At 39.4% G+C, this 60,948-nt stretch overlaps 10 protein-coding genes and 1 long non-coding RNA gene across 26 annotated transcripts in view; 6 read left to right on the top strand and 5 right to left on the bottom strand.

The window, feature by feature from the left end:
- Positions 1 to 465: 465 nt before the first annotated feature.
- On the bottom strand, positions 466 to 5,409 carry LOC103403021 (probable nucleoredoxin 1). The gene is made up of 4 exons (XM_070816164.1): positions 5,009 to 5,409; positions 2,283 to 2,762; positions 1,678 to 2,157; positions 466 to 1,511 (listed from the first exon to the last, which is right to left on the bottom strand). Exons 1-4 carry the CDS (start codon positions 5,120 to 5,122, stop codon positions 834 to 836), a joined length of 1,752 nt encoding a protein of 583 aa, XP_070672265.1. The 5' UTR covers positions 5,123 to 5,409; the 3' UTR covers positions 466 to 833.
- A 1,174-nt stretch (positions 5,410 to 6,583) lies between these two features.
- Positions 6,584 to 8,094, bottom strand: LOC103403312 (glucan endo-1,3-beta-glucosidase-like). Its single transcript, XM_029096175.2, has 2 exons — positions 7,938 to 8,094; positions 6,584 to 7,676 (listed from the first exon to the last, which is right to left on the bottom strand). The coding sequence occupies exons 1-2, from the start codon at positions 7,999 to 8,001 to the stop codon at positions 6,700 to 6,702; spliced, it is 1,041 nt and encodes a 346-aa protein (XP_028952008.1). The 5' UTR covers positions 8,002 to 8,094; the 3' UTR covers positions 6,584 to 6,699.
- A 2,669-nt stretch (positions 8,095 to 10,763) lies between these two features.
- LOC103403020 (uncharacterized) lies at positions 10,764 to 11,637 on the top strand. The gene has a single exon (XM_008341822.4). It carries the CDS (start codon positions 10,974 to 10,976, stop codon positions 11,520 to 11,522), a length of 549 nt encoding a protein of 182 aa, XP_008340044.1. The 5' UTR covers positions 10,764 to 10,973; the 3' UTR covers positions 11,523 to 11,637.
- Positions 11,638 to 13,456: 1,819 nt separating this feature from the next.
- LOC103403018 (transcription factor bHLH90) lies at positions 13,457 to 16,352 on the top strand. The gene is made up of 8 exons (XM_008341821.4): positions 13,457 to 13,829; positions 13,924 to 14,103; positions 14,179 to 14,266; positions 14,597 to 14,665; positions 14,755 to 15,231; positions 15,318 to 15,551; positions 15,654 to 15,830; positions 15,965 to 16,352. The coding sequence occupies exons 1-8, from the start codon at positions 13,732 to 13,734 to the stop codon at positions 16,055 to 16,057; spliced, it is 1,416 nt and encodes a 471-aa protein (XP_008340043.1). The 5' UTR covers positions 13,457 to 13,731; the 3' UTR covers positions 16,058 to 16,352.
- LOC103403017 (proline-rich receptor-like protein kinase PERK12) lies at positions 16,279 to 20,639 on the bottom strand. 3 transcript variants are annotated; one of them, XM_029096533.2, is made up of 9 exons: positions 20,333 to 20,639; positions 19,084 to 20,132; positions 18,366 to 18,797; positions 18,167 to 18,253; positions 17,844 to 17,914; positions 17,674 to 17,750; positions 17,422 to 17,569; positions 17,156 to 17,317; positions 16,279 to 17,048 (listed from the first exon to the last, which is right to left on the bottom strand). In XM_029096533.2, exons 1-9 carry the CDS (start codon positions 20,347 to 20,349, stop codon positions 16,746 to 16,748), a joined length of 2,346 nt encoding a protein of 781 aa, XP_028952366.2. In that variant the 5' UTR covers positions 20,350 to 20,639; the 3' UTR covers positions 16,279 to 16,745. The 3 variants fall into 3 exon arrangements, with proteins under 3 accessions (XP_028952366.2, XP_070671093.1, XP_070671094.1); XM_070814992.1 differs by having other exon boundaries at positions 20,306 to 20,638; XM_070814993.1 differs by having other exon boundaries at positions 20,312 to 20,638.
- Positions 20,640 to 22,861: 2,222 nt separating this feature from the next.
- Positions 22,862 to 24,718, top strand: LOC103403016 (probable inactive poly [ADP-ribose] polymerase SRO2). Its single transcript, XM_008341817.4, has 4 exons — positions 22,862 to 23,657; positions 23,785 to 24,029; positions 24,147 to 24,298; positions 24,413 to 24,718. Exons 1-4 carry the CDS (start codon positions 23,170 to 23,172, stop codon positions 24,530 to 24,532), a joined length of 1,005 nt encoding a protein of 334 aa, XP_008340039.1. The 5' UTR covers positions 22,862 to 23,169; the 3' UTR covers positions 24,533 to 24,718.
- A 373-nt stretch (positions 24,719 to 25,091) lies between these two features.
- Positions 25,092 to 30,556, bottom strand: LOC103403015 (serine/threonine-protein kinase BLUS1-like). Of its 9 annotated transcripts, XM_070814988.1 has the most exons (21): positions 30,528 to 30,556; positions 30,350 to 30,447; positions 29,891 to 30,117; positions 29,526 to 29,780; positions 29,100 to 29,224; positions 28,935 to 28,979; positions 28,703 to 28,784; positions 28,341 to 28,409; positions 28,095 to 28,265; positions 27,926 to 27,991; positions 27,737 to 27,805; positions 27,509 to 27,603; positions 27,213 to 27,419; positions 26,765 to 26,814; positions 26,588 to 26,655; positions 26,217 to 26,315; positions 26,096 to 26,138; positions 25,940 to 25,989; positions 25,705 to 25,766; positions 25,576 to 25,627; positions 25,092 to 25,353 (listed from the first exon to the last, which is right to left on the bottom strand). In XM_070814988.1, the coding sequence occupies exons 3-21, from the start codon at positions 30,056 to 30,058 to the stop codon at positions 25,315 to 25,317; spliced, it is 1,815 nt and encodes a 604-aa protein (XP_070671089.1). In that variant the 5' UTR covers positions 30,059 to 30,117; positions 30,350 to 30,447; positions 30,528 to 30,556; the 3' UTR covers positions 25,092 to 25,314. The 9 variants fall into 9 exon arrangements, with proteins under 9 accessions (XP_070671089.1, XP_008340034.1, XP_070671090.1 ...); XM_008341812.4 differs by lacking the exon at positions 30,528 to 30,556 and having other exon boundaries at positions 30,350 to 30,522; XM_070814989.1 differs by lacking the exon at positions 30,528 to 30,556 and having other exon boundaries at positions 27,213 to 27,392; positions 30,350 to 30,522.
- Positions 30,557 to 35,682: 5,126 nt separating this feature from the next.
- On the top strand, positions 35,683 to 37,039 carry LOC139192875 (uncharacterized). Its single transcript, XR_011577386.1, has 5 exons — positions 35,683 to 35,916; positions 36,000 to 36,097; positions 36,181 to 36,278; positions 36,362 to 36,459; positions 36,635 to 37,039. It is a non-coding gene; the product is annotated as an uncharacterized lncRNA (long non-coding RNA).
- Positions 37,040 to 49,501: 12,462 nt separating this feature from the next.
- LOC103404828 (suppressor protein SRP40-like) lies at positions 49,502 to 50,416 on the top strand. The gene has a single exon (XM_029096532.1). The coding sequence runs from the start codon at positions 49,502 to 49,504 to the stop codon at positions 50,414 to 50,416; it is 915 nt and encodes a 304-aa protein (XP_028952365.1).
- A 1,885-nt stretch (positions 50,417 to 52,301) lies between these two features.
- LOC103403013 (AMSH-like ubiquitin thioesterase 2) lies at positions 52,302 to 56,409 on the bottom strand. 6 transcript variants are annotated; one of them, XM_070815583.1, is made up of 10 exons: positions 56,181 to 56,320; positions 55,293 to 55,394; positions 54,872 to 55,166; positions 54,656 to 54,745; positions 54,350 to 54,412; positions 54,153 to 54,227; positions 53,993 to 54,055; positions 53,597 to 53,673; positions 53,413 to 53,499; positions 53,135 to 53,328 (listed from the first exon to the last, which is right to left on the bottom strand). In XM_070815583.1, exons 2-9 carry the CDS (start codon positions 55,313 to 55,315, stop codon positions 53,418 to 53,420), a joined length of 768 nt encoding a protein of 255 aa, XP_070671684.1. In that variant the 5' UTR covers positions 55,316 to 55,394; positions 56,181 to 56,320; the 3' UTR covers positions 53,135 to 53,328; positions 53,413 to 53,417. The 6 variants fall into 6 exon arrangements, with proteins under 6 accessions (XP_028951988.1, XP_028951989.1, XP_028951990.1 ...); XM_008341810.4 differs by having other exon boundaries at positions 53,621 to 53,673; XM_029096155.2 differs by lacking the exons at positions 53,135 to 53,328; positions 53,413 to 53,499 and adding an exon at positions 52,302 to 52,702 and having other exon boundaries at positions 53,621 to 53,673; positions 56,181 to 56,409.
- Positions 56,410 to 60,006: 3,597 nt separating this feature from the next.
- The window catches only part of LOC103403012 (carbonic anhydrase 2-like), a 4,286-nt gene continuing 3,344 nt past the window's right edge, over positions 60,007 to 60,948 (top strand). Inside the window, exons 1-2 of the mRNA XM_008341806.4 lie at positions 60,007 to 60,693; positions 60,918 to 60,948. The exon at positions 60,918 to 60,948 is cut by the window's right edge and continues 31 nt beyond it. Coding sequence (XP_008340028.1) covers positions 60,927 to 60,948 — 22 coding nt within the window. The 5' untranslated portion in view covers positions 60,007 to 60,693; positions 60,918 to 60,926. The remainder of the gene's footprint in view (positions 60,694 to 60,917) is intronic.

Here is a 60,948-nt window from a genome sequence, read left to right as displayed (position 1 = left end):
AGTAAAGAGAGGGGAGATGAGTTTGGGTCAAACCTCCTTATCCCTAGTGTTTTCTGTTTATGGTTTTGATGGAGATGAGAGGAGCTCATTTGTGGAATTTATGACCGAAAGACAAAAGGTGAGAGAGAAATGATAGGAGCAGCGTTATTCATGATTAAAAATTAACAGGATATGTAAAAAGTAACAATAAATATTTAAGTAGCACTTTGCATATTTTTGTGATAACTAATTCATAAAAAAGAGAAGAGGATCATCTCCTGAGCTCAGGATGAAAATCCTCCTAATCACGAAATCTAGACCGTTCAAATTTAATTTAATAGTTACAATTATTATAACTTTTAAAAAATTCATCTGTTTGGAACCGTTGAATTAAATTTGAACGGTCTGGATTTCGTGATTAGGAGGATCCCCATCCTGAGATCAAGAGAGGATCCTCTTCCAAAAAAAGTACAAAAAGCAAAATAATTATCATAAAGTTCTTAATTTGTCACACTCATCTTATAATAATAATTATAATATTACACAATCTAAAACGACAGCAACATAACAAGTCACTACTTGCTAGATGCAGTTTCAAGCCTTATTATCACACACACATTACACATACATGATACACACTTCTTAAGCTTCTGTACAAACACCACCATCACAAACCCATCCTTCTTTGGATTCCTCTTCTTCCTGCTTGGCACCACACACTTACAAAATTCCAAAAACTCTTTAAACATTTTTTTTCTCTAAATTCTAACTTTAGTATCGGAGATTCTTCGACCAAAGCCCTCCATTCATCGTGGGCGCGTGAGGCACTTGACCTTGACCTTGATTCTAAGGTGTTAATTGTTTTGTCGGTGTAATTTTAACCAAGAAGGAGGAGGAATAAATTTACGTCTACACTCTTCTTCCTCTGCCTGCTTGGCACCATTTTCGATCTTTTTGTCTCCCTCCAGCGCGCACTTCGGGTGGAGATTGAAATCACACTCCTTACAGTAGAATGACCACACCACTCCCGGTTTTCCGCACCCATCACACACAAAAGCTGTACGCTTCGAGAGCACAAGCTCGTGCTTCTCATGAAGTGCACTCTTCAACTTCTCAGGCCACCCCCTTGCCATCTCAAATTCCGCTTTAATCTCCTTCATTCGCTCTTCGGTGAAAGGATAAGCATTTGCCCCATGATCCTTGATGAGATTTCTTGCTTCTTTTGTGACGGTTTGGCCGGTAGGACCGATTGCTATGAGCTTGGGGATGAACAGGACCTTGAATTTGCTTATCAAGAACGCTTTCCTTGAGTCACCAAAGGGAAGAGCAAGCCATGGCATTGTGGCGAAAACCTTATCAAATGCGTTTTGGCCTTTGTCACTGGAGATGAAAATGACTTCAAATGCATCGTCCTTGGCCTTAATCTCGTGGTAGGCTTCAACAAGTTTTGGCAGAAAGGCACGGCATGCACGGGAGCGGTGAGCTGAGAAGTACAGGAGAATGTTCTTCCCCACTAGATCTGTCACAGGGATCTGAATGCAGAAATAACAGTTGTTATTCACTTATTGCCACAGAAAACACACAAATGCACACGCACATACAAGTTACATGCCCAAAAGAAGCCATCTTTGGGCATTTGTCCTCACATTACACAAAAGAATCACACTATAAACCATAAAACGGGAACCTATATCTTACCTGAGTTCCATCTTTTCCAATGACAAAATTTCGATCCCCGGAAATCAAAATTGACTCCAGGGTTTGAGCTTTCTCCTTTGCCTTTTCTATCTCAACGAGCTCTGCAAACTTCTCTGGTGTGAAGGGGTAAGCCAGACTCCCATGCTCGTCAATGGCATCAGCAACGTTCTCACTAAGTGTTTTACCATCTGCCCCAATAATAACCACTGTGGGCAAAGTTGAGTGCTCAAAGTACCGAGCCAACTTCTTTACACTTTTGTCCCCAATGGGTAAAGAAAACCAAGGCATTTTCTCAAAATATTGCTTGAATGATTCTTCATCATCATCAAGTGGCACCAAAACAATCTCGAAGTTCTCTCCATTTGCTTTGAGCTTCTCATGAGCCTCCACAAGTTTCGGAGTAAATTCTACGCACGCACCGCGCGAAAACAATGAGAAATAGAGACCCACTATCTTCCCTTCTAGTTCAGAAACAGGCACCTTGATTTATGCACACATCAATGACAAAATTCAGATTGTGCAGCCGTGTTACAGGTCATGCAGAATTCATAAAATACGATACCAGTAATTCAGTATCATAAACAAGTAGCAGCACTGGAACTTACCTTCTCCCCATCATTTGAAATTACAAAGTCGCGCGATCGGGTGACCAGGATAGTTTTCAAGGACTGATCCCTTCTGGCAGCTTCTTCTTCATCTTTCAGCTCTTTCAACTTTTCCAGCGTAAAAGGGTACGCATCAGCTCCGTACTTCCGAATAATCCAAACTCCACTGTCACTCAAAACTTTACCATCTTCGCCAAGGGTCACAAGATGGGGTATCTCTCTAACTTTGAACAACTCATCCACACGACTGCGTGCTTTTGAATCAGAGAACGGGATTGCAAGCCATGGCATCTCCGCGAAGTACCCTTTGAATGACTCATCGTCTTCATCAGCGGAGATAAATACAATCTCAAAATCACCTTTTGGAGAGAGTTCATTGTAGGCCTCAACTAAAGCTTGGGTGAATCGTTCGCATGTACTGCACCATGATGCAGAAAAATACAGCCCAAGCTTTTTCCCCTTCAAGCTCTCAACCTTAATCTGCAAATCCAAAACTTGACATATGATGATATGATTCCTCTCTTATATCATCCCATTACCAATATAACGATCGAAACTAACCCCTCTACACCTCTAAATTTTGTTTTCCAGATAGTTTAGTGGGCCTTTGAAATTAGTCTCTCTAAACCAATCATTATTCACGTTAATACATGGTGCCGAAAAATTTACAATTCAAAGACAGTAGTTACATCATAATCCAAACCGTTTATTTTCAGAATTATCATTTAAATATCATCCCTGTTCGAAATTAATCAAATTAAAGACCGTTTAGTAAAACAATATGTATCAAATAGTTGGACGGGTTGAGGAACTTAGAGCAAGTCCAGCGGGGACAAAATGTCCCAACCCTCAATCCAAAAAACGTGTCGGGCCTCTATCAATCAAGTCCACCCCATGAAATGAACTGGTACCCAGCCCGAGTTGGGCAATGGACCAGCCCAAAATAGACTGAGCAAGAAGCCGGGCTATTGGCCTGGCACGTGCGATTCACGCCGGTGTGGCGCGAGTGCCCGACACGGTTTCAAAGCCCGAGCCCGCGTGACAGGCGCACTGACTCCCCCCCCCGAGTTGGCGACGTGGCTTTCTTTCGGCCGTTGGATTTCCAACGGCTAGTTTTCTAGACCGTTGGATTTCCAACGGTAAAAAAAAATTAAATTTTATTTTTAACATAGACAGTCGGATCAAAGATCAACGGTCCACGTTTTTTTTACAAAAAAGTAAATTAAAAAAAAAAAAGGCCCCAACGGTCAGAAATATGACCGTTGGCCACGTGGCAAGTTCCTGGCTCTTGAATTTGAATATTTTTCAAATCCAACGGTCCAGATTAATTAACTATATTAAAATTCATTAAAAATTATTAAAAAATACATAAAAATTTTAAAAAATTACAGAAATATTTGAAAAATGTTATTTTTTTTCCTATAAATACATAACCCTCATCTTCCACCTTTACACCACATTTCAATATTTTCTACACTTTCTATACTATCTACATTTCAATATTTTCTACACTTTAAGAGAAAAAAATGTCTTCGTGGAAGCTCATTGAAGATGTTACGGCGTGTCGGGATTGGTCGAAAATATTATCGGAAATCTATCTACAAAATAGTACGTTTGGATAGTGACACGTGGCATGACGTGATTGGTTGAAAATCTTATCGAAATCTTTGCTAAATTATTGTAAAACGGAAGTGACACGTGGCGTGTCGGGATTTGTTGAAAATCTTAGTGGAAATCTATTCACAAAATAGTACGTTCAGATAATGACACGTGACGTGACGAGATTGGTTAAAAATCCTATCCGAAATTAAAACTATTTGATTTTTTTATTCTTTTAGAAAAAATTTAAAAATATTTTAAATGGACTGGGTGCCAGCGCATTTTGTAGAGATGGAGATCGTTTGTGCCAGCGCATTTTTTCACTAGGTGCCAGCGCATTTTTTTAGGGATGGAGATGTCTTGGCCTATCAGTGTTCATTGGAGTCTGTTACTGTCCATTTGAGTGGATAAATACGCTGGGTGCTGGCGCAAAATCCTTAGGGATGGACTTGCTTGGCCTGTTTGCTATATTTCCCGAAAACAACTAAAGAGAATTTATCTTAGATCAGTTTTTCTTAAAATCCAAGAATTTGTTTTGATATTTAACTCATATACTGTTTTAAATCTCAAAACTATAGAACCCAGTTGAACTTGTGATGTGAGAGAAAAGAGAGAAGAGAGAGAAAAGAGGGAGAGAGAGCCAGCGTGCTTTAGAAGTGCGTTGCTTAAAAAAAATACACTTATAAATATAAAAGTTGTGAGGATTTTAAGTGTTTGGTAAACTGAAAAAAAAAAAAACTTATTTTAAAAACTACTATCAGGATAAAGCTGAAATCAAAGAAAAAAATTGAAACTGCTATTTGCGGCTTTGGAAAACTAACTTTTTTTCAAAACAGACGAAGTTGCAATCCTCCTTTTAAAGAAAAGATTTATTATCAGACTGCTTTTTTTTCTAAAAATATTTTTACAAAAAAGTTTACCAAACACTCTACTGATTTACTTCACAGCCGTTTATTCTGACTGCACAGCCCCTTATTCTTACATCAATTTTTTTTCAAAGCACAACAATACCAATCCACCCGTCAGTCATATCAACTTTTGTATTTGGAGTGTTCAAGGTCCACTGTTGTGTAAAATCGAAAGACGAAAGAAGCGAAGAGGATCAGAAAAAAGATGTGAAGTTTTACCTGATCACCATTGTTACGGACAAGAAAGTTCCTCTCGGAAGCCGAAAGAAGCGAGACAACGTCGTGGGGTTCGGAGCCGACCAGCTTGGCAGCTTTAACTTCGCCGTCGGACATTTTTGATCTTTCGTATGTTCCTAGACGAGGTCGGGATTTCGAACTTCGAATTCACCGGAGGCTGTGTGAATTGTGAGAGTGAGTAGTGTGGGGGCGCGGGGGGAGGGGGGGGGGGAGAGCGCGGGGGGAGGGGGGGGGGAGAGAGATCATGGAAGGGCCTATTTATGTGCATAAATTTATAAATTTTTGTGTTTAGTGGGAGTGAGAGGGAGTCCAGAATTCTCTAGGGACATTTTTAATGTTAAGGAAATATTTTTATTAGTTTTCTAAAGAAAAAAAGCTTTACTGGCGAACAATTAACAGCCATTCATGTTAAAAGCAGCTTTTTTTAGTTCGACACCTGTCCCATTCTTGTTTTTTAGCTATCATTTAGTGTGATGTTGAACCAATGAGCATCCACATTGTCTTTTAAGTTGGAACTGCTGCTAATTGTTTAGCATTCAAACATTCTTCTTAAAGAAAACAAGAAGATAATTATAAGAAACTCACTTAAACTATTGAGTGAGAAATTCGAACGTGAATACAGCGTAAATTAGATAAAGCATATTGCTTTAATAAATTTGGTTAAACCCAAATTTATTTTTTAAATTAATCAGATTTTTGATGTGGACATTTGATATGGACAACCATATTATTTGAATTAATTAAATTTTTAAATTTAGTTTATTATTTAATAAACTAATAATTAAATAAACTAGTTAATTAAATTATGATTGTAGTATACGAGGAGTTTTTCTCCTTAATTTCCTTAGATTTTGTAAAAATTTTAAATGATATGACTGTCCACCTAAAATGTTATCTAAAATGATATAAAACATATATGAATAACATCACTCTAAATTTAGGCCACAAAGTTAAGTTATTATTTTGTGTTGTAAAAGTGGATGTCCCACTTGACGGAATAGGCATCCACAACCAATTAGATGATGAATTTGTGCTGCCAGCTCTCTGTGACCTGTGCTATTTAAACAATCATTAACCTTATCAGAGAGGTATACGTTTTTTTTTATATAAAAGCCTATTAGCTTCCAAACATATCATATAAACGATACATCTATTATTTTCATTGTCTTTGTACTTTCAGTTTAATAATGAGAGAGATTACTGCTAATGCCTCATGTAGGCATACTTGCCGAATCTTATAAATATTATGTCTTATTTACTTTATATTCTGCTGCACACATAGATTCTATTTCACAACACCTTGTTTATTTAAGGTACAATTGCAATCGTCGTACTTAAGTGTGAACATTGGAAAAAAAAAAGTGTGTACCTGGACCACAACATCATCAACATTGACTTGATGGAATCATTGACCTTTCCGGGTCGTCAAGCGTAAAATTAAAACCCGTGCTCTTTATGGGCTTTGGCCCGTTTTGATTGTTGACAAAAGCCCAATTTGGCGTACGTAGTATTTGGTTTGTTGGTAGTTGTCTGCGTTTGATTGGATAAGGTATCAGATTCGACTTTCGTAAATGAAATATGTATTCTGTGATGAGTTTGATATCTAGTTGTGAGTAGCCCGTTACAGCGATGTAATTTTATTGTGGTACTGTAAGTGCATTACATTGCATAATTTAGTTGAAATTAAGGTCATAAGCCTTGAGCCCATCAGGCCCAAAAATCCCGAAATGTCTCTCAAACTCTTCCCCATGCTTCTCATTCTCATCAAACAAATCAAACAAGAAAACCTCCACTCCAACCCCCGGCCTCCTCGGCGTCCCAACCCCTTCCACCGCCCGTCTCACCACCTCCGCATTGTATGCCCTCGAATTCTCCACACTAGCGGCCTCCCCTCCGCCGGTCGGCCACCCCGTCTCCGAAACCACCACGGGAACTCCAACAACTCCCTCCCTCTCCATCGCGCTCACAAAAGCATCCACACTCGCGTCGAAAAGATTACTATACACCAACTCACCATCGTTAACGACCTCACTGGTGGCTCGAAACAACGCGTATTCAAGAGAGACGTAGTTCTTGTTGCGTAGGTAGCTAAAGTAGGGGTAGGAGTTGACCATGAAGGGAGAGTTCGTGTCGCGGAGGAAGCGGAGGAGGGGGAGGAGCGAGGGTTGGACGGAGGGGTCGAATGAGGCTGAGGAGGGAGGGTATGAGGCGGACAAGACGGAGGCGGCTTGTGGGGAAGAGAGCTTGATGGAATTGTCAAGCCCTAGGGTTTGGAGGGCTTGATGAAGATTGAGAATGGCGGGAAGGACGTGGGGAGTGTAGTAAGGGTCTTTAAGGAAAATCTCGTTGCCAACGGCGATGTATCGGATTTGGTTTGCGGGGATGTGAGCGAGGATGTTTGATTGGAGCCAGTCAAGGGTGGTGGCGACGGAGGAGGAGGCGAGGGCAGGGAGGAGTTCATTGGGGACGCCGATGGTGAGGTGGATTGTTGGGGTGGCGGAGAAGGAGCTGAGGGTGGCGGGGTCGGTGTTGAAAAGGCGGACGGATGAGATTCCGTTGTCTTGGAGGATTTCGAGGACGGTGGAGGGTGGCGGGAGATTGTTGGCTACTCGGCCGTAACAGATTCCAATTGGTTCTGCTGCTGCTGAACCTACAAATGTAATTACAAAATCAGTTTATTCAAACTTAATTTAGTTATTTAGTGCATGCCTTGCCATGCATAAATTCATGCAAATATATATATATATATATATATATATATATATATATTTGTATCAAAATTAGATTGACGTTTATAACTCAGTTTACTAAGAGTATTTTCTCTTTACACTCGATATCTCAATTCGTTTCTTACCTTCCTGAATAGTATCAATGAAAATAATAGACAAAAGAGAATGAATATGAACTTTACCTAATGAGCGTGAGAGAAGATAGAGAAGGATGAGGAGATGATTATGATCAAATTTCTTTGGCATTTTAGTTAATTTGAAGAATTGAGCCCAATCAAGCTGATATGCTGAATTAGTACTTAATTGCTTGATGAAATTTATTTAAATTAAATTGGGATGCCGAGCTATGATTTGTTTCGGTTAATTATGTTGTTTTGATTTTGGTTTTAAAGTAGTTTGTTCTTTCGTTTTGGGATTTCTAGTTTAAGAACATGTTTTGGTCATGATTTTGTTGGTTTCACCTACTAAATTACAGTTTCTCATCTTCTTATTGAATGATTAAAAAAAAATTGATACGATAACTGACTTACATGACTGATGAGACACTCTCATAAAGGATGAGATTATGTGCATTAACGATTGTACTTAAGCTAAATTAAAACTAAATACAAAAAACTTAGAAATAACCTAATCAATCACGTAATTGAGCTGTTTCTATATGTGGTCCCACTTTAACCTTGAGTGTTTGGATAAACACACTTTTTGACTAGCCAGCGCCCATTGAAATTAGGCTTGACTAGAGTCACACGTTCGAGCTGATTTTTTGACATTCAAACCATACCAGGGCTTATTATAGTTGTTAGAACTTAGGAAGTGTTGGATGTAAAGACATTCCTTTTCCACCAACACTCCTCGCATGGATTTTGGACAAGTAAAATATGGCCAACAAACAAAATGCATGTCTCCATGTTCTTGTCAATGCTAAGTCCAGTCGCACGAACAAAAATGTTACTTTTATCACATATTTTTGTCATCATTTGTACTATCTATTATAGAGATGAAATCTACATGTGTTGATGAGTCAGACCTCTATTAGAGAGATAGTACAAATATGTAGTAAGTATGACGTTAACTCGTCCCACACAACATTGAGGATGGCTGAGCCTGAGCCCTCTACATGGTAGGTTTAAGGAAGGGGTCAATGTAGGGATTAGACCGTTAATGACATATATTTTCAAATTTCAGGTGGGCGGATCACATTTCAGCTAACTCTATTTCCCCCTATGTTACTATAGTACTACATTATATATTAACTGATGAACTTCGTGACAAAAGAAAAATAAAAAACTATTTTTAAGACTTCAAAAATCTAATTGTGTACTTCTCGAACGAGTATAATAATTATCAATTAATGTCACATATAATGTGTATACACTCTTAGGTTTTCTCTAATCATAATAAAAAGAAAACCTAAATCTAAGCTGAATCCACGTAGCAGAATCGCTCCTTTATAAAAAAAAAGGGGGGGGGAATAAAGATGGCAATGAGTGAGCACTAAGTAAAATGCTCCATGATATTTTAAATTATAAAGGCTGGCACTAAAAGCACCAATTTTTAAAATACCATTTCATTTATTTTTTGTATAGTCTCACTTTGATACTTATTTTTTCACAACAAATAACAAAATTTCAGACAAGTTGATGTCTTTACAATTAGGGTAATTCTATTAATACCCTACAATCTTATGAATACATCCCATAATTTTATTTTTTCAGTTAAATTTTCGTTTTTACCCTGATGAATTAAGTTTTGAAGTCCAAAATAAACCCCCATCCACCCCCTTATGTCGGCTACCAACCACCACAGTGTCTAGGCAAAAAATCTCAGCCACTCGCCATGCTCGCTCTCTCTCTCTCTCTCTCCATATATATATATCCAATCACCAGCCACTCGCTAGTAGGTAATAGGGAATTGGGAGATGGGGTGTGTGAATCAAGAATGTTGGGCAATTCTCGATCTGTTAGAGAGTCGGTCTTGGATGTCAACTTCTGCGACGTGGAGGGTTTTTGGCTATGCTGATATCGATGATGGATACCTCTTATATGGGTGGCCCGTGGCCATTGAGCTAGCTTTTTTGCAGTCATTTGTCTATAGTGATGGGGTGGCTTCAGAAAAATGGAGGACAAAACTGAAATTTTAGAGACACATTTTAGATGTGAGGTGTTAATAAAACAACCCTTACAATTATTGTGTTCTAATTTGCACCCTACAAAATTTTTGGATGAACATTTTTTTTTTTGGGAGAAATGCTAAGGAGACTATTTTAAAGTGAAACTCTTCATGGACTCTCTCCCGCCTCACTGTTGAACGTTAACTCTCGTATCAATATTATAAAACGTTGGCAAAAAAATGAGGTGACATATAGTCCATGAAGTCATTTTTTTTTAGAGAGTCTCTTTAGCATTTATCTTCTTTTTTTTGTCAAATATTTTTGGATGAACATATTAAAACAATATAACAGTTTGGAAAGATGTACTTATATATTCCCAGATCAAGGGCTGAGATGGATATGTGTTGAATTGATTCCAATCATATGCTCAATTATGCGATCCCCTAGCAAACAAATGCTACTTTTATTTCTCATGGGGGCCTTCTGAGAAACACTAATGCACTGTCCAAACTCCAAAGGCTCCAAAATCTTGCTTTCTCTCCATACAAAGCAATCTCTTGCAGCTCCTCCTTCCACAGCAAAGAGATCAACAGGGAATATCTTTACTTGTCTCTTTATTAAAGAAAGTTAATTTCCTACTTTTTAAACACAAATACCAAACAATTGAGTCCCGGTGTTAAAGTAACGCTATTTAGCCGCATAAAAATCATCACACTGTTGACTATAATGCATGGACACGGATAGGGGATACAGTACGACACGAAGATACGTCAAATTAACAAGAAGTATTATTGTATGACCACAAGAGAATACAACACGACACAACATGACATGGGAATACGAGATAATATCATCGTATCCATGTATAGTAGGCTGACACGCTCTCATATTATGTTGATTTTAATATTAATATTCGCATGGCCCAGTCTCACAGGCAATCATATTAATGTTCTTGCTTGATCCATGGGTAAACCCAATTCTCTCCCTTTGCCTGCACTCAAAGAACAAAGACCTGCAGAGACTTTAACACTAATGAATCCCTAAATCCCATATCCTCTGTATTATCCAATCCAATCCAATCCAATCCTATCCTATCCATACCATCATCATGTCCTCCTTGCAGCCCCAGCAGCAGCAGCAGCAGCAGCCCGTTGGCCCTGTTCTTGTTTACCCTAACAATGTCAATAAACAGCCTTCATCTTCCCACCATTCAAACGGCTCATTCGGGACCGTTTTCATCGTGCTGGCCGTTATAATCGTCATCTCCGCCATCGCTTGCTTTCTAGGAAGGCTCTGCAACCGCCGCCTCAACAGCTCGAGACCCCATAGGCAACCGCAGCATAACTTTCGTCCCAAGAAAGAAGCTGGCCCTGCTGATGGCGGTGGTGGAGATCATCACATGGAGTTTGGCAGGGCTCCAAGCTTTCGAGCAGGCCCGAAAGTAGCAGACGTCAAATTCGGATTCGATAGGAAAAACCCGAATGGGAATAGCAGCAGCAGAGGAGAGGGCAGAGGATACATGACTCATCATCACAACAAACCACATCATAACGGGAATGGGGAAATGGATCATCACATGAAAGGTGAAATGAACCAGCAACCTGGCGGCGACGGCGAGCATCACGTTGGAATGGGAGATCCCAGAGCCAGTGGATGAAATGATGATCAGATTAGTAACTTCTTGTTGCTGGATTGGCTTTCCTTTCTAAATTAATCTTCCTGTTTTCTATGTTCCTCTGTTATTATTATTATTATTTTTAATTTGTTTCCAACTCTGAAACTTCTATTGGAAATTTTGAGTAGAAATTTCATTGTCCTACATTGGTCACTACCAAAATGTTTCCTTACTTTATAAGGCTTTGTCCATCACTCTAATCACTTTCTATAGGGGACAAAACCTTATAAAGTGAGAAAATCTTTTGGTAGTGACCAATATGTGACAAAGAAATTTCTACTCAAAATTTTCAACAACTTCAAGTGCTGATATAGGTTATGTTAAAAGGTTTGTGGCATATTATGGACTAGTGTACAAAATTATGGCATGGTATGATCTTCAATCACAGAAGGCCAAAACCTTGATCAATGATCCACACTCTTTGCATAGATGAAAAGGAAAATAACTTCTCTCATAAAAAATGAAAGTGGAAAATCTTGATCGTTACACGTATTAGTAATATTACGTGACTGTTATACTAAAAAAATGCAACGAGCTTATTCTAAGGTGAAGGAGTTGTTTAAAATAAGGACGAGAATGTAAGTGTGTCAAACCAATCATTCAATGTCATATGAGAAATTTAAAACACGCGGCATCTTGTTACTAATTTATAATGCCACAGTTGCATCCCGAAAATTGTAGGCAAGTCTTTCTCCATTTTCAGATTTCCGCCCAAACAAAATGGAACGAACCACCGTCCCTGCCCCCGATCAATTATATTGACGACAAATTCACCAACAAGCAACAGCAGTTCATAAGAACATTTTTTACGAAATAATTAAAATGATTTACGGTGAACAAATTCAAAGATAATTTCTATCAATTTTCAATGTCATGGACTAAAGTAAGAAATTATAAATATCTCAATGATCATTTTTTCTCAAAAGCCTTGAATAAATTCACTGCAAATATACCCAATCTTTCATGAAACTTGGGCTTAGGCTGAAGTTGTGTGTATGTATAAGACAACAAGTAGGCTATCATCATGTATCTGGGCCTTAAGCCCAGGACCAGTAAGAGGCCCAATTATATGGCTGGCTTCATCTGTACACAACTGCCTCAAACAGTACCGTTGAGGAATTATCAGAGAATTGTAACCGTCCGGCTAAAGACAGACAACGTATACTGAGATGATATGTACCTTCTAGCTAATATGCTTTTCCCTAAATTTTGTTTTTCTCCTCCACCACCGTTTACATTTGGTTTTCTTTCAATATTTCCACCTCAAAATATTGCATTACCACACTTCTTACACAAATTTTAGTGATTTTCACGTTTTCATTTTTTCATTATGCATTCTATCTTCGCTTTTGTGCGTTTATTTTTCTTTGCTTTATTCAATTAAGGTTTAAAAAGAAAGCTGAGTGCACGGGGAAAGGAAAGCAGAAAAATTGTAATGCTATGTGTACCGAACCCAATTAACCACACATACACGAGAGATGAGCCCGCATTTTTTTTAACGCAAGAAATGATTGTTTTGGAAAAATTTTGACTTTAGACCCGACTTTTTTCCCCAAGTTCTATTTTGCACTTATGTATTATTTTTAGACAATGCAATATTCCAAAATACGTTTGAGGGAATTCGAACTTGAGTGAAGGGGACATACACAACCAATTAATCTAATTGACATAAGCTTATTCATTTCCACTATCACAACTCAAGATTAAACATTTTTTTGTTTATTAAAAAGACGACTCCAAGCTAATAAAACTCACTACTTTACGAATGACAAATGAAAACGTATATTGTATGCAGTTTTACTTTACAAAGAGTTTATTAACCATTTCGATTCTTCTTACCCAAGAAAGAAACACTTTAGTATCTTTTTTAACTGTTGCAGTTAAGGGTAGCTTTCAATTCCATTGGGATCGTTTGAACCATTCGGTGGTCGGTTTTTGTACACTGGCTTTAGTCAGTCAAAACTGTCCCTCTCTCTCTCTCTGCTGGTAGTACAGATTACCACTGTCACAGATTTGCCCCTCTGATCAAAACGATTCACTCCCAGGGTCCCCATTCCAAAAGCAGAGAGAAGTTTGTTAGCCTTGTCGTGTACCAGGTACCCCAAAATTCATTAGCGTGGACTCACCACTCCAACCCATTAGTCACGGTAAACCGTCACAAAAAGGAAGAGAAGGAAAATCAGTGAGATTGATGGGTTTGGAGGCAGCAATGGAAAGGCTTCGACCCCTCGTAGAAGCCAAGCAATGGGACTACTGTGTCGTCTGGAAACTCGGCGACGACCCCTCCAGGTAATATTACCAGAAACCCACGTCCAATCTTTTTTTTTTTTGCTTTTCGTAAAGTTTGAATTTGTACTTTTTATGTGCTTATTGAAATTTGCAGGTTTATTGAGCTGATGGGTTGCTGCTGCGGCGGCGGGTGCGACGGCGGTACTGTCAAAGTGGAAGAAGGAGAGAGCGATGAGACTCGGGTTTGCAGAGATGGGTTTCTGAAGCACTCGATCAGGACTAAGGCTTGTGAGGCGCTTGCTCAGCTTCCTTGTTCCATGCCTCTGTATTCTGGGTAAGCTTTTAGCTCTCTTTGTTTTGGGTTGCGTTTTATGTGTTTGTGTTTTTGCTTATGAGAGATTGAACGCAGGATTCATACGGAGGTGGTGATATCGATGCAACCCAGGTGGCTCTGTGGGCATCCCAATGCCTCGGCTTCAAATCCTTCTCAATCTCACGTGGGTACCCCACAAGTCTCTCACTTTTTTCTTTTCTCATCACTTTTTCTCGGCAACCAAACAGTACGCAGGCTTTGTGTTTTAAAATATGGGTTTTCGAGGTTGGTCACAATCATTCAAATAGTTGCATTGTTTTCAGCAAAAAAAGAGAAAACTCACAGCTCCAGGCTTCTGAAAGTGCCTCTATAAAATGTATACTTAAAAATGACCTTTTCATTTTCTGTTCCGTTTCCAAACTTTCCCGGAAACCAAACAGCTCATTAGATGTTTTCTTACACTGGGTGGGAGTTGGACATTCTTCTTAACATGGAATAATCTTACTTTTGACAGGATTCAACTGGAACCCGAGTATTGATCCCGATGCTTAGTGGCCTTATTGAGCTTTTCTCCACAAAGAATGTACGATTTTAATTCCTCTCTTTTCTAATTGTATTCAGACTGCGGTATACATTTTCTCCAACTTGAATAACGTACATTTCGCTTTTCAGATTCCGGAAAATCGAAAGATGGTAGAGTTGTTTATGTCTTCATTTAATGTCTCTGTAAAACAAGAAGTCATATCTCCACATGATTATGCCAATGTGAGCCTCAATGCTAGTGGACCACAAAGGGTGCTACCTTCTTTGAGTTTTGCAAGCTTCATTCCTAGGCCACACGTTTTACCCTCAGTTTCCCCATCGACCTCCTGCCCTGAGGGATCATCCAGCGGTTCGAACCCTTCAAGTCATCAACATCCATTGCTGTCTTCGCACTCTAAAAAGCCCAATTGTGGCGACAACTTGTTCCAGCAACCAGCAGGCTTTGCTTCAGGCAGTGGCAGTGTGGAAGAGGAACATAATGCAAAGGTTAACAGGAAACAAAGCGGGCACTACCGATCCAAGAATCTCATAGCTGAGAGAAATAGGAGGACAAAGATCAAAGACGGGCTCTTTGCTCTGCGTTCCCTAGTCCCGAAAATAACCAAGGTTGAGACCCTCTTATCTATGAAATACTTTTTCTTTGCATTTTATTTATCTTTTGATCTTATCATCCGTCTGTTGAATTATTGTAGATGAATACAGCTGCTATTATAGGAGATGCTATTGAATATATAGAAGAGTTGCAGAAGAAGAAGAAAGAACTTCAAGACGAGCTCAGGGAACTTGACGAAGAGGAGGACCTCACCAAGACCAAAGTGGATATGAAAGTTTTGGCCTCGGACGAGAGAAAGGAAGGCAGAATTTGCTTGACTTCTGCAGAGCAAAACAAGAGTTCCTCCAGTTTTGTCCGAAAAAGTCCAACCGTTGTACGCATAGCTTTTAATTTATCATCGCACCTACTTGAGCTTTCACATCCAACTTACACACTAGATATGTTTCAGTTCATTTATGTCCTGCCTTTTTGTTAGGTGCAAGTGGAAGTGAACCAGATTGGCAAAAGAGATTGCTTGATTAAGCTATTCTCTGAGCAGAACCGAGGCGGGTTTGCAAGGTTGATGGAGAATATGGATTCCTTAGGACTTCAAGTTGTTGATGCCAATGTCACCACGTTCGACGGAAATGTCCTAAATATTCTCAAGGTTGAGGTAAGATTCCGATAAAGAAAATTCATCTTGTATTTGAACCTTTCATAAGAAATCATGTCTTATCGAGGGAGTAAGAACAATTTATTTTGCTCATTTTTCTTACATACACGTTGCATTGTTGTGTTCATCCATAGGCAAACAAAGACATTCAGGCAAAGAAATTGAGAGACAGTTTAATCCAGCTAACAAGGGGGACAAATCAGACTGTTCATAAAGGGATAATCTGATCAATTATCGTTGATTTTGGAAAATCAAGGTTTCATCCAAGAACATCTAAACAGCTCCCTTAGCCATGTCCAAGTATGGAAGATTATTCTTCCTTCATTTATCGTCGGAAGTATGGAAGTTTTGGAGGCTAACATAACAGGTTTTTCCATTTCATCTCTTCATATATGAGCAAATTCATTCTTCAAGGACCATTAAAAATAGATTACTGGGTCTAATGAAGTACAATTGCAGTAAAATATTCTGCTAATGATTGCATCGTCGATTAATCAATGCTAAATTCATATGATTTATACATTCCGAGATCCCAAAAGTGTGTAAATACAAAAATTAGGCACATTTGACTGAAATCTTACTGCTCTACCTCTAGTATCAATACAGATTCTTCGTATTAATGACTAAAAAAAGTACCTTGAGTAAACTTTACAAGCTCTTCCCTGCTGGTAATGCGTCGAGGGAACGACCTTCATCAAGGAAAAATGGAGAAGAAAAAAAACGAGCAGCAGCTTAATTTACACTAATATGTCAGATTTAGTCAATAAATTTAACAAAAGTGGTCCACTGTCTCCCTGTTTCTTTTGCTCTCTCTCTCGAACTCTCTCTGTGGAGTACCATGAGTTAACAATGTCAAGATGACGAGTGTGTGGACATTCAGAAATCAATTCACAATTATTTCGCCACTCTTTCTATTCAGAACCGTCTGCCTTGATTTCCGCTGATTATCTGCTCACCACCACGCGTGGTAAAAGCTCGAGTATCTGATTCATCACTTGAAGGATCCTGGCGAGTCCATAAACTTTGGGGTCCTGATACCTCTCTGGAAGTGAAATCTGCACTGGATATCTCTGAGCTGCCTCCGCTTCCTAATGCCATCCTTCTGAATCTATTGATGTCTTCATTGTACTGGCCAGAGTCATATGCAGTACTCTGCCCAACTTTCACTCCATTCGTTAGATCAGATAATTCGCCTTCACAGTCCAATGCTCTTACCACCTGAAAAATAAATCATCCAGTAAGTCTGTAGTGGTGACAATAAGTCCAATACGCAAATAGTTATACTCCAATAAATTGTCATCATTGTTCTGTTTATTAGTATTCACCTGCGCCATTCGTGGTCGTTTTAGAGCAGAATGACGCACGCAAGCAGCAGCAGCCTCGATCATTCTGAACATTTCACCCTCCACATAATGTTTCTCAAGCCGAGGATCTACTAATTCACTCAAATCCCCAGTTTCAAGGGCTTGAATAAGAAGTGGACGAGCCTGCGAAATTTTAGACACAAAATTATGAATATGAAAACAAAGTGGATTGCTAAACCATTGACAGGCTGCATTTGACATGTTTGCAAAGCGAAAGATGTTCATACCCATTCAACCAAACTCTCATCCCCTAAAGGTCGAGTTGGATCAACAGGTTTCCGCCCAGTTACAAGCTCTAGAAGCACAACTCCGAACGAATATACATCTGATCTGTCCGTCAATTTGCCACTATTTGCATACTCAGGTGCCATGTACCTGAAACCAAATCGAACATAAGTTCCAAGGTTGTAATTTAAGTGTCACAGATAAGCAATGCAGTCATCAGGCAATAGTTCCCGAGTTTACAAGGTCTGTTTTACCCGAATGTTCCCATGACCCGAGTGGATACGTGAGTATTCATGTCGTTTGTAAGTTTGGCAAGCCCAAAGTCTGCAACCTGTGTTTGAAGAAATTCAAGAGTTAGAAACTAGAGGCTCGCTGTCAGAAAAACAAAATCAGTACAACATGAAATGAACAGGTATAGACATGCCTGTGCTTCAAAGGCATCATCCAGCAGAATGTTTGCCGATTTAATGTCTCTGTGAATGATTTTTGGATGGCCTTCAAACAAATCGTACAAGGAAAATGGACAAAGTGAGATAATTTGGACAGAAAGCGCTGACAATAGCCACTGAGGGAGTGGGCAAAAGGCCTACAAGCGGCTAATGAGGCGCGTAAAAGATGCATACCCGTGGCTAATAGCGTTATTAGCCACTGATACGTCTTTTACCCACTTCATTATGTACCGCTAATGTCAGTAACTATTATCGGATCTAATAACACAAAGTCACAAAGATGTATATAGGTGCGTACAGTCTTCGTGTAAATACGCCAAGCCTTTTGCAGACCCCAAGGCAACCTTGAGTCTCTTGGTCCATTCCAACACCGGCATTCCGGCACCTGAAAGTAGATAACAAATCAACAATTTGAAGTACCATAACAAGTAGTTGAATATATAAGAAATAAAACTAACAACATCAAAGGATGAGGTTAACTAGATTAAATCACCTACCATGCAAATGGTGCTCAAGAGTTTTATTGGGAACAAATTCATAGATAAGCAATCTTTGCTGTTCAGAGATGCAGTATCCCACCAGAGAGAGCAAGTAACGATGATGCACGCGACTAATAATCTCAACTTCAGCCCTAAATTCCTTCTCTCCCTGCCCACTACCAGCCTTGAGCTGCTTGACTGCCACAACTCTTCCGTCCGGCATCCAACCCTTGTACACGCATCCGAAACCACCCTCACCGAGAACGTTTTGACGTGAAAATCCATTCGTTATCTCCATCAATTCTTCGTAGGTGAAATGAACCTTGTTAGCAGCAATGAGACCGGAATCTCCAGAACTCTGCGGGGAAGGTCCGTGCGGTCCACTCGAATAGAAGCTTTCTGTTGGAACAGAAGCTGCAGAACTCTGTTGCTGCGCATGATAATATGCACCTGCATCACGTACAAAGCACAATTATTGAGCTCATTCTATGTACACTTTATATTATCCTTATGTTAGACCACCACTAGAAGAAAAACTGAGTATAGCTAGTGCGGTATTATCACTACAAAATAATATTATCTTTATAATGTTTTTACATAATATAAATGCCTTATATTCACCTCACCTGTGAAACTAATAGCAGTGACTATTATTCGTTTTTCTCTTGATGGATCCCAAAAACTAAGTTGTTAGGAAATGAGTCAACAATGTATACAATTAACGGACAATCTTTACCCGGAGTTGATAAGTTAGTGCCAGGGGGACCGGGGGTGGGAGGCATGTAATTTGGGGGGTATGGTTGTGCCTGCTTCTTTCTCTTCCTTACAAACACAACAATGAGGGCTACCAAGGCAATGAGGAAAACTCCAGCTAACGTCAAGCCTATGACAGTGCCTGTATGCCTACTACTACTACCCCCTGAGTCGTCTGAAGCTGCAGACTGACTTCTGGTTGAGGGAGGGGAGAGGGTGGGGGTGGAATTAGCAGGGCGAGGGAGAGGCTGAGTTGTAGTTCCTGAACCTGCTGGAACCGCTGGAGGGCTAGGTACTGTAGGAGGAGATGGGGTGGTGGGGTTGGTTGAAGGTGTAGCTGGAGGTGGAGAGGCTGGAGGCGACTGAGAGTCACTAGGTGAGGATTGAGAGGAGCCTCCGCCTTGTGATGAATCAGTTGGTGGTGATTTAGATGATGAACTGCCTCCAGAGGATGATGGTTGAGGAGCATTCTCATTGGAAGAACCACTAGGTGGCGGTGGAGAAGCTGGAGGAGAAGGCGATGATGAACCAGATGGCGATCCTTTGTCTTTTGAGGGTGAAGGTGGTGGTGAGCGAGGACGAGGAGGTGACTTTGGTGGCGATGATGATGGTGGTGGTGAAGAGGGGGATGGAGAAGACGGAGGTGGTGACGATGGTGGAGGTGATGATGGCGGTGGAGATGGCGGTGGAGATGGCGGTCGTGGTGAAGGTTTGGGGGATGGTGAAGACTTTGGGGCAGGTGAGTCTGATTTTGGAGGCGGAGACTCTGATTTCGGAGGGGGCGCTTGTGATGGCGGAGGTGGGGAAGGCGGTGACGGTGTTGATTTGCTGTCCTCGGTACTATCGTGGGGCTGCGCGGTGATCTTGCTGTCACTTAACGTTGCCGCGATTGGTGAGTCATGATGAGGTGGTGAATGTGGGTCAGGGGGGTGAGATTCATGCTCATTTGATTCCGACATAATTCTCCTTCCTTTAATTCGTAACCTCTCTCCTTTTTTCTTTCTATCAAAGTTTCCTCCTTCCCAATTTCCCCTGTAATAATTAGTTTAGCACAAGATTAATTAACTAAACCTTTCATTAAATCCAATATTTACCAGAGAAAAAAAAGCCTAAACAAATAATAATAATAATTAACCCAATAATCTTATGTAATGCGGCAAAGGTTTCAAACAATGCACACAAAAAACGAAAAAAGCAACAAGAACCTGTACATGCAATAATGCAACTTTTACGTTGGATAGGTTTGCATGGATGCAGCTGCAGCTACGTACAAACTTCACGTCAGTACAATTGGCTTGGACTCCGTCTGCATGCATGCAACCATGCACGTACGTACGAACCTATCTCTCTAATTCAAACAAATTATTTGTGTTTGCGTTAGAGAGAGAGAGAGAGAGAAAGAGCGGAATTACAGAGATTATCCAGAGATGGATACAGATCGAGAGGGTGGTTGTGAGAGAACTGAAAAGCATTCAACACCACCCACACCACCACCTAATGCCACCAAAAACAACCAAATTAAAAATAAAGAAAAATGATTTGAAAAAGGTAAAAAAATAAAACAATCCCGAAAATTTCTCTCTTGGTTTTTCTTATTAAGGTGTCTTTTGTATGTGTGTATTTTGTGGCTTTTTTCGGTTGTTTAAACCCCAACTGTCGCTCTTTCTTATTTCTGAGGTGCTGCTCCTCCTTGTATGTCGGGTTACCATGCAACCTAAACGGGATGGTGGGTAATGCTTTTGTGTCACGCCAAGTCGTGCCAGTCGGGTCGAGCAGGATCGGATCGGCGTCGTGGTGAATGTGTTTGTTGCCACACCCACCCGTTATTCGCATCTAGATGGGGGCCAATATGACGAGTTGGCAGTTTCTTTTTAGGAATAAATGGTTGGCTATATTTTTAGTTGCACACGTGACATTCGATTTCAATCTTATTTTGATTCCTCTAACCCTAAACCCTCATTTTATTCCCTAAAGTTCCAAATCTGCTCTAATTCACCCCAACCACCCCCACCCTCCCGAAAACCCCATTTTACCTCCTAAAACTCAAAAGTCGATGTCTAACTCTATAAAACTAAAAATTCGCTCCACATCGCCTTAATTTTGTTGATTTCGTTTGGGTGCACCAGGCTAATCATTTTTTTTCTTTTTTTATTTGATCTCTGCAACTCAAGCACATCAACCCAAAAAATCCAAATTTTTTATTTCTTCTTTTAATAAACTTAATATTTTCTCTTAAATGTTGAATGTTAACGCATAGTGAAGATTTATAATCAAATCCATTGACATGTGTGGCATAGTCTTATTGAGTGGTGGGTCCCATATATATGTTTCAGGAGGTCATTTTTGAGTTTTAGTAAGAAGGAGAGAGAGTCCACTAGTTAAAGTGGAATGGATTTTAAGTTTTAGGGAGTAAAATGATGATTTTTGAGTTACAAGAACAAAGTGAGATCAAAATCGAGTTCCACAAAGTATAGCTAAAAATAAGCATAAATAATGCTGATCGATTTTTTTGAGGAAAGATCATGTTTTTTCTTCTTCTTTTCGCTAAGGGAGGAGGGATGAGGAGATGGGAGGGTTCGAAACTATTATAATAATTTAAGAAAGAGAGAAGTTTCGAACATGGGCGCATGAGTGGAAAACCAACACCCTATTCACTAAGATATTGGACCGCATGTATAATACTAGGTAACCCAATTTAATCTGTACTTTAATTCTAATTAAAATTTGACTAATAATTGCAATAAAAGAATTTATGATGTAAAATATGTCACATAATTTGTTGTATGAATTTAGTGTATGCAGCACCACCCATTTGCTACAAAAATTGTACTTGTGAATGGTAATATCCACGAATTATGGGATCTCAAATGGGTATCTTATTACGTGTCTCAAAAACACTAATTATCAAATCAAGATTATAGTAAGAATTTAAGAATGTACATAGCAACATCAATGATAAGTATTAATGGGACTGCAAAAGCAACAACTTTAAAAAGATAAAAAAACTTAAGAAAAATAGCATAGAGAAACCAATAAACTCACGTCACTAAAATGTAATATGACTGTTCTTACGAATCGAAGTTACATTGCCAAAATAAAACCCAGCGCCATATTGCCAAGGAGAACTTGTAGAACAATGGGCGAATTTGGGAGAGATTGTCCTTAGCAATCTAAATGTGCATCACATCATTACACTCAAATTACTTATCTCACACGAGAAATTTTTAGTTGTGACGGAAACACGGATGATATACCATATGTGTTTTTACGCAAGTGTTGGAAAATTTTAATTTTAAAGTTATTAACCTTTTAACACACATAACTCATCATTTATATAGGGACATGTAGTGTACCACATTGTGTGACGGTCACATTGAAAAATCTCTCCTCTCACACTCTTTTAATATTTTAATATTTTTTTTATCAAATGCTAGTGATGTGTAGAAAATATTAAAAAATTAAAAAAATGTGAAAAAAGTAATTTGGAAGGTGTAAATATAATTTCGCTTCGCACACTCTAAATATAAACTCTTATTTATATTAAATTTTATTAAATATTTTCTTATTCGAATTGGAAACCAAATCCAAATCTGAGTAGGAAAACTTGCTTCGAAAGTAAACGGATGAAACAACCCACGTCCCGCATGACCGGCATTAAATTCCAGAAATTACCAAACCACCCTCCCACCAATCCCCCAGATACCTAAAATATCCCCATCAACGGTCCGCACAACGGTCACTTCTCGGGCGGCATACCTAATTTGTACAGGGGCAAATTAGACAATCCATACAGTTCAAAATCCTATTTTCTAGAGGCCACGAAAAGTTCCCACCGCCTTAATGCACAGCGGCACGGCTACACTCTAAACCGCCACGAATCTCCGAAGTGCCTCCGATAAATATGTCCACAGTTTAACCTTTCCTCATCCATTTGGTCCCGGATTCTCAGATCTTGAACCGTTTCTTGCTTCTGGATTTTTTTGGTTAATTTTGTATACAGAGTTGTTTGTAGTTATTTTTCTTTCAATTTCTCGCTGATCCGGTCGCTTAATTCGTAAGTTTAGCAGCGATGTCGACCGATCAGTTTGAATTCGAAGACCAAATCTCGATGACTATTGATAATGACGAAGAAATTCTGGATGCTGGGTCTGATGGGGGCGATTCGAACGACTCAGTTTCGGGTCGGTTTGGGGTTTTCACCCGGAGCGGGATGGTCCGGGTGGACGACGAGAGTTTCGAGCACGAGATCATCAGGAAGAGCTTTGTTTTGGGCATGGATTTGGCCGGGAGGGACACGAATATTGTGGCGGTGCACAAGAACTTGAGCTCCGATCCGACGAGGAGGGCGAGGTTCGAGTCGTTTAAGATTTTCACTCAGGCGGTGGCTCGGAAATGCGGCGGGAACGCCAACGTTAAGTACGGTTGGTACGGCGGATCGAAGGAGGAACTTTGTGATGTTTTGGTCCATGGGTTCAGTCGGTGCAGGGAGCCTGCTCCAAATGAAGTGTCGTACGGTGTCGGTGTTCATATGATTCCTGCCAAATTTACATGTGATGGGTGAGTTTTTTTTCATTTGTACCCATTTCTTGTTTGTGTTTTGATCTTTGAGAAATTTGATATCTTTGAAATCGAAATGTTTCATTTTTATCGAAGAATTGATGGGTTGTATTGAGCGTTTGGGTAGGGCATTGTCGTCGGTTGTTGATGAAAGTGGGCTGAAGCACATCTTGCTGTGCCGTGTGATATTGGGGAAGGCGGAAATGGTGGCGCCGGGGTCGAAGCAATCACAACCAAGCTCCCAGGAGGTGGACACTGGAGTGGACAATTTGGTCAATCCAAGAAGATATGTTGTTTGGAGTGCTATCATGAACTCTCACGTATACCCTTGCTATTTGATCAGCTTCAAGGCTCCTAGTACTCTCCCAAATGGTTAGTAGCGCAAGTCGAAATTCGAATTGGTGATTTGGTTTCTGTTCTTTCTTTTGGTTGTTTGATGGAGATTTCGGTTTTCCGAAATGAGATTTGACTCTGGTTTTGTATGTTCAGTTGTTTCAGGTGTTCCAACAATGCAGCGGAGTGCTTTGAGACCACCCCCCACGTCTCCATGGATGAGCTTCCCTGCTCTGCTGTCCATTCTCTCAAAGTTCTTGCCTCCGACGAAAATGCAGTTGCTCGTTGTTTGTCACAACAAATTCAGAGTAAGTTTTTATGGAATTTTCTGTTTCGCATGTTCAATTTTCATGAATGGCAACGCCTAATTTCGAACTCTCCGGTTATTCATTGTGCATATGTGTGTTCGATGGATTTTGCAGGCGAACAAGATAACGCGCCCGCAGCTGATACAGAGAGTGAGGCAGATTGCCGGTGACAGGCTGTTGATTGGAGTGATCAAATCTGTCAAGAGGCAGACTGATGCCGGGGCAAATGCATGACGTTGTTGGTGTAGTTGTTTGTTGAACAACCCTTAGGGCTTTCCTTTTGGATACACAGATTTAGAGATGATTTAGACAGACAACTACCCACAGGTTTTTTGTTTTTCCAAATGTCGAATATTAGCAAAATTCAAGCCGGTTTCCTTCTTCATTGCGAAATCGAAATATACAGATTTGTTCTCAAAATTGGTGGTTTCTGGTTGTTTCTTCCTATGTAGCAGTGACCGACTTTGAATTATAGCGGCCGATTTTTGTGTTTGACTTTTTTTGTCGCCTTTGGCCGGCTGAGAATATCAATCAATTGCTTGATCAGCAAGCATAAAAAAAATAAAATGAGAATTGGTTGCCTTTCACAGGAAGAAAGAGAAGGGAGATGAGGGTAGAAAGCAAAAACCAATTAAGAACTGAAGCTAAAAATGAAGATAAAATACTTGTCACAAAACCGAGCACAATGACGTTCTATGATTCACACAGCTAACGCCACTTAGTGAGATAAGGATGGTGGTTGCACTCTTTTGTCCAAGGCGAGATTGTACAAATTTTGAAAAAGTCAAAAAAGTTGATGTGCAATTGTATAACTTATCTCATTTCCATAGTTGAAGGCCAGATATATTGACTGTTCAAACAAGCTGAATGGGTTAAGTAGGACCAAAGCTAGTTTACAAATGAGTTTTTATAATTACAATGACGTATGCCCTCACCGATATACAACGCGAAGTTTTGTTTTCCTAACAAGAACAAATGTAAATCCTCTTGAATATGGAAAGAAGGCTCGACAACTCCTACTTCTTATCAGCCAAAGCACTTAATCGCCTCTCCAGCTGTGTAAAAGAAACAAAACTAAGATCAATACAAACAATGATTAGGGTTTTAAACATCTTCCCACGCTGTTATTATCGAAAACACAGTTTTTTTCCAAAACTAACAACCTAAATACATCCTATCTCCAATTCAGATCTGCTACTCAGGCATCCGTATTGGAAAAGCATATTAACAGAAGGTGCGCGTAAACAACCAGGGGAAGTCCGGTAATGGGTACAAACCTCGGCATTCTTTGTTTTCTGTATCCGCAACTCTTCGACAAGTTTGTCAATTCTGATAAGATTATCAAAAAAGATTAGATTATTGAATGGAGCATGCTTCTTGGAAATAATAGAAGAAATATCGCGCACCTTTGTCGAATACTAATCACACGGGATTCTAAGACTCTCTCTCTTGCAGAAACCGTACACATCTGCAACAGTACAAGATAATCAATATAAGTATGTCTGGACTCTGGAGTATACAAACTGCAGACTAGACTTCGTTTGATTTGTGTATCCAACTGAAGTTTGAATACCATTGCACCCGATTTTTAACCAGTTAGCTATAATGCATAGGTTTAGAAGCCAAATGAAGATCTAATACCTGCAGGTGCTTATTACGGGTTACTGCCTCTGTGATTTCCGTATGATTGCCTGTCATCGAGAAAATTAAAGAAAATATATTAACATACACAAGAGAGTCGATTTTAAACATAAGTAAAAATCTTAAAATACTACAGATAAATAACAAGAGAATCACCAGTGATTTGATCTACAATTTCAATCAATCTCATTGTTTCTTCCTGTCAGAATTGCAAAAATAGTAAGAAGACCAACACATAATTTCTCAAGTAAATGAAAGAAAAGGTTTCACTGTGCACCTTTTGCATGGCATTTTTCTGCAAAATATAATGGAGCGCAGGAATAATGGAAGCGGATGTACCAATCACAGAAGAGATAGTAAAGTCGTTTGGAGTGTCCTGAAGGGAAACACCAATAAGAATTATGGCATAAGTGCCAGTGCTTCATAACAATCCCAAAACCAAACAATTATTCAATCAATTTGAAATTTAGAGGAAGAGAAGATGATTTATTTAAGGTTTACAGTAAGAAACGCTTATAGAAAGCAAGTTAAAAGTTTTCAGATGCTTAGTAAAGCATCGGTTTTTCTTAATCATCTGCATGTAGATTGTTAAAAGATAACTCATGTTCCATGATAACTTATTGCACTGAATGTTATAGAACAGCATACCTTAGGACTGGAATATGGGATCGTACTACTGCATCGCCCTTGCAACCCTTGGTCATCTGATGTGGTCTCTGTTAACCCCAGATAAAATTGATAAGAATTTTTCTTATGTTATGACAAAGAAACATTCAATTTCAATAAGGATGTGAACTGATGATATAGATAGCGAAATATATATACCATATGAAGAACAACTACCATCTCTCTTCTGATGATGTTCCAAGTGATCACTGCATTTGAGGAATCCCTCGGTTAACAAAATCCAGATACTGAACTAGTTTTCTCCAATATCATGGGAAAACAACAAAAAAGGAAATCAAACTTTAAATTATTAAACTCGTCCACATGATGAATGCACGAAACACACATCCATGTAGAAGGGGAAAAGGAAGTTTAGCATGTGATGTTTCCAACCTACGTGTACAAGCATTTGATACAAGTTACATTGACTTGAGATGTATCTGAAACAAGTTACATTCACTTGAGGTGCATGAAGAAGTAATCAAGCAAAGGCTTCATAAACACAACCAAGCAGTGGAAGTATCACTAACTGGAAAATTTATGGAGATGATGAAAATTTACTTTGAAACAAGAAAAATATTAAAAGTAACAAGAGTTCTGAACTTGCCTGCCCTCCTCATCACCACTGACAGAAGGGGAATGATCAGTTTTTGAGGAAGGTACTATTCTTTCCAAATCAACTCCAAAATAGCTACTCTTTTTTCCTTGTCCTGATGGTGATAAATCAGCAATTTCTTCAATTTCCCCGAGGCCAGAATCTTTCCATATCGATCTACTACAATTGAAACTATCTACATGTACATTAATGGGATCTCTGAACACAAATTAGCACAGTATTAATAATTCTTAAGAGAGTAGATTATGCAGAATTAAACAATTTGCGATTGCCTTTCCCCCTCACACCTTTCTGTTAGACCAGCTGATTTACCAAATCCACCATTCTGTTTGCAGCTCCAGTCTTGGTTTTCAGCAATGGTGATGCCATCATCATCTTGAATCTAAAAGCAGAAAATAGTATTTATCTGAGTATGAATCACCTTAAGTTATGCAATCAACAACTCTTAGCCTCTTGCAGACTGTTCTGCAAAGTAAAAAGAAAGACATATACATATCTAGAAATGATCTACTCACAATAGCAGCCTGTCGTTTCAAATCATCTAGATCAAAATTCCATGCACTGATCCCTCGTATATACTCTTGCTGCAATAAAGAATATTTCAAATCATATATAAAATTTGAATTTAAAAGAAACAAAAAAATAATTATATAACATTTTGAACTTTTGTAAAAGAACTGTTGCAAAATAATATTAGTCATTACCTGTGATAAATGGTCTTTGTCACCATAAAAAGACTCGCTTTGTGCAAAGAACTCAGCCTCTTTTTCCTGATAAAAAGAAGGCACATAAAAACATGCAATATAGAAAGACTACAGAGTACAGAATAGTAAACTTTATGAAAGCCATACAAGTCTGAAATGGAATGCCAACCTTCAACATCCTAAAACGATCTCCAAGGGGAGAAAGACCATTAAGAATTGACCCTGCTATAAGCTCCTTTGAATGCACATGTTTGAAGAAACGGTGATTCAAGAGCTTTTCCGCAGTAGGACGCTTCTTCGGATCCTTAACTAAGCAGGCAGCTACTATCTCTTTAAATGACTACAGGTGAAAATTGATTTCAGAGCAGGTTGTAAAAATAGTGACCATATATAAAGATTATTACTGGAGTCACACCTTTGAAAATTTCTTGTCCCTCTCATAGTCAAGGCCAGGAGGAGCATTCTGTAAGGTCATTAACAAAACCTACAAGGGCAATAATAATAGGGATACCACATACCAAAAGTTAATAAAAACAATGATTTCCTCAAAAAAAGAAAGGCACTATTTTGAGCTATGTTTTGTGAATAAATAATATAACCATGACCATGTCAATTACCATAAATAAAAATAACACAAAAAGGTGTTTAACAAATGTGCATGCACACAAACACGATCTCAGCAAGAATTTTGTAATGTTTGATTTTAATTTTACGAAAAATTCAGTAGCTCCATGTCCCGTCCCATGCAATCTAACTACGAAGAGTAATGAAATTTACCTTCATTGGTGGGTACTTGGAAAATGGAGCATGACCATGAGCAAGTTCCAGTGCTGTTATCCCAAAAGACCAGATGTCTGCTCTGTTTGGATACGAATAACAGACCCCACGAGGATTTGAACGACAAGTTAAAGTTAGACAAAGCTTAAAGAAATGAAATTCAAGATTATCAAATATACACAAGTCAATAAGTATTCTTCCATGACCAACTGTAAACAAATCAACCACTCACTTAAAGTCATATCCATGCAATTGCTGCATAACTTCCGGAGCCATCCTGTGAAAAAAAAGGACTGTTAAATATGAAATGCAAGGAGTTCGAAGACCAACTCGAACATTATATATTTTTGAAATAGTCAATAGACAATATGTAGATAGAGAAGGTCCAGGCCATCACCAGCAAGGAGTTCCAACAAACGTTTTTCTTGTATGTTGTCTATGGCCAGTGTCGAACAAGCTCGCTGAAACTCCAAAGTCTGCTAACTTAACTGCACCTTTTGTATCAACCAGTATATTACCAGCCTGTAAATAATAGGGTTAAAAAGCTTTAATAAGACACATTTGGTCAAGTCGGCTTTGTAGAGAAAATATAAATACATACATGGACGGATAATAAATGCAATCAAACATATGGATGATCAAATCTAGTAATCTACAATACACCAATACAACTACTCATGGCTAGCCCTAAATGTACAGATAGCAACACTTGTATTTAACATTTTGCACCGATATGCAAATAGTAGTAAGCTACATCCAAAAGGTAACGGAGAGTCCAGAAAACACCATAACACAAATACAAGGCTGAGTAATATTAACGTACCTTAACATCTCTATGAATGTGTCCATGGCAATGCAGATAAGCAAGGGCTTTGAGAACCGCATACAACAATGTAGCAATAACGGGCTGCTCAAAACCATCAGGGTGGGCAGATTTCATGATGTGAAGACACGAACCAGAGGCCATGTAAGGCGTGACGATCCAGAGGCTACTGCCGGCAGTGAAAGAGCAGTGAGCCTTGAGCAGATTCGGATGGTCAAGCAGGATCATGGTCTGCACTTCTCTCCGAATAGCGTCCTGTGGATGCAGGGTGAAAATTGCAATTTACAACAAAACGGGGGGAAGTGTGCAAGATAAAAAACCATAAAATGGAAAGGGAAGTTGAAGGAGTGGGGAATGAAAAATACCAAGTCGTTCCTGCATTTCTCAAGGTCGAGGACTTTGATGGCGACGGTTTGATTAAGTGGGATGCAGAGAGCTCTGTAGACGGTGGCGCTCACGCCCTGACCGACTTCTTCGTACAGTTTGTAGTCTTTTGGGTTCACCGGAAAGTCCTTTTTGGGTAAAAATTCCATGGCTTTTTTCACTGTAGTAGTACGTCATCAACAATCAAAACCCCTCCTGCTTTTGCTCCCTACAAAATTAAAAATCACAGAGATAAAAAAAATATAAGATCAAGCTAATTAATTTGCAAATTAAACCCAATAATAAAGCAAACTCAGCGATTAAAATGGAGGGAAAAATGCAGAAGTTGAAGATTACAGCAGGAAGCCCTGGAAGGCTGCGACAAGGTGACAGAGGAGGAAGAAAAAGAAGATGGAGAAATGGGGGGAGATTAAAATATGCAGAGAGATGAATCCAATGACCTGTTTCGGCGAATCCGCCAATAAACTCGAAATTCCGTGAGGGTTTGTCTCTTTGTGCTTCCTCTTCAAAGCCCTCACTCGCTCTGTCCGTGACTCACCTGCTTTGGTGCAATCAACAGATATTTCTGAAATCTGAAAGATATTTTATATTTCAATCGGTCAGAGTCAGAGAGATTACCAGTGGAGGGTGTTTGCTTTTCAGATTGTAGATTACGACATATATTATCACTAATTCAGTATTTAACTGCCTGCAAGTTAAAAGATTTTAAGTGTTATTTTCGTGAATTGTGATTTGTAAGTTCCGTACTATATTATCATGATAAATTTACTGTGCAATTTAAGTTTAAATTTCTTTTATATGTAATGATATATTTTTTTTTAAGAATAAGAGAAGTTCGGCTAAAAGGATAAATTAACGTTTCAATCCGAAGAAAATAAGTTGAATAAAAGATCTTAACTATTATGGTAATTCACTATTTACTGATCTTTACTTCATTTTGATAATTTTAATATGCGACTTGTTCAAATATCTTTATAAATTTATTATTTTATTGTTTTAATCATATAAATATATTATTTTTAATGGAAAAAAAATTGTTCACAGAACAATATATAAATAAATCTCTTGAGAGAAAAACAAAAAATAGATTGTCAACAAAAATGGAGAAATGCTGTGTTTAGTGATTGTATTGGGGCTCCAGCTATTAATTAGATTAGACAAGTGCGCGCGTAATTGTTTTCTTCAGGCCTTTCCTTCCCGCCTCCTGCGATTTCTTGATTATTGGGCCCAAATTCTGGAGGTCGTATTGGGCCTGTCTTTCATTTACCCAGCCCAATTTTATAGCCTGTTTTGGTCAAACCGTCTAACGGTCTAAGTGCCTCTTATGTAGGTAGGCAGATTGTTTGCCCTTCTTTTACCATGCCCTTCATATCTCCTCTTATTTATGCGGTCACGGTTAAGCCACGTCAACATGTTTTATTATCTATATAAAAAAATCAATGTAAAAATTAATATGACTTAACCGTAACCGCACAATATAGGAGGGGATGGGAAGGACATGGTAATGAGACGACATACAATCTGGCTCCCTTATGTAGAGATGTCGATTTGCACATACAAGATTCAAATAAAGGAATTAACGTTTGAGTAAATATTAAACTGATTAGATGGCGTGTGTCATAAGTCATTGAGTAATGATATTTAGAGCACAAAATTGATTACTCTTAATCACTACGCGGCAGCTCAGAGGCTAGGGATGAATACATACCCGATTTCATATGGCACATCTTGATTTCGATTCTTGGCGTCGGTGAATCATACGATAGTGACTAGAGAAAGAATGAAATGTCTTTATGAGTCTTACTAGCCCTTGAAATGAGGGATTGTCGTGAGGAAGCCACCAGCTGATCATTTTTGTTGATGCACAAAATCAGCGAGGACTTTGGTACAACAGAAAGTGTCAGGTTTTGTGACCTTCGCTTGGTTGCTTGGTTGCTTCAGTCACTAGTGAGGATAAGTACGTAAATGAATAGAGACAGAGAAGCAAACACAGGATGTACGTGGTTCACCCAGATTGGCTACGTCCACGGAGTAGAGGAGTTCTTATTAGTAGTGAAGGGCTTACACAAGTACAAAGGATCAAGCTCTCAATTTAGTGAGTTCTTGTGAATGATTTAACACAAAATGGCATTAGGCAATATTGTGGGGGAATGACCCCTATTTATAGAAAAACTTGTAGCTTTGTCACATTGACATGTGTCATGTTGTGATTGGTTCTTGATGTCGACACGTGCTGCGCTCTGATTGGCTTCTAATCTTGACACGTGTCGAGTAGTGATTGGCCTCCTGGTCGGAGGGGAACTCTTCTGGGTCCTTGACAGTATAGCGTTGGCCGGTGCTCGGTAGTTTCGGGATTGGTCAAGTATGGTACAAACAGTGCTCCCCTAAGTTCCCGAGTGAGGGAAACTCCTCGGTTGGGGACTTGCAAGATCCAATCCCTTGAGTAATCACGAAACTTCTAAGTACTGAAGTGTGGTCTGATCTTCATCTGCCCTTCTCTGGAAGTACCTTTCCTCCATCCGGGAATGGTGTACTTAGCTGATGTTGACGCACAAGGTAATGTATCAATTTCACTTGAAGCTTAGTTGTAGTTTCGGGCTTAGTCAAGTGTGATACAAACCCTATAGTAGGAGTCCCCCAAGTCGCCGAGCTAGGAGATCTGCCGAAAGAGGTGACAGACAAGGTAAGCAGTCAAACTTCCAAGTAAGCAACCCAGGATCAGAGGTTTGACGTCGGCTTCCGGTTGATTGTTCTCATTCTCCTTGTCTCTCATTCAACTGCCAGGATAAGGAGAAGCAAATGGATAAGAGATGATATGAGATACTTTTGCTTTTGAAGAAGTAACTTTCCACAGGCTTATTCTTGAACTGTGCTGGAGGGTTTTCTGGTGCCCTTCAGAGTATAAGGCCGACTCAAAAATTTGAGGGTCAAAACAAGTCCATCAAATCTAGAGTACGTTCGACCTTGATGATATGGGATACTTTTGCTGTTGACGGAATAATGAATGTGGTATGGAAAGGTGTCGTGCTGTAGTGATCTGTTTCAGCTCACCGTTGAACCTTCTGCTTCAATCTTTTGCATGGCAGAAGTGGTGTGCAACCTTTGCATTTAAATGGTCCTTCAGAACATTCCTTCATAGTGACTCATCCACGCTTGGCAGCTTCAGTGTAAAGAGCCAATATCTGATCAACTGTCATGAGGTATTTGCCGGTGGAATTCGTGACCTTGACAACAGTTGAGGATGAGTACTCGAGAGCAATGCTAAGTAAGCAACCAGGCAAAGGCTCCAGGCAGTCAGTTCCAAATTGGAGGTTTGATTTCAGGTTCCGACTGACTGCTCTCTTTCTCCTTGTCCTGCAGGTGTGGACAAGGACAAAGACAAAGATAGGGAGAAAGCATGATATGAGATACTCTTGCTTTCGACCCTGATGATATGAGATACTCTTGTTCTTGGTGTGGCTTATTTGCTGAGGTATTATCGGGGGGAAATAAAGCTGAGTATTTCGAGAGGTTATGTTGAGGGTGCCTTTTCGAATGCGAGAAAGGGTTGAGCATTTTTGCAGGTTTGCCTGTCCGTTGAGGAGGGAGTTCAATGTATATAGGGATTTCCCAATAACAAGTAGTAATGCTATTCCTTTACCCTTCTTGGTCACAGCAATGTAGTGGGAGCTGCCAGCTTCACGTGTTTTAATTTTGTCAGAGCACTTTGAAAAAGTGGTATGTGGTATCTGGAAAGCTGATGTTACGTGTGAAGATTACAGACAAGCTTTATCTAAGGAAATCTGGCTCTCGAAGTTCTGAGAGTTGTGCCTCTTCGGTTTTCGAACAAGCAATCCCGTCGAGGATCTGACTCTCGAGATTCGGAAAGCGGTGCTACTCCGGTTTTTTAGAAAGTAATTATGTTGGGAGTCTTTTCTCGAATGTGAGTAAAGGTTGGACGTTCTTGCCAACCTGTCTTGCCGCAAAACCCGGAGGTCGACACACATAGGGACTTTCCAGTTGTCAAGCAGTGGTGCTGTTCCTTTACCCTTATGGGTAATAGTAGGGTAGCTGGAACTTCGAAATTCTCGTGCCTAAACTTTGTCAGAGATCTTTGACAAAGTTATATGTGGTACCCGAGGAGTTGATGGTGCATATGGAGAGCGGTGATTGAACAGTAAGATTCACGTGCTTTCTACTTCACCAGAAATCTTCGACAGATTGCCCGTAATTTCCGCAAAGCTGAGTGTGCATGTGACAGGTGCTGACGAGGCTGAAAAAGCAGGTGCTTCTTCGATTTCTGAGATCGGCCCTCGTGGTCTCTGAGCAGCCCAGCTTTTGAGAAAGCAAACGCCTCTTCGATTTCTGAGATCGGCCCTCGTGGTCTCTGAGCAGCCCAGCTTTTGAGAAAGCAAACGCCTCTTCGATTTCTGAAGCTCCGTCGAGTGCAGATTTTTATAGAGGCTGGCATTAAGTTCCACAGCACACTTGAATCTCTACCAGTAGAAGCTCATTTCTTGCACTTCTAAGATCTTGATTTGTCTGACCTCTTCCTTCTTCAACACATTTGAAAATGTCTGGACCCTCCGACCGTCGTTTTGACTTGAACCTTAGAGAAGAGACAGCCACGCCTTCTCCAGACAACATATGACGCCCATCCTTCATATCCCCTACTGGTCCTCTTACCGTTGGGGATTCTGTGATGAAGAATGATATGACCGCTGCAGTGGTGGCCAGGAACCTTCTCACTCCCAAAGATAATAGACTACTTTCCAAACGGTCTGATGAGTTGGCTGTTAAGGACTCTCTGGCTCTTAGTGTTCAGTGTGCAGGTTCTGTGTCTAATATGGCCCAACGCCTATTTGCTAGAACCCGCCAAGTTGAATCATTGGCTGCTGAAGTGATGAGTCTCAAACAGGAGATTAGAGGGCTCAAGCATGAGAATAAGCAGTTGCACCGGCTCGCCCATGACTATGCTACAAACATGAAGAGGAAGCTTGACCAGATGAAGGAATCTGATGGTAAGGTTTTACTTGATCATCAGCGGTTTGTGGGTTTGTTCCAAAGGCATTTATTGCCTTCGTCCTCTGGGGCTGTACCTGGTAATGAAGCTTCAAATGATGAACCTCCAATGCCTCCTCCTTCTGGGGTTTTGTCAAGTACTGAGGCTCCGGATAACCACCCTCCGGTGCTTTCTCTTTCTGGGGCTCTACCGACTGCTGAGACTTCCCCTAAGCAACCTTTGTGAAGGCTCCCTTTTGTTTGTTTATTTTGACTCATGTATATGTACATATTTGTGGCTTATCGAAAATATTAATAAATAAGCTTTGCTTCATTTCAACATATTGTGTTAAATACACCAAAACCTTCTTCATAAAGCTCTTTGAATTTTTGCTTTTGTTGAAACCTGTATTGTTGAAGCTTTGTGAGTGAAGCATGTAGTTTGAGGTAGTGTTCCCTTAATTTCCCGAGTGAGGAAAACTTCTCGGTTGGAGACTTGAAAAATCCAAGTCACTGGGTAGTCACGAACTTTTGAGTACCAAGGCGTAGTAGCATATGGTGGGAGTCCCCCAAGTCTCTAGTCGAGGGAGTTGACGAATGAGGTGTCTTGCTAATAGTCCATGTCGTAAGTACCAAAACTTCATTCTTTTGTTTTCTAAGTGGTAGCCCCGGACTTTTTCTTCATAGATTTTGTTTATGAAGGTTGCTAGGCCCGAATAAGTGGAATTGCAGAAGGTGTAACCGTTGGTGCATTAACATCATAATGGAAGCATCACAATGATGGAAGCATCACAATGATGAAAGCATCATAATGATGAAAACACCATAATGATGAAACATCATAATGATGTTTCTTTGGTGGAATTGTTTTTCATTTCCCCTAACAACCGGAATTGTTTTTCAACATAACACCATCATCTGTAGGTCGAATCACAAAGTTGTCTTCATGAAAGTTGTTCGTTAATTCCTTAACTACAACATATCCAAATTGGAGAGCCATCGGAGCAGTACAACTCCAGAAATCCAGGTATGATGAGTGACTGTTTATCATTTGTCTGTCAACCCGTCAGATTTGTTGTGAGCTTTGAAACTCTATTTTCTCTTGCTCAGATCAGCATGCTTTCTTCATTGAAGTTGTTCCTCAGCTTGTGAACTACAACATATCCAAATTTGAGATCCCTCGGAGCTGTATAACTCAAGAAACTCAGGTATGATGAATGACTGGTTATTATTTTTCTGTCAACCCGTCAGATTTGTTGTGAGCTTCGAAACTCCATTTTCTCTTGTTCAGATCGGTATGCTTTCTTCATTGAAGTTGTTCCTCAGCTTGTGAACTACAACATATCCAAATTTGAGATCCCTCGGAGCTGTATAACTCAAGAAACTCAGGTATGATGAATGACTGGTTATTATTTTTCTGTCAACCCGTCAGATTTGTTGTGAGCTTCGAAACTCCATTTTCTCTTGTTCAGATCGGTATGCTTTCTTCATTGAAGTTGTTCCTCAGCTTGTGAACTACAACATATCCAAATTTGAGATCCCTCGGAGCTGTATAACTCAAGAAATTCAGGTATGATGAATGACTGGTTATTATTTGTCTGTCAACCCGTCAGATTTGTTGTGAGCTTCGAAACTCCATTTTCTCTTGTTCAGATCGGTATGCTTTCTTCATTGAAGTTGTTCCTCATCGACTCTTTCATAACATATCAAAAATTCAGGATGAACTAACGGTTAAATATTTCCAGATCTTCGAAACATCACAACAGCTTCGAAATCTGCAAGAAGCCGACTATCATGTTTGGAGCTTCAACACTTTAATTTCCGTCGCTCAAACAGAAATGGTTCCTTCTTGAAAGTTGTTCATATGCTCAAGAACTATAGGGTGTCCAAAATTCAGCTCCATTGGAGAAGAGCAGAGGTTGCAGAAATTTGATAGATGAAAGGAGGCGGAAGAGGGAGAGAGAGAAAAAGTCTCCTGGGTTGGATTTCTATTTTGGGGCAGATTCCAATTTTTGTAGCACCTTCATTATTGATGAATTGCTTGTACTTTTGTCCATTATGAAATTTGGGACTTTGGCTTGTTGTTGGATCTATTATAATATGTTTGAGAACATATATAAGTGAATAAATAAGAAGGAAAATTTTGGGCCCTTGTGGGTGTAAAACAAAAAATGTTTATGTTTACCCAAGTGTTTTTGTACAAGTTCAAGGGCATCTTGGGTTTTGTGAACAAAATTTGTTTATTTGGAGCAAGGTTTTGTGTTGAAGCTTTGTAGGTGAAGCTTTGGTGTTGAAGCTTTGTGGGTGAAGCTTTGGAGGTGAAGCTTTTCGGGTGAAGCTTGTTGGGTGAAGCTTTTTAGGTGAAGCTTTGTGGGTGAAGCTTTTTAGGTGAAGCTTTTCGGGTGAAGCTTTTTGGGTGAAGCTTTTTAGGTGAAGCTTTTCGGGTGAAGCTTTTTGGGTGAAGCTTTTTAGGTGAAGCTTTGATGGTGAAGCTTTTTGGGTGAAGCTTTTTAAGTGAAGCTTTTTGGGTGAAGCTTTTTAGGTGAAGCTTTGATGGTGAAGCTTTTTGGGTGAAGCTTTTTAGGTGAAGCTTTGTGGGTGAAGCTTTGTGGGTGAAGCTTTGATGGTGAAAGTATGTAGAGGGAGCTTTCTAGGTGAAGATTTTTTAGGTGAAGCTTTGTAGGTGAAGCTTTTTTAAGTGAAGCTTTTCGGGTGAAGCTTTTTAGGTGAAGCTTTGTGGGTGAAGCTTTTTAGGTGAAGCTTTGTGGGTGAAGCTTTGGAGGTGAAGCTTTTCGGGTGAAGCTTTTTAGGTGAAGCTGTTTTTTTTTTTTTTTTTTTTTTTTTTTTTTTTTGGCGCTTGACACGGTCTTCATTTGCTTGTTTTGTAGTGACTGTGGAAGACGGATTGCTTTCTGATTGAGAAGGGTTCCGGCATTGCTTGCTATGAATGTAAAAGAGTGAGGGCTGAGTTGGCTAAATTACCTCTTTATTGAATTCATTGCCAAATGGCCTTCATTACATAGGATGCCAAACGGCTATAGCTCAACACTTGTACATCGTGAGTCTATTTGTAGTAGTACTTCAAGTGATCAGCGTTCCATGGATGGCCAAGGGTCTTGCCATCGGAGCTTCTAAGTGTGTAAGAGCCAGGGCGACTGATGCCAATGACTTCATACGGTCCATCCCAGTTTGGACTAAGTGTGCCTTCACTCGGGACTCTGTCGCAGAGTAATCTTTTCTTTAAGACCCAGTCTCCTATTTTGAAAGAACGAGGCTTGACCCTAGAGTCATAATAGTTGGAGATGCGCTGCTTGTAGGCGACATTCCTCAAGTGAGCTTGGTTTCTGTGTTCCTCGACTAAATCCAAGTTGAGGGTGAGTTGTTTGTCATTTTCACTTTGAATGTAGTTCTGGACTCGGAATGTTGCTTGCTCGAGCTCAACAGGGACAACCGCCTCTGTGCCAAAGGCAAGTGAGAATGGAGTTTCTCCTGTTGAAGTCCGATATGAAGTGCGATATGACCAAAGAACTTGGGGTACAAATTCTGGCCAACAGCCTTTAGCTTTGTCCAAGCTGGTTTTCAAAGTGCGCTTGATTATTTTGTTGATGGCCTCAACTTGTCCATTAGACTGGGGATGAGCTGGAGAGGCAAAGCATAAGTTGATGTTGAACTTAGAGCAGAACAACCTGAACTTCTTGTTGTCGAACTGTCGCCCATTGTCAGTGACTATCGCATTGGGAATGCCGAATCTACAAAGGATGTTCTTCCACACGAAGTCTTCTATCTTTGCCTCAGTAATGGTTGCCAAGGGTTCTACTTCGGCCCACTTTGTGAAGTAGTCCACTGCAACGACTGCGTAACAGACTTTGCCCTTCCCTGCCGGCATTGGGCCGATCAAATCAAGTCCCCACTGGGCGAAGGGCCAAGGGCTGATCATAGGAGTAAGAGGCTCTGGAGGGGAATGAGGAATAGCCGCATATCGTTGACATTTGTCACATGAGCGGGATACTTTGATGGCATCCTGGTGGAGTGTTGGCCAGTAATATCCTTGGCGAAAAGTCTTGTGTGCTAGGGACCGAGATCCAGCATGATCTCCACAGACTCCCTCATGTATTTCCCGAAGGACGATTTCCGCCTCGGCAGGCGTAAGACACCTTAAGTATGGCAGGCTAAAACCTCGCTTATAGAGTTGATCATTGATGATCAGGTAGCGGGTAGACTTGTATCGAATTTGTTTAGCCTGGACTTTATCATTTGGGAGGGTGCCATGAGCAAGGAAATTATAGATCGGGGTGATCCAACTATCCCCCTGTTGTAAGTTGCATACTTCTGCGGCCATGGTGCTTGGTGTTGCCAACAGTTCGACATGAATTTTTCTTCCAATCTTGTCTTCCACAGCCGAGGCGAGGCGAGCCAGGGCGTCTGCATGACTGTTTGCCGCTCGAGGAACTTGGGTGATCTGGTAGTGGAAGTGCTTGAGCAAAAGTTGTGTTTGCGCAAGATATGCTGCCATGAAGCTGTCCTTAGCATCAAAGTTGTTGGTAACCTGGTTGACCACCAATTGGGAGTCACTGAAAATATCAATTTGTTTAACCCCGAGGTGTTTGGCCAAACGTAATCCTGCTAGAAGGGCTTCATACTCGGCCTCATTATTTGATGCCTTGAATTTGAAACGAAGAGCATACTCCATTGCTACTTTGTCGGGTGTAGTCAAGACTAGTCCCGCTCCACAGCCCTGTTGGTTGGATGAGCCATCAACATACAGACTCCATGCTGGGGTTGTTGGTTCTATCTTCTGAGCTTCCGGGGGTAATGAAGCCACTGCTTCAGGTGTAGAAGCAATGTCAACCGGATATGTGAAGTCGGCAATGAAGTCTGCCACTGCTTGGCCCTTCTCAGCTGGCTTTGGTTGGTAGGAGATGTCAAACTCACCCAACGCTATTGCCCATTTGATCATTCGCCCTGAAGTGTCAGGACTTTGGAGTATCTGTCGAAGAGGATAATTGGTAAGCACGATGATGGAGTGCGCTTGGAAGTAAGGGCGGAGTTTTCGAGCAGACATGACCAATGCCAGAGCCAATTTCTCAATGTTAGAGTACCGTGTCTCCGCATCTTGTAAGGCTTTGCTAGCGTAGTAGACAGGTCGCTCAATATTCCCATCCTTTCGAATGAGAACGGAACTTACGGCTGAAGCTGATACCGATAGGTAGATAATGAGAATGTCTCCTACCTCGGGCTTGGAGAGTAGAGGGGCTTTACTCATGTACTCCTTGAGGTTTTTGAATGCCTCGGCACATTCATCAGTCCATGTAATGTACTTCCTACTTCCCTTAAGTGCTTTAAAAAAGGGAGCACATTTGTCTGTGGCCTTAGAAATGAACCTGGTTAAGGCTGCCACCTTGCCAGTAAGGCTCTGGATGTCCTTTGAAGTTACCGGTTCCTTCATGTCGAGGATTGCTTTGATCTTCTCGGGATTAGCTTCAATGCCTCGTTGGCTAATCATGAAACCTAAGAATTTGCCAGAGCCTACGCCGAAGGCACATTTGTTGGGGTTTAACCTCATTCGATACCTCTTCAAAATAGTGAAAGTTTCAGATAGGTTGGTGATGTGTTGGTCAGCATGTTTGCTCTTGACTAACATATCATCAACGTAAACTTCCATGCTCTTCCCAATCTGCTCGGCGAACATTGAGTTGACTAGTCTCTGATAAGTCGCTCCTGCATTCTTTAGGCCGAAAGGCATGACTTTATAGCAGTATAGTCCTCTGTCGGTAGTGAAGGCTGTGTGTTCTTGATCCGAAGGGTTCATGAGGATTTGGTTGTATCCTGAGTAAGCATCCATGAAGCTCAGGAGTTCACACCCGGCCGTAGAGTCTATAAGTCTGTCAATAAGAGGAAGAGGGAAGCTATCTTTCGGACACCCTTTGTTTAGGTCGGTGTAGTCAACACACATTCTCCACAAGACCTTTTGAAGCAAAAGACTTTCTTTGGTCGGATTTTTCTTAACAAGGACCACATTTGCTACCCATGTCGGGTAATTGACTTCGCGGACAAAGCCTATGCCTTTGAGTTTTTCAACTTCTGCTTTCATTGCCTCGTATCGTTCAGCGTCATAAGATCTTCGCTTCTGTCTCACCGGCTTGATCTTGGGGTCAATACTCAAACGATGACAGATGACATCGGGAGAGATGCCTGGCATGTCCTCGTATGACCAGGCGAAGACTTCAGTGTTCTCTTTCAAAAAAGATATCAATGCTAACCGAAGGGGTGGTGACAATGTGGTGCCAATCTTCACCATGCGATCTGGATAATCTCTTGAGATAGGTACCTTCTCCAACTCTTCAGCAGGTTGGGCTTGCTGGGTGAAAGAGTCATCTCGAGGATCATCGGGTTGATTGTTGCTATCAGGAAGATCCAAGTTCGCTTCATCTAGGCTGGTCTTTGTGACTTGGTCATGTACAGACAGGGTTTCCTTGGGTCCGGGCAAGTGTTGTTGCTTAACTGAAGTGTTGTAACATGATCGTGCACTAAGCTGATCTCCTCTGATGTAGCCGTTGCCATGGGGGGTTGGAAATTTCATCAACAGCATATGCGTGGATACCATAGCCTTGAGATCATTGATGCCTGTGCGCCCAAATATGACATTGTATGCCGTTGGGCAGTCAACCACTAGGAAGTTAGTGGTAATGGTAGCCGTGTAAGGGCCTGTACCAATAGTAAAGGGTAAATGTATGCTCCCTAAGGGTTGCACGATATCACCGGAGAAGCTTATCAGAGGAGAAATCGAGCGATCGAGCAAGTGTTCAGCTACACTGAGTGCCCTGAAAGCTTCGGCAAACATGATATTGACCGAAGCCCCTGTGTCTACGAGGATTCGTCGAACATCAAAGTTGGCTATGTGAGCCTCCACGATCAATGGGTCGTTATGAGGGTAGATGATGCCTCTTTCTTCCTCAGGGTAGAAACATATCGGATCCCAGTTAGGCTTTTGATACTTCCCTCCCCTGATGTCTTCCACGTGAAACACTTGGTGACCAGGCCTCAGAATTCGTTCACTGTTTTTCATGGCCCTATTGGAAGATTCAGATATGGGTGTGCCGCCGCTTATGGAATATATGACATTCACCTGGCGTTGGTTACGGTTATCCCTTTGAGGGTGAAGGAGGAATTGATCAATTTTTCCTTCTCGTGCCAAAGCTTCAATACGATCACGGAGGATGATACATTTCTCGCTATCATGGCCGTTATGCTCATGGTAGCAACAAAACATGCCCGCGTTATTCGGGGGCGTGTAATCTGGGTGCCTCGGCTTTGGCTTTGGTATCAGGTGAGCTATGCTGGGGTAAATGGCCGCGCATGTGGCATTCAAGGGCGTGTATGTCTCATACCTTGGGGTAGGGGGTATCTTGACGCGGGTTTGACCCACTGCATTGACTGCCTGGGGGCGAGCGTTATTGTGGCGATACCCTTGGTTATCGGGATAGTGTCCCTTACTCTTTTTACTGAAAGGAGAGTGGTGAGGATGGAAATCCTTCCTCTTGCCTTGAAATTGATATGTCTGTTGATTCGGTGAAGCATTATGCAAGGCATGGGGAGGTGCCACTGCTGTTTGGAAAGTCGAGGTCTTCTCATTTAGGTGAGTCTGGCTTCCACCTCCCACTTGTTGATAAAGGATGGTTGTAGGGGGTTTCTCCTGATATGTCTTTGCCTCGGCGGAGGCATGGTTATAAGCCTGCGCCATCACCTCAGAGTAAGTCTTCCAAGTATTGGCATTGATCATGTATTTAAAGAAACAATCACGTAGGCCTGCCGTGAAGGCTTTGAGGGCAGTCTTGTCGTCTGCCTCGGCACACCGGGAGTATTCATGGCTGAAGCGGCCAGCATACATACGTAATGACTCGTCTGGCTTCTGGCGGATAGTGTACAAGTCATCTGCAGAGTGCAAGCGATCGGTTTGGAAAATGTGTTGGGAAACAAATAGTTTCCTCAATTCCTCAAATGAGTCTACCGTCTCAGGTGTAAGACGACAATACCAATTTAGAGCTCCACTAGAGAGGGTGGAGGGGAAGAGAAGACATCGCTCTTCGTCGGTGTGCATCCGGTATGCCATGGTGGACTCAAAGAGGTTAAGGTGCTCAATCGGGTCCTCTTTTCCAGTATAAAGTTGCAAGCCAAGCTTTTGCTTTGTCTTTGCTTGAAGGGGGGTGTTGAGGATCCTCCTTGTAAGAGGGCCAGGCCTGGGTTGGTTCCAGTCAGGTATTTCAGCCTGACGTTCAGCCTTCAACTTGTTTACTTCCTCAAGAAGTTGTAGGACAAGGGGGTCCTGAGCGGAGTTATGTGTCACTGGAGCTTTCTTTCGTAAATCTCCATCTCCTATTGGAATTAGGAAGGTTTGATCAAGGGCATGTGATTTTTCCCTGGACTCGCTGTACTGGCTTCCAGGGTATGTCTGTCGGAACACCTCTGAGTCCCCTGTACCCTCATGTCTCTCTAGGACTTGTTGCCCCTTCCCCAAATTGGTGGCCGGCTTGGGCCGTGGCAGGGGACCGAGTCTCTCAGAAATCCTTGGGTCATTGATCTTTGAGCTTATATGGATGGAATTCTCTCGACGTTGCTTCAGGAAATCCCGACAATCGCGAAAGACGGCTTTCGATCCTTCTGCCCCTTCAGCAAAGAGGTGTCTCCCTCCACTTCTCATGGTTCGGGTCGAAGCAACTGGGTTAAGAGAAGCCTCATGTTGATTATCAAGTCGAGGGGTAATCTGTTCCCTATCAGGGATATCTATGTCGAATGCATGTGACCCTCCATGTTGGAGGGCACCCAGTTGATGGTTGACTTCCACGGGGGCAACAAGCTCGCGTGTCTGAGCTTGCCTAGCTTCGTGGAGTGTCTCGAAGAGCTTCTCATATTGCTCCTGGAGGACCTCATTCTTCATTGCTATCTTGTTGTTCTGAGCTTCCAACTCATCGACTTTAGCTTGAAGAAGAACTCGTTTTCCTTCCTTCTTTCGTTGTTTCGCACTATGTGCAAGGGGGGTGTCATTCTGTGTGCTGTGGCTTCCTTCGCTTCCCATGTTGGAGAGGGATGCCTGGTCAAAAGAAAGTGTACGAATGATAGAAACCAGCTTGACACAGCTGAAGAGAGTAGGAATAAGTGTCGTTTCCCACAGACGGCGCCAAATGTTGATGCACAAAATCAGCGAGGACTTTGGTACAACAGAAAGTGTCAGGTTTTGTGACCTTCGCTTGGTTGCTTGGTTGCTTCAGTCACTAGTGAGGATAAGTACGTAAATGAATAGAGACAGAGAAGCAAACACAGGATGTACGTGGTTCACCCAGATTGGCTACGTCCACGGAGTAGAGGAGTTCTTATTAGTAGTGAAGGGCTTACACAAGTACAAAGGATCAAGCTCTCAATTTAGTGAGTTCTTGTGAATGATTTAACACAAAATGGCATTAGGCAATATTGTGGGGGAATGACCCCTATTTATAGAAAAACTTGTAGCTTTGTCACATTGACATGTGTCATGTTGTGATTGGTTCTTGATGTCGACACGTGCTGCGCTCTGATTGGCTTCTAATCTTGACACGTGTCGAGTAGTGATTGGCCTCCTGGTCGGAGGGGAACTCTTCTGGGTCCTTGACAGTATAGCGTTGGCCGGTGCTCGGTAGTTTCGGGATTGGTCAAGTATGGTACAAACAATTTTAAAAAAAAAATAGATCACCTCCCTTATACATATGACTCTCACATATAATGATGGATTTACACGTGGTCAGCAATGCGATTAGTTTTGTATGACCAATTGTAAAAGAATGGACTCCAACTCTAGGTGTGGAATATGTTCTAGTCTAGCAATTTTTTTGACATATATATTACTAGATATACGGTTGGACTACCGGTGAGGACAATAGTTAAGAGATTCGACTATAAAAACCCTTTCAAGTTTGAAAATTAAATAGAGAAATATTACTAGACTAATATACAATTCATAAACTCCTAATGGACCTATGAAACCAAGCTTAGTAACTTAATAATTTAATTTCTTGCAACACATTTTTCTATATGGAAGTTGGGTATATAGCCAAACTTATTTCTAATTTTCCTGGACAATTTGCAATTACTTAATTCATTTGCTTTTGTTGAAACAAGATGAACAATTTTATTTCTCCCTTTTTTGTGGGCGTATATTGCTACGAAAACGTGTGAGGAAAGTCAATTTCCATGGATATCTGAATCTTCTTTTTTCATCCTCCCAAAAAAAATGTTGACCCTAGTTTCCAAAAAAAAAAAATATTGACCGTAGGATTCTGCTTTGCTGCGCCAAAACTTAGACCAAGGGCGACAATAACGTGGGCTAAGTTTGTGTTTTGGAATGAGGATCCTTTCCGGATTCTCTTTATGAGGATTCGAAGATTATCTAATTGTATATATTCATCATACATCGTGCAGTCAAAACTATTTTAAATTTTATATTTAAAAATTGGATACAATTTACGATGAACAGACACGATTAAAGAATTTCCTAGATTCTCACGGAGAGGATCTTCATTCTGTGTTTTGTTTGTGTGAGCTGTATGTGCTTGGTACGACCTACGAAATAGTAAACGGGCATCAACTAATCCAGAAAGTTGAATTTGTGGAGGGGGTTTTCTACTTTTATTGCCTGGGTCGCAAGTCTACTACACATGAAGGATTAAGGAATGACCCAGTCGGTTCAAACTTATATATTTTATCTGTTAATACACCGTTAATTAAGTGCTTAGTGAGTTGTTCCTTGTTTCAATATTGTTTAGTGTTGACAACTTGACAGACACGCATACTAGCTAGGTACAGCAAGTCTTAGAATTCTTCAACTCGTAAGAATGCGAGGATATATTGCATAAGAATGCGAGGATATATTGCATATGTGTTTAACAAAATTAAGGTTTTATCATAAAATTAATTGACAACGTCGGAAGTAGTCAAATTATTTATAAACACATGCAAATTACGATGATGTTGCTTTGTCGTTGATGCATTGAGCAATTATAAAAATGATGTATATGTCACTCAGTATTAGGGTCTGATAGTATTCCTCTTAACTTGGAAGTGAGAGGTTCAAATCTCGTTGATGTCGAATTTGATACAAAATTAGGCTGCCCATTGTGTAGTTTGGCCGAACTCTCCCTTCTTTTAGTGTAAAAATATCAATGTACTAAAAAAAAAAATGATGTATATATTATTTGTCAAAAAAAGATTAACAAGCTAAGATGAGAACAAGAGTGGTTTTGACTTGTCCTACTAATTCCTTTCGTGACCAGAAAGAAAGTCAGAAAGCTCCAAAAACCTTAATCCATAAGGGATGGGGAGTAGATAATTATAAGCAAGTATCCATCTAGAAGGATAAGCATTTCAAACATATATATATTACGCAAAATAAATATTTAAGGAAAGGTATTAAATTCCTGATAAATTTTTTATCAAGACCTATATTTGTACACTCCTCTATTTATACTTATTCATTCTCAATCAATGAATATCGTATTATTTTCTCAAAAAAAAAAAAAAAAAAGCAAAATCACGTGCTAAAGAGAGTGAGTCATCACCCTATTAATTTCTTTTATGAGTAAATTAGGACTGAAATTCCAGAAGAAACTGATAATTCATGCATATAATCCAAATACATATATATCGATGGGAAAATGTTATTCTGTCGGACTCATGTAATTAGGAACCACTACTTTTTCTTATGATTTAATAAAAATTGAATTATTATGTATATATGAAAATAATATAAATGTAAATGCAACTGTCATTGCATCATTGTACTGCGAAAACATAAACGAAAGTGTATTGACATTACTAATTAATAATTTCCTCCATTAACATCTTAACAACAAATATACACTCTCATAACAACAAATATATTATCTTCCTGAGATTTACTTTCTTTGTATGGTTGGTAACACACTATTCTCAACTAGGATTTATATGGTGGCGGCGTACGTTCAAAAGTAGGTCGAGAGTTTTGACTGGGATGAGTTAAGAATTGTCATCTCTAGTGTAAGCATTTTGTTGCTATCTACCACGAAAGTTTTTTGTCTAAAAAATCTCATAATAATATTAAGGATTTATATGCTAGTGTATCTCTCATAAGTACTATTGGTTTGGATTCTCATCTTATAATAACCGAATATTATTCACGGTTTTTCCCCATATCCAAAATATACCCGAATTTTCATATCCTAATCCAATCCATTTGGGTGGTTATCCATGATTATCGGTTTTAACGGTTAGAATTGTCATCCCTAGTGTAAGCATTTTGTTGCTATCTACCACGAAAGATTTTTTGTCTAAAAAATGCCGTACCTTCCCCGTTCATAAGGCAATGTTTGTATAATAAACACTAGCATTTGCCTACACACTCTGTGTGTATAAACACATTTTTATAGAAAATGAGAAGAAGAGAGGGGGAGAGAGAGAACGTGGGGGAGTGAGAGGTTTTTTTTTTTGGTTATAAATATATTATGTATGTATGTTAGAGGTATTTTAACATCACTTGTAGGTGAGGCTTCAATAAAAAACAATAAAATTTGGACATGTAAAATTACATTATTGCCCATCATTTTTTTGTGTGATAGAAGACTAATTTGTCTTTTCACCCTCTTTTGATTGATAAAGAGAGTTTTATTAATTAGTAGAGATTAGTACACTACAAGGATACAAACAATGAACTACTCAAAATACTAACTCAATCGAGATAATTGATAATTAAGTAGCTTAATGAAAGTGCTTGAATATATGCTCATTTAACGAAAATTTCAAATAGCAAGTATACCCCTATATGTTTTACAAAATTACAATTTTTTTCCTACATTATTGTCTTTGATACTTATTATATCACATTAATACTATATCATTTTTAGTCATTTAATTAACATATTCAAAGCAATTTATATAAAAGTTTACCAAACACTGTTTTTTTTTTATTAAAAACACTTTTACAAAAAAAATTTGCCAAACACCAAACAACTTTATTTTACAGTTATTTATTCTCATAGCACAACAAAAATATTTTTTTTTTAAAAAAAACACAACAATATCAAATTAACCCTAATATAGTCGTTAATTTAGGTATTGATGCTGAGGATGGATGGAGAATAACAGGAAAGATTTAGGCACCCTTTATTCTATTTTCTATGAGATTATTAGATTCTTATCCCCGTTTTACTTTTCGCTTTTTTTCAACCAACTCACAATTTGGACTTTTCCACTTTTCTTTCCCCCCACAAAACTTTCTGCCCAAGTTCCAGCTACCTCAACGAATCCCACTAAATATATTTTTCCCTCGGTCCTTTTTCGAATACTAAAAAATCCAACCAAAAAACACGAAAAATAATTTTATTTATTTATTTTTTGTTGTTGTTCGATAAGGAGATAAAGATGAACTCCCTGAATTGCCATGCAACTACAAGTCACAGCCCCATTCACATGAGCATTTAGTACTTCGCCCATGACTTGTCCCTTCCTCCTGCTCCCCCACCCACATCTTTTTAATAATAATATCTAATCCGCTACGATGCCACTTAATATTATGATTTAATAATATTTCTTTTTACTTGTAAGTGTTGTAAGTGAGATGTCTTATGTTCGATTCTTATCAAAGGTAAATTTGAACCATATTATTACTAGCTCTTTAGGAGGTTTAGTCAACTTCCCACCATTTAGTGTAGATAATATCTTCTTCTTTTTTTTAGGAAAAAAAAATCCACTACAACCCACCCCACGATACACCTCTTTGACTTTCAAATTTCCCTCCCCACGCAAGTCAACCCCATCCCAAGCACATGACAAAGTAGTAAATTGCTACCTCCTTAGTTTTATTATACAACTTACCAGACTACCTCTTGCGTTCACGTTTTTCCTCTCTTTTTAACATCTATCAAAATTGTCAGTATTACGGTATAATAATACTCCTATAAATGAGAGATTCTAGTTTAGTATTCTTGTAAGCGAGAAATTTTAAATTAGATTTTCGTCAAATGAATTCAACCCAAATTAATATGGCTAGCCTACTCCCACATCTTTTAGTGTAAATAATATCGTATCTATTAAAATATCCACCAAAATTTGGTAGATAAATATTAATGAGACTCTTTATAAACTCATGCTGCTTATATTTGTAGTATAATATTTTATAATGTTAACACAATATTTAACGTAAAATTACGATTCATAATCGCCATGAATCAAAATTAAAGTCGTCAAAATTAATTTCAATGATCCAATTGCTTGCGCATAACAACAAATGATTTACTAACACGTAGCGACAATCAAACGCCCCCTTTCCCTTAGGTTCGAGGAAATTCACAAGTGGCTGCTCCAGACATCATCCGCGTGGTAATAAAGACGTGTACCGTGTGAATCCGAAGCTGCCACCAACGACCGTCAAAACGTCCCCACCCGCCAATATTGGCCAACGGCTTATATATAAGCCACCCCCACCCGGTTTCATTTTCCACCACCGACTCCAAACCATATCTTTCAAACTTTAATTAATTTCATCATCCGCCTCTCTCTCTGTCAAGTCTCAACTTCAAAAACCCTAAATTCTCGATCGAACAAAATTGAAAATGCAAGCGGTTTCCGTGTTTTCCGTGTCGCCGAGCTTCAATTCCAAGGATTCCGTGAGCGATTTCGAAGCCGAATACGCGCAGCTCTCTGCGAATTTCAGCTCCCAGCTCCAAATCGCCGGTTCCGGCGGCGATTTTGAATTCGAGGACGCTGGGAAGCCAGAAATGGAAGATAAAGAAGCTCAAAGCGTGGACGACGGCGGCGAATGCGAGACCGAAAACGAAGACGATTTCTCTTTCGCCCCCACGAAAGCCGACGGTTCGCCGATTTCTGCGGACGATATATTCCAAAACGGCCAGATCCGGCCGGTATTTCCGTTTTTCAACCGAGATCTTCTCTTCGCCGAAGCCGACGACGGCGATGCTTCCAGAGCCAGAGCGGCCTCGTCTGCAACTTCGTCCTCGTCTCTAAGGCCGCCGTTGAAGAAGCTGTTCTTCGAAGAGCGGGACACGCAGTCGTCGTCGGCGTCCGAGTTGGACGAGCTCCAAGGAGTCCCGGAAGGAACGTACTGCGAGTGGTCAAGGAAGCCGATGGAGGCGGCGCCGGAGCTCCGGAACAAGAGCAATTCCACGGGATCCTCGAAGCTGTGGAGAGTCAGAGACTTGAACCTCCGGAGCAACAGCGACGGCAAAGACGCTTTCGTCTTCCTGAACCCTAAGTCGGCGGCGAGCCAGAAGCCGAGCCAAGGATCGGCGGCGGATGGGAAGAGCAGCTCTGAGATTCAAAAGACGGCGGAGAAGGTAAAGAGGAAGGCTAAGAAAGTCGAAACGGTATCGTCTGCGCACGAGAAACATTACGTGAAGAACAGAGAGAAGAAGGAAGGGGATAAACGGCGGTCGTACTTGCCGTATCGGCCGGTGGTTGGGTTCTTCACCAATGTGAACGTATTGAGCAGAAACGTTCATCCTTTTTGAGGAATATACCGGTCATTAAATTTTTGTTTAGTTTTTTTGGGTTTTTTAATTGTTTAATTAATTTATGTAAATGATTTTTGATAGCAAAGTTATGTAAATTATTGGGAACGGAGAAAACGAAATCTTTTGTCTTTTGGTAGAAAGGTGTTTTTATAAAATGTGTATAAAAAAAAGTTAACTTTAAAAAGGTATTCAGTAAACATTTAAAAATAATTTATTTACATAGTTTTAGATAAAAAAAAGAGAGCTTATTCTCACAAGATATCAGAAATAGTTTTTTTTTTTTCAAAGCACAATAATACCAAACCAGCCCTTAGATGGTAGATGATATTATTAGGAACCCAGAGTCATTTATAATTTTATATTGTATTGAGCTGAGAATATTCTTTTTTTTTTTTCAAATGTACAAGAAGAAATGATGAAATCATTGAATGAAAGAAAAATTCTCAACATAAAAATCTTCTCTCAATCTAGAGAAATTTTTAGTTGTGACGAGAACACGGATGGTACACTATGTGTTTTTATGCAAGTGGTGAAAAATTTTAATTTTTAAGTTATTAACCTTTTAACATACATAACCCGCTATTTATATAGGGATACGTGATGTACCATATCGTGTGATGGTCATATTAAAAAATCTCTCCTCAATTTGCACCACAACTTCCAATTTAATTTTGGACTTTCTTAACTTTTCAAAACGTGTTGATTTAAAATTTAATTTTGAGCTCTTTTAATTATTTAAAACGTGTCAATTTATCTTAAGTCGAAACTAAGTATTCAATAGGAGAGACTTCTATAGAAATTTCCCAAATGAAAATCATTGCTAAATGATGATCATCCTCAAAGTGGAAGCTTTGACGTAAGCCCAAACATGATGAGCAATTTACATATAACGTGTTCGTTACCATCATGATGTTTTGATCCAACAATGCATATATGAAAGAAAAGCTTACAAAGTCAATATATTAGTAGACTTCTGTCATTTAGTATTACGGTTTAGTGATATTCTTTTTTACTTGCAAGTGAGAAGTTTAAACTCTCGTCAAAAGCGAATTTAAACCACATTATTACTAGTCCATTGTGAGACTAAACCTAATATCGTGTGTTAAAAAAAATAAAATAATATATATATATATATATATATATATATATATATATTATTGGACTACAAAAGCATGATAAAAAGCCTTTTTTAAAGCCCATTGAAGAAGACATTATGGCAGCCAGAACATTAAGGGAAACGGTACTAGTTGTCCAGTACTTGCCCCTACAAGACCGGAGAGAAACCATAATTGTGTGTGGACGGCTCCATAATAAGGAGGGCACTTTTCATGCCCCTCCTGTTTTGTATGATCACGGTTAAACCACGTTAACATTTTATATTACTATTTATTTTTATCTTATTATTTCTATAAAAAATAAAAAAAATATAAAATATTAATGTGGCTTAACCGTGATCACACAAAACAGAAGGGGCACGAAAAGTAGGAGAGCAGAGAATCTGCCTCCCCATAATAATACAGCGTGGACCACCACCGACTCTGGCAGCCAGCACCATTATTGTACTTGAACCCAGCGTATAAACTCCCACAGCCAACCCGGCAGGGTTAGTTGAATCTTCAAAATGCTATTTATTGAGCATCAAAACTCATACAAGAGATTCTCGAGTCTCACCAGTTGCATACACGTGTCTATCTCTTTTATCTCATTACAAGCAACGGCCTGATGAATCACCGCATTTGAAAGCTTCCCTTTCTTTGATTAGGAACATATACGAAATTTGTTATCGTGTGATGTGAGAAACTGATACATAGTTAGTATACAACGGGTAAAAAGTTAAAACAGTAAGTTCAGAATAAAAGAGAGACATCTGACCCACCACCAGTTGATCTTCAAGTATTGCTCCATCTTCGCATCCTTAATTTCAAAACGTTATTTACAGTTTTACACTGGTTAATTATGCAGATACATTTTTCCCGTTGGTTACTTTTATTACATATTACTGTCACGGTAGGGTTTATCTACATTATTACGTCATAAAAACCTTATCCAAAGCTCTGTTCCAAGGATTCACTTTGCCAAATTCTTGCAAATTCTAAACAGGCATTATGTCAACGCAAGTCGAAGATTTCGAACCTCAGATTTGAATTCTTGTATACATTAGAGCAGTGCTCGAAAACGGGACTCCCGTCTGTTGTTTCTCCGTGAGGATGAAATCCTTGCTCCTGGCACGCTTTCAGGACACTCATCCCGCCAGGATCAGATAGCCGAAATATTCCATAGCTCCTGGAGAAATCCCAACACAGATTTGTTAACATATAAGCACATAGCAAACCTTGTCCCTCACCTATGTGGGATAGCTCTCAACACGTCCCCGCATGTGTGGCGGATTTTCAAACCTACACGTGGACAACAACTGGGTGACGTGGAGCGCTCCACACGAGGACAACCCGCTCTGATACCATGATGAAATTGAGGTTCCACCATAAAACCAATTGGTAATATGAAGAGTAGCCTAAGACCATATAAGAACATAGCAAATCTTGTCCCTCACCTATGTGGGACAGCTCTCAACAACTCATATTACCAATTGGTTTTATGGTGGAACCTCAATTTCATCACTTAGAAGTATACTCGAGCTCTCTCTTAGTTATCTGTATTTTTGGGCTTATGACTTACATTTCGAAACATTTTCGGTACAAAATATGAACCATGAGATATTCATGCAGATGCAGTTGGATATTCAACTGGAATACTTAATTAGTTCTGCAATGGGGTTCTTATTTCGCTACCAACGTGGTTTGGCGTACTGGTCAAATTTTCAAGGGGAAACTGGTGAGCAGAGAAGGATACGCTTCCAAATTACTGCATTCTCTCCTTCATTTCCTTTTACGCTTGTTTGTGACAGCTGACTGAAATTTTTATGTCAGTGTCAGAACGTCAGTGTGGCATGGACGTGCATAACAAAGACTCATGACCACAACAAAGGGTGTTACCGTTCTTAGTGAAGAATGAAGATGCTACAAGAACAAAGGCAAGGACAAAGACCGAGGGAATGGACGATAGCATCTAAAGCTTGTGGGCTGAAATATAGATGGAAGGAGATTAAACATTTAAGACTTGACTCTAAAGCTACTAAAATGAAATTGCCAAATTTTGTTTAAAGCGTAACGACTGAACCTTGTAATTAGTGTTGCAGCATACCTTGAGGTATCAGTTGGAGCCATGACAACGGCAATAGCCTCGGGTATCATAACCTGAAGACAAAAGTTGGAAAGACAAAAGTTAAAAGTCGAAGCATATGACAGCATATTGAGGAACCAGATTAACATGTTAACCATAGTCCCTAATTGAAGCAGACAAAACCACACCCAAGAAGGCAATTTAATATTTCAGAACAAGCCAACATGGGAAATGGTATGAAGTTCATAATGTTACTGTATCTAATTTTAAGTTCTTCTAACCTATGTGTGCTTAACGTTGAAATCCAAATATTTTATCTTAAACAATTGCAAGAAAATAAAATTCTAAGACCATATAAATTTTGCAACTAAAGAATGGAAGTGGTTCCCCTACCTGGTACGAATAATGAGTGTGCAAATCCACTGATGACATGAAACAACTTTGAGAAGGATGTGTCTGAAAACAAATGGTTAACAAAATGAACAAGAAACTGTCAATTGTATAGCGACAAAGGAGGAAGCAAGCAGCAGAAGAAAAGAAAATTATGACCTACATGGATCCATCCAACCGGAAAAAGTGAGTGTTCGTTTTGAATGGCAAAAGCTTCCTCATCGTTTGTTGCCAGACACTGTCATATTTTGTAGTCATAAGAAAACAGAAATAAGATCACACCACGTAGTTGGACGCGGCATGGGCAACAGGAATAGTCTTAAGTCCAAACAAGATGAGTGAAAGGCTATAAGGACTTACAGAGCTGGAAGTTGATTCCTGTTTGGGTATGATCAGAGTTGTCACATAGAATGTTCCATTTTTCTATACATACACAGAACAAAAAAATATACATTACTTTTCAAGGAAAGATATCATATAACATTGTGAATGTGTACATATGGACTAAAGGACTAGATTTTGAAATTGAAAATGGTGAGAAACTGAGAGAGATTTGGGTTACTTTAAACAAGATTTGGAGACAGAAGAAACAGTCTGAAGATCTGAAGATAGTTTCAAATGCAACAAACAAACGCTTTTAGAACCAATGCAGAGTGTGAATCTTACAAGAAAAGCGCCAAGAATCCCGCAGGTTTCTAGATCCTTCTCCGTGTTTTCTTTAGCAAGATCAAGGAAATCTTCCATTAACTGAGCTGACTGAAAAAATAAGTATAGCAATTAATTATCAAATATCAATGCTCAATGCAGAAAAAATACGTCCACAGTTTGCATGAAACACATAAAACTACAAAACAAAAAGCCAGCATTGAGGTAAGTTTTTACAATATGTACATCTCGCAGGACCCCAGATGATGCTGATTTATTAGAAGACTGTGACTGACCATGTTCTGTATTTGCGTCCGTAATTTGTGATATATTAGAACTTTGAGGCTTTTCTACGCAAGAGATTACAGGTGAAGGAGAGCATTGAGTAACAGAATGAACTGTGATATTCTGATAGTCACTAGTTGTCTTCAAAAAGTTTGGACCAGGAAATTTACACGCGAAGCAACTACTGCCAGATTCCACTGAACACAAAGATGACAACCTAGGATTTTCCCCATCGATGCCCCTGGCGCTGTATAAAAAAAGGGAGATGATATGATAATCCTAAATTAACAAAATCTCCGTAAAGATGTTAACTTTTGCCAAATTGTGAACGGTTCGCTGAAGTGGATATACTTCTTGATAGGAATTACTATACCTTATATGGCTTCTCTCTGCCATGGCTTTTTAACCTGAGTGAGAAACTGCGGCCACTATTATTCAAACCAATTTGAAGCTACAAAAAATTAAGATGATTTCCCTAAAAGAAAACACCAACTCATTATTTGAAAATAAAAAGTTTAGATCGAAACATAATTTGAAAACTGTTCTTCCTGATGCAAACACCATTCCGGACACCTCATGTCTATGATGCACATATCACCCAGTTCAAAGTACATACAGTATCAAAAGCGAAGAATCTCATTTCTGTTTGTCTTATGATTAAGAACTTCTTTGTTGTTTGCCTTGAGTAATTGCTAATTAACTCGACTGCCGAGTTATAAATTTATAATTAACCTCATTCGTCGGTCTGTGAATCCAAATTACCACATTTATAAACGCCCTTTTCCTTCATTACATGTAAACAAAGAGAAAATTCCAAGTCACCATTTAGATGGATGGTTCCAAACAAAAATATTAAAACTTGGTATAAACAACCTTCACCATCGGACATGGTAAGTATCCTAATCACTCAGTCACTTTTACCAACTGGACTGCAGTTTAGAACAATACCATCATTATCATACCACTCTAACTCGAAAGTTCTAACAATACCAGAGGCACCATTTGGTTTTACAATTTCAAAAGGGTATTGAAATTTCGAAGGGCCCGGGAGAAAACAACACAACTAGAGGTCGCTAATCAACCTACTGGGTTGTCACTCTAAATACAACCCCCAAAACAGTAAAACAACCAAGGCATGGAATCGGAAACCGTTGTGAAAAGGGGTCTAAATCACCATTAAATCCAGAAATTATTGATTGCCCACTAATTATAAAGGAAAAATAAACAAAAAGGAATCAGCTTTTTAAGCGATTCTTCATACCTGTCAAGCAAAGAGATGAACTTATGCAAATTTTCAGCTTCGCACCCCTTTACCATTCAAAATGGTTTTCATATTTCAAGCTTTTTGCTGAATTGGGTCCTCTTTGTAAATAGATGAACACACCGCACGATCACCCACCATGGAGCTTATGACACCACACCCCGCAAGCTCATGCCACATGTTTTTCTGTACGTCTCCAATAGCTTCCCTCTTTTTTGCTGAACGACTTGCCGTTTGGATTAGGAGGAACGTTTGTGTACGGTCATGTGTTGTTAACATGCTCCATGTTATATTTGGGTGGACAATTTTAAGGTATAATAATACAATGTTACAAATTCGACTCACATACATGTCAAAGACTGAATGTATTATATTTATGTTGAGTCTAATACATAATTAGTAGCACGCTCATTATGCGATATTATCCAGTCTTCCTTTCCGAATAGATTATTTCCCCCCCTTAATAAGTCCACTTGCATGTGAACAATGTATTGCTTGAAGTTATTGCTCGGCTCCAAGTCCAGCAGGGAGGGCTGAGTGATTGCCTTAGCAAATATTGGACTGTTGGAGCTAGTTTTTAGTGTTTTGGTCAACTCTTCCTCTGCTTTGTATATAAAAGTGGTCCATTTATATAAAACAAATATACACGTAGGTATTATAATTTAAGTAAAACAACAATTCCACATGAAGGTGTTCAAGATAAACGCAAATTGCACTCACGGATTGAGGTTATTTTGGGTGAATTGGGATGAGGACAGAGAAGACATCTCTTTCAGTACTAGGAGGGAGAAGATTGGTAGCCGAGGGTGACGGAGTAACATACCTAATATGAGATCCTCATTCCACACGGGTAGGAGGCTCCTAGCCTTCCTCTATCCATTCGGATTTTATTACGAATAGTACGGTGTATACAAGTTAGAGGAATGTTTCATTGGTTTTGCCCCCAATACAAGTACAGGAACAGTAGCAAAATATTGGATGGCAATGGCTGCTTGACTTTTTCTTCAGTGGCGGCTGACGGCTTAACCTCCCTTCCACAGTCTAACAGTGTCAACTGCAGAAGACAGAGGAGTCCATTCTGTCTGATGTAGCTTTTCTAGGTAACCTGTCTTTTGCTTTTTCCAATGAACATTATATTATGCTAGGCAGGGTGTCAAGTGAACCACTGTGAGTCGTTGATACTCGTGATTCGTGAACGTCAACGGCGCACACGTCGTGTGCCTCTATTTCTTGCACTTGTTTTTTTATAGCCAGTTTGATAGAGTTGTTTGACTAGAGTAGGATAGCAAATATGAAACCGACATGAAATCGAGTGAGTCCAACTAAATTATAAGGTGTCTCATGTTTTATGAGAGTGGCCTAACTAGCTAGGATTAGAGCGCAACACTTTCATTGGGTACATGTTCAAAATGCTTAATAAGAAGAGATTTGGAGAATGAAAATTTACGTAAGTGATGGATTGCATTAGTCAGTAGGGTTTTCTTTTTTAGCTCATTTCATCACATAGTATCACTTGTATCAAAAAATGAAAATTTACACCGGGAATGTATATGTTTTGTTTGTTTAATTAATGACAGGTCGAGAAATAACATAAAAGAAAAGGTTATGGCTGTGACACTTAAAAAATGCTTGTTATGTTGCATAACAACGAAGGCCACGGTACGTTCTCGAACTTTAAAACTTGATTTTATTCATATATTGAAGAATATTTTATGAATAATTCAACAAAAATGCTATTTTACCATTTATTTGTACCATCACTTGTAACATCTCTCTAATAGAGATGAGATCCAGATGCGTTGGCAGACCCTACCTCTTATAGACATGGTACAAGTGATAGTACAATTAGATGATAAGTATAACACTACTCATAATTCAATATCGGTCCGATTATTATTTGATACAAAATTAATAGCAAGCAACAATTTCTAAGTTTATTGACTTATGTAAAAATATTTATTAGTGATAATTAAATTGGTATTTGCTTTCAAGTTTTCAATAGCATTTCATATCACACTAAAGAAAAAATAGGACTGGTGTCATGGTGACCATAGAAAGCTACAACTACAAGCTCAACAATAGTTGCAACTCGAAGACAATGATTTGATTCCCCTATTTCTAAACCCAACAAGCACGTCAATCATGAGTGGTTTAGTCAATAAAATTGTCCCTCGTGGCCATCGGTCATGAGCTTTTATGTCAAAAAAAATTATAGATCCAAGCAATTAGCCTTAAATTTGAACAATTAATTACTAACCTTAATAGATTAAATCGTGATTTAAATCTACGTACAGACAAAGGCAAATGTATATTGTGAACCACCCGGAGTTCGGAAAACATATGAGTGCCCACCCCTGGTCTAAATTGAAAGATCCCAATAGATTTATGATGGATCCAATTCCAACCCAAACCAAGTACCAAGACAGATCTAATTAAAGGCTTAATGTTTAATTAAAATGAGACACTGGCGACATCATCGTGTTAGTTAAAGTTCAAGATCAACACATCTCTCAGCAATCTGCAAGAAGCAAGAAGATCGATCGAAGCTTCCCTTCTCACTTAATCGTGTCTTCTGGTCTAGTAGCTACTACTAATTATATATTAATTCACGAAACTCCATAACTTTCATACACTAATCTAGCATTGCAATTTGCATGCATGAGATATATACTATACTAAAACTGCTTAATTAGGTTCCTTGTTTCATCATTTTACTGCTCTCACTAACCTATTCCGGTACTCCATGAACAACGAAGCAAATGAAGGGGTTAAAACCACAAATAAACTAATAACACATCAAGACGTGTTGATATTAAATCGAAAACACATCAAGACATGTCACGATAACAAGTGGCAAATGGCCTTCTGCTTTTTCGAAAGGGTGCAATCAGAAATGCGACCGCTCTGTGGAAGTGGCCAAATATGACTCTTAATCAAAACCCAAAATGTCTTTCTTTAGAGAGACGATGAAAACAACAACAAGAAGAAGATAATATCTGATAAAAATTCAGTGTCCGTTGCGCAAGCGACAATTTAAATTGGAATTTCGACAGTTCGTAGGGATGCCTCCAGCTAAAAATATAAATAAATAATTGCTTTTAATCGTCACTCGCCTTATGTTTTTATTTTATTTTCTAATCATCACTGCTTGTCGTCACGTTCCCTCTACCCACCCCGTGGCGTCCACCTACAACTCTTCGCCTAATAGATATTGGTGCTTTTTCATTATTAGGAAAACTAATGAAAAATTTTTGAAAATTTTGAGTTATAACGAAAAAGATAAAATAAAGAGTAAAATGAATATTACCATGATTGATTTTTTAGTGTAAAAATATGATTTTTCGTTAAAGTTACCTTCATTCTTTTCTTTCTTTACATTTAACCATAAATACATCTATTAAATAAATTTTTTTATACCAGAAATACATTATTTTTCCTAAAAGAACTTACAAATAGTGTCTTAATTTGACATTCTTCGTTTTGGTTTCGAGCACTTGAGAGACTAATTGATAATTATTTCGTTTTTAATTTTTATAAATTAAAAACTGAAATCTTATTTGTTAACTATTTTCAGTTTTAAAAAATTGAAAATAAACCAAAATGCAAAAAACTCAATACCAAATTTTGAAAATTTAAGAAAGTAGTGCTACAGTCTAGTGATATTTCTCTTCACTTTTCACTTGTAACTAAGAAGTTTTAGGTTTTGAACTACATTATTATGGTTAGCCTAGTGTGCCCACTCCCCCACCCCTAAACTGTAAATAACATCATTTGTTCAAAAAAAAAAAAAAAACCGAAAATAAAATGGTTACCAAATGATCTCTAATTTTTTTGCTTTCGGTTGAATCATCTAGTTTACTTTCAAAGTTCTTATTTGCCTACCATCTTAAAATTTTGTAACATTGTAATTAGTATTTCATTAAAAATACCATAATGAGTGCAAACAATGCTTAATCTATGTTGCAAATGACGCTTTACTACACCGATGAAAAATCATAATGTTTATGTACTCTAGTATAAGTTCGATCGTCATTTATTCCTCCTAACATTCAACAATTTAACCGACTAAAAAAAAACTCAATCAAATGACCAATTTATGGTAATCGGCGTGTTATAAGATTAACACAATTCAATGAATGTTTACCTTTTGGGAAAAAAGAAAAAGAAAATCAAATGAATGCGAGAGAAATGATGAATGACGAAAGAAAGATAACAGAAGTAATGTGAAAGAAATACCCAACCACACGGCAATTTACCCTCCTTTCATGTCCATTTCCTATGGTCCAATTTGTCCTACGTAAACTAATCAGTCCACAAAAATATAATATTATTATTTGCGTTTGCCTATAAATCAAAATTTAAATGCCAAACCATCATAGGCATAGCTTACCTGAGTAGTGCCCAACTTCTGGTGACTGACAGACCCTCCTCCCTCCCCTCCCCTTCCTCCTCCTCTAATCCTCGTTAGCTCAGGATTCAAATCTCTCGAATTTCCCAAACGCCGGATTCGCAGGTCCGTACACACACATTCTCCTCCTTAATTTCTTCGATTCCTCGCATGTCGAATCACAATCATGCGAATTCTGAGATGTCATTTCGTCGATTCGTTGAAGAAATGAATCCTTTTTTTTTTTTTCAATTTCAGAATCGTATGGTTTTTAATTCAATAATTTTCTCTTCAGAAATTGCCTTTGTTTTCTGATTGGTTGATTTTTTTTTTTTGGGGGGAATTTGCAGAAGGAAGACATGGCGAAGGACTCGTACGAGG

Source organism: Malus domestica, chromosome 16 (genome assembly GCF_042453785.1).
Source record: "Malus domestica chromosome 16, GDT2T_hap1".
NCBI classification, from domain to species: Eukaryota; Viridiplantae; Streptophyta; class Magnoliopsida; order Rosales; family Rosaceae; genus Malus; species Malus domestica.
This window is presented reverse-complemented; position numbering and strand designations above follow the sequence as displayed.

Coding starts and splice junctions, on each gene's coding strand:
- LOC103403021 (XM_070816164.1), bottom strand. CDS start 5,122: ATGTCCGACGGCGAAGTTAAAGCTGCCAAGCTGGTCGGCTCCGAACCC. Junction 2,763..5,008: donor TCCGTAACAATGGTGATCAG/GTAAAACTTCAC, acceptor TTGGATTTGCAG/ATTAAGGTTGAGAGCTTGAA. Junction 1,512..1,677: donor TTGGAAAAGATGGAACTCAG/GTAAGATATAGG, acceptor TTCTGCATTCAG/ATCCCTGTGACAGATCTAGT.
- LOC103403312 (XM_029096175.2), bottom strand. CDS start 8,001: ATGCCAAAGAAATTTGATCATAATCATCTCCTCATCCTTCTCTATCTT. Junction 7,677..7,937: donor TCTTCTCTCACGCTCATTAG/GTAAAGTTCATA, acceptor TTACATTTGTAG/GTTCAGCAGCAGCAGAACCA.
- LOC103403020 (XM_008341822.4), top strand. CDS start 10,974: ATGTCCTCCTTGCAGCCCCAGCAGCAGCAGCAGCAGCAGCCCGTTGGC.
- LOC103403018 (XM_008341821.4), top strand. CDS start 13,732: ATGGGTTTGGAGGCAGCAATGGAAAGGCTTCGACCCCTCGTAGAAGCC. Junction 14,104..14,178: donor TCCATGCCTCTGTATTCTGG/GTAAGCTTTTAG, acceptor GATTGAACGCAG/GATTCATACGGAGGTGGTGA. Junction 15,831..15,964: donor TAAATATTCTCAAGGTTGAG/GTAAGATTCCGA, acceptor GTTCATCCATAG/GCAAACAAAGACATTCAGGC.
- LOC103403017 (XM_029096533.2), bottom strand. Junction 17,751..17,843: donor ATGATGCCTTTGAAGCACAG/GCATGTCTATAC, acceptor CTTCAAACACAG/GTTGCAGACTTTGGGCTTGC. Junction 17,049..17,155: donor AACGACCACGAATGGCGCAG/GTGAATACTAAT, acceptor TTTATTTTTCAG/GTGGTAAGAGCATTGGACTG.
- LOC103403016 (XM_008341817.4), top strand. CDS start 23,170: ATGTCGACCGATCAGTTTGAATTCGAAGACCAAATCTCGATGACTATT. Junction 23,658..23,784: donor GCCAAATTTACATGTGATGG/GTGAGTTTTTTT, acceptor GCGTTTGGGTAG/GGCATTGTCGTCGGTTGTTG. Junction 24,299..24,412: donor TTTGTCACAACAAATTCAGA/GTAAGTTTTTAT, acceptor TGGATTTTGCAG/GCGAACAAGATAACGCGCCC.
- LOC103403015 (XM_070814988.1), bottom strand. CDS start 30,058: ATGGAATTTTTACCCAAAAAGGACTTTCCGGTGAACCCAAAAGACTAC. Junction 26,316..26,587: donor TCCCATATTCCAGTCCTAAG/GTATGCTGTTCT, acceptor GTTTCCCTTCAG/GACACTCCAAACGACTTTAC. Junction 26,139..26,216: donor AGAAAAATGCCATGCAAAAG/GTGCACAGTGAA, acceptor CAATTCTGACAG/GAAGAAACAATGAGATTGAT.
- LOC103404828 (XM_029096532.1), top strand. CDS start 49,502: ATGCAAGCGGTTTCCGTGTTTTCCGTGTCGCCGAGCTTCAATTCCAAG.
- LOC103403013 (XM_029096155.2), bottom strand. CDS start 55,315: ATGGCAGAGAGAAGCCATATAAG. Junction 54,746..54,871: donor TCCTGCGAGATGTACATATT/GTAAAAACTTAC, acceptor TTATTTTTTCAG/TCAGCTCAGTTAATGGAAGA. Junction 54,228..54,349: donor AGGAATCAACTTCCAGCTCT/GTAAGTCCTTAT, acceptor AAAATATGACAG/TGTCTGGCAACAAACGATGA.